Below are 72,089 nucleotides of genomic sequence, written 5' to 3'. Positions count from 1 at the left end.
TACCGAAAAAAAATCGCACATTTGTATACGTGCAAGGTGAGTGTGAACCAAAACTTGCACGTATACTAAAGTGCAACTGTTTTCGGCATAATTTGTCATAAATTGCATACATTCGTACACATTATCACTGTTTGGGGGCCAAAGAAAGAGTATGGCTGGATTGCTAGTAAATTGCTGTACAGATTAGTTGTTATTTCAGCGAGAGGTGCTCAGTTGTTTTTGAGTTAGATAAAAAAAAAATTATTGGAGGGGGGGGGGGACACTTTCTTTTTTAGTTGAGTGTATTAATATGAAAACGTGATACTGCATATTGGCTAGATAACATTGAATCATTAACTCTGAACGCCACGACTAATTGATTCTGTTTTTACCATGATACCGCATACAAAAACAGACGCTTATGTACAGGGTGGTGCAAGAAGAAGGAAACCAGCTTTTGACAGGAATTTTAACCTTCTTTTTATAATGTAGTGACGTATAGCTCTTCAACAATCAATGGTGATTTTTTTTTTAATCGCAAAAATAGTGTTATTATGCTAATTTGAATACAAGTCACTAAAATCACAGTTGTTCACGTGTAAGTCTAGTGGTGTTTTTTTTGTCCTCAAATCAAGCTCCGGAGCTTAGTCAAGCGAATGGAATAAAGCAGTCCGTAGACAAACAGGTTCCGAAAAATGACATTTTTAAACTACCATATCTCAGAGACAAAATATGCATTTGCAATCATTTCTTCGTCACTTATGTTTAAAGATTAGTACCTTAATACCATTAGATTGAAATTGAAATAATGCTTAACAAGTAAGTGAAAATTGCTGTCAAAAGTGGGTTTCCTTCTTTTTGTACCACCCTGTAAAACACAGCCAGGCACCAGACTATTCATAATTTGCAAACGTATCCAAAAATGTTTGAGATGCAAACGATCCAATACCACGGTGAGAGTGCAGATAGTGGTGGGAGAGTACTGCTCGACACCATGGAAACGAGGTTGTCATGAGCCTAATTGGAAAACAAAATCCTATCGTTGCAAAAAATTCTGGAATAGGAAGGAAACATCAGGCCTTCCTCTCTTTAAGTGGTTGTCTCTTAAGTATTATTTTAATTGGTTGGTTTAGAACGAGCCTAGCAACGGAAATAAAAAAGTTGGCCCGCTGCCAAAGTGCATTATAAATTAGACTCCATTTCAAGGCTGGGATCAGATATCCAAGAGACCGTTGGATAGGTTCCCAAAAGGCTGATATTCTAGTTATACTTATTAACAAGTGCGAGTGCACAATATGCCCTGGCCGTCTTGCATGAAAAGCTTGCATGAAATCTATGAAAATGATCCCTGCCAGAGCTATAAAAATGCGACGCCCAAAAATGCGACGCCGATGACACATATGGAACACCAAACTTTAGATTTATACCTAGATTTACAGCGATTTGTTTTTAAATACCACGTGACTATAACAGTACTGCACATATTTTGCCTCCATTTACAAACTTTTCATAAACATATCTTTCCGAATTGTTACAAACAATTTTGGTTAAGTATTTAATTTATTTTGTTTGCTTTTTTTTAATTAAAATTTGGTAGTTATGTTTTATTGGAAATTAGCGGGCTCATTTTGATCAATTGTCCGGGGACAGACAGACAGACAGACAGACAGATCACGAAGTGACGTGTGGAAGCTCCTGCCGGAGCTTAATAATAAAATACGCATTACATTCTCTTAACATTGTTTAAAGCCACGAGTTTTCTGTCTGGCGTGCACAGAAATACGCCAAGTGGTGTACTTCTGGGCCTGCCAGAATCACGAAGCATTTTGAAAATGTCGTCAAAAATAATTTGCCTTGAGAATGAAAATCTACGCAATCATCAATATTACATTATAATTGTAAATCGTAAAAGCCATTCAAATGTAATTATCGAATCTACTGAACACCTGCAGCATTCTCAAATATCCTTTTAAATACCACCAAATCGCGTTTCTTTAACTACTTAAACGTATATTGGCTTTTCGTGGTGCACAAATAAATGGATTAAATAAAAGCGGAGATGAGATTTTAATAGTTTTTGTATCAAAAGGATATACTCGGTTTTTGTTTTAGATTTGAATGTAAGAGTTATCAGGCGTACGGAAACAGGATTTGTCTTGCTATTTTGGGGGGTTATATTTCCTTAATAGATTTAGGCAACCAAAATTAGCTTCGCAATATGATTCTTTTTCTTGGAGTCTATCGAACAAATGGATGTCATTATTATGTTGGAAATCGTAAACAAAAAGGATCTCTGCACAAGTTTTAGCGTGAGAATATATTCAATGTCACTTTAATTTTAAAGGCACGCATGAATAATTACCCATTTAACGATTTAACGAGAAAATCCTCGCTCACAGTGAAGATTGGACTGGTACCAAATACCCTTTTGAAATTATTCCACACGAAATGGTATCATTCGGAAGGAAACAATCATTAAAGTTGATGTAAGAAAGTGTGCCCACATTTTTTTACGTGCGTTTAATATCACCGGAATCAATACTCCAAAAATTGTACATGAGTTTCTCTCAAGAAAAGAAGCAAGTAATACTCGACAAATTGAGAGATAATGACCCAAATGTTTGGACCCCCCGTACATTTTTATGATCGAGGTCGCTTACGCTTCCGCCTCACGGCCTTCATTTGCATACAATTATCATTTTCGGGTGAACAGGTCAATTGGAAACAAACAAAATGCATGAAATGCAAATTATCCCAAATGCCTTGAAGGATACGCTGCATTCACTCTTTAGCCACTGGATAGTCAAGGAGGCTAAAGAAATGTACAATGTTGGTAAAGGTTCCTTTGTTGTTGTTGTTGTTGTTGTTGTCGTTGTTGTTGTTGTTGTTGTTGTTGTTGTTGTTGTTGTTGTTGTTGTTGTTGTTGTTGTTGTTGTTGTTGTTGATTTTGTGCCTCCGTTTGTTGAGTTTCCACGATTTTATTTTTATCGCAAGAGAGCCTGTTTAATAATTCACCTGTTATTCTCCGTTGGCCTGTGGATCCTATCCGCTCGAAACCGCACGGATGCTTGTGAACATTTCCATTTTTCAGTGCCTATTCCGTCTATATGCACACCCACCACATAAATCCACTCAAATAAAAAGTTATTCAGTATTCTAACATTCAAATATTGACGAAAACACATCCAACAAAAGCTTCAAGATATACAATCAAAAGCTCAATGCATATTTCAGACTGTCGCTATGAAATTCACAAATGTTTCTTACTATCCCTATGGAATATAGAGAAAAATATTTTAGAATATCCCTAGGAAATATACAAATATATCGGACTCTCCTCGTGAAATTTCCAAATGTTTCAGACTGTCCCTATACAAAAATTAATACAAATATTTCAGACTGTCCGTATGAAGTATACAAATACAAATTTTTCAGACTGTACCTATGAAATATACGAATATTTCAGAATGTCCCTATGAAATATTCAAATATTTCAGACTGTCACCAGGAAATATTTAAATATATCGGATTTTCCTCATGAAATATACAAATATTTCAGACTGTCCCTAAACAAAATACAAATATTTCAGACTGTCCTCACAAAATAAACAGATGTTTCAGAAAGTCCCTATACAATGAATATTTCAGACAGTTCCTGTGCGTTGCTAAAATTTGGTGAATATTTAATGGTACTTTCAAATTAGTAATTGCATGCATGGATAAACAGAAGAGGATATGCCATGCACCAAACAGCATTATGAAGAGAGAAATGAGAGTCCTTAAAAGGTCTAATGATAGTTTGATCGTCTGTTGGATTCCGAGTTATTTTGGAGATGGAAAGGTTTACAGTAATGAACTCGACCGTATCCAGTGTTGGTGTATATTTCCATGTACATGTATAGCTATAATCAACAGGTGACAATAATAATACAGCATTCTTAGGTAGGATTGTGGCTGTATGCGGACGTATTTTGAAACATTCTTGATGTTTCTTCAATTTAATCCACATTACATCTTATTACTTGATTAGTGATTAGGCCAATTATTGAATAAGGTGATAAATGTGTGCCTGGCTGCTTTTAAACACTCTGTCCGAGACCGGTTGGATTCTGGAGGCTGATAATTACCCGAGCTGAAGGCCGAAAACAGAGTGTTTGATACCGGCAAGGCATATGTTTATTTTCATTCATAAATACCTTTTCGGTCAAAAGAAAATCAAAATGTTTTCGGTCCAAAAGTCAAAACAAGTCAAAAGTTATAAATGTCTTACGAATTTTGTTTTTCAACAATGTTACTCTGTAGTTAAAATATGGCAGTGTCCATGTCGTAAACAATTCCTTATGTAGAGATTGTCTCGCGCTTGTTGCGCAGAACGCAGCTGTGCCGGTGAAGTGCAACCTCGTCCCCAGGGTGTCGAGCAGTACGCGCCCACCACTACCTGCTCTCTCACCCTTGTATTGGATCATTTGCATGTGCAAGATTTTTGCAAACGTATGCAAATGAGGAACAGTCTGGTGCCTGGATATGCGTTACACATTAGCGTTTGTTTTTGTATGCGGTGTCTGGGGTAAAAGTAGAGTCAATTCGTAGCAGCGCGAGCACGGCGTGAGTTACGAAAACACGATTTTTGAAATCAAACTGTTACGATCTTATCGAGACAACATGCAGTATCATATTTCATATTAATATGAGCAACTTGGAAAGGAAATTAGTATTTTCGAGAAGGCGTGGACGAATGATCGCGAAAACACGTACTGCACGTTGTGAATATATAGCACCAAGTACACGATAAAAATCCATTACTAGCCAATTGCGGTATCCAATCAGGATACAGGAAGAAAGTTTCCTATCCAGGGTGTACTATTGGAAACGCGGTTGGAAATAAAGTAAGCACTGGGGACGAGGTTGGGTGAAGTGTGATGTTATGGCTATGAAATACTGACTCTTTGCCGGGTAGCATTGCGCATGCCTACGTGTGCATTGCGTACGTTCAACCAATGAAACGGTAACTGAAAGGCACCGGATTACAGTCAAAATTTCATGCGACACTGAAAAGGTGTTTAAGACCAGCCAGCCGGTCTATATTAACCGTTGAAAACCGGCCAAGTTACGGGCTCTCGAACAATAGGAATGGGTAAACTGTGTTAGTTATGTATATGAATTGGTACTTTTGTGGGTATGTGTTGTATATGAAACAAATATTTGAAGACAGAAAATTGCTGACATACGGCTTTAAGATTATTTATCAAGGGCAATTGCAGCATTATGAAAGGAAGTGTTATGTCCGTGACAGAGCCGATTAACCAGGATATATAATTAATGATTCACAGCAATAATCCAAACCTCCTAGTCTATAATCACCTTGACGATCTTAAAAGCTCTGTCATGGACGTTACATGACGCTCGAATCGTCCGTATATTATTTTATTTATATAAATATGTATATATATTTTATTTCTGGTAATGAAACCAAGGATTCCTAATAAGCGCCCTGGCACTGTAGCTCTCAAGCTTAAAGGTATCCGTAGAGATAAAACAACGAGAAGAAATTACAGTTTTGGAGGTGGGAGGAAAACCCCAGGAGAATTTTCCGGGGAAAACCCACGGATTAAGGCAGGGACTGAAAACCCGATCCACATGTTGGCCAAGGCGGGATTTGAACCCGGGTCTCAGGAGTGGAAGACGATGAAAGGTACCGCTACGCCAACCTGACTCCCCCAAAGGATGAATCTTGCACACAAAAACTGCTTAGAAATCAAAACGCATTGAGACATTTACAAATGTAATCTTCCACGCAATTTATCCAAAAAACAACAACCTCATTTTGTTTCTTTAGTTGTGTAATGGCACAAATTGTAAAGAAAAGAGTTCAAGCCGAAAACAAATCTTAGCTTTGTCAACAAATTCTGATAACTAGTCATTCGAGTCGGAATAATACGTCGTTTCATGCCTGTCTGACCTAAAACTGCCCTTAAAAACGTTATATAATGAAAAAGGCCTAAACCTCATGAACAACAAACATTCTATCCCTTGTCTTGTACCGTGAAGCACCTTTATAAAGGCAGCAGCACCCATCGTGTGCAGTCATCTCTCCGCTTTGCATCATTCTCCCTACACTGAACATTTCGTGTTCGGCTTCCGCGTTGTTCATCGATCCACGCGAAAACTGCCTCTCAAGAGCATGCTAAAGTGACGCCCCGCTAAGTGGCGTGTCACACCCCCGTCACGATGTAAAGGCGTCGGGGTGGGTATGCCAAACCTTCAGAAAACAAAGACAAAGAGGGAAGACATCTTTGACTCGAGTGGGCGGGAAGAAAGGGTGAACAATTCTCGCGATCAAAACATCCTTGAGTTCACCAAAGTTGAAGCCAATCAATATTACAGCTTTCACTGTGTTTTCTTTCATTAAACTTTTAAGAGCAATACTATACGACTTGAATCGCCACTCTGGATTCTTAAATTGCTGGGGAATCGGTTACACGGCATAATGACAACCGATATGTTTTCCTAGCGATCTAGTAAGCCCTTGGGGTATGTGAAAAATCAAATTGAAATCAGGTCTGTTATTGAATTTTGGAGAAAGTTTTTTTTTTCAGTTGGAAGGATATATATTATGGAGCATTTGCTGATTTATGTCATTATTAAATAATCGCACGATTGAATAAACAATAAGGCCTACAGATGGGCTAGGCCCGCAATTACCTTTTCTGCAATCAAATACACACAAACATATTCATAAATACGAAATATTGGTCGAGAGCCTGTAGCGTGGCCGGTTTTAAACGGTTCATAAAGACATGGATGACTGGTTTATAAAAAACTTTTCTAGGGTCAATTTCCATATAAGGAGTAATTCACCAAAGGGCCTTATACCATTGTATAGCTAGATGTGTGTTTTGTTGATCTAAATCGTTGAACATATATTTTAATGTTTGCCTTGTTTTGACTTTTGGACCAAAAAGATTTGATTTTTTTTGATCGAGAAGGTATTTTTGAATGGTATTAAATATGTGCTTGGTCGGTATAAAACACTCTGTTTAAGACGGGTTGGAGACTGGATGCTGATAATTAACCTCGCCTCCGGCTAAGTTGATTATCAGCATCCAGACTCCAACTGGTCTTAAACAGAGTGTTTAACACCCCCAAGCACACATTTATTCCCTTTATAATAAATGACATGATCGACGCGCATGCGTCAGTAGGTACTTGAATGGTTCTCGGACTTAACTTTCCTTTAACTTAATTAAACACAAATTAGGAAAAAAACTTGAACACAGGCATCATTGTAACCACTAACCTAACGTACCACGCCACAATACTGCCGCTATTTTCGTCGGAAATCTAAACTACGTGTAGTGATTTCAAATCGCCTGATATATTAATTCAATCACGTGATATGCTTATTGCTAGCATAAGGGAGGTGGAACCATCAGCTCATGCGCGTTCCTCTCGCGTTGTTATTTGGAGGCGCGTGTAATTCCATAACCGTATTGGTTGAGGAACCGCTGAGTGCGCGTGCTTACCGCCAGCGCGCGAGCGCGGCCTAATGACCTCAGTAAGGACTTCTAATTTTAGTCGTCAGATAAGTCTGTACAGTGTAGGGTTACATTGGCAGGGCGCCAAGTGCAAAGCGTGTTGTTTGTTACTTTGCAGTGTTGTCACGTGGGTGGCAAAGGTGACCCCGAATGTTTGTAGTGTGAAGAGCCCTGTAAAAAGGTGCTACAGTTGGACGATCGAGCAAGTGGCACGGTTTCCTGTGAACTGTGCACTGTCTTGGTGCACTGGAGAAAGTTGAGTGTGCTAATTTTAGTACTCCATCCGCGTACCAAGTACAGCTGGGCATAGGCCAACTAGACTGAAAACAATGACCTGCATGTCTCCATCCCGGCAGTAAGCGAATACCCAACCAGTAATTGCCAGTGTGAACTTGGTTTTATCCAACAATACGTATGCAGTTCTTTCTGTTTTTCACCTAGTCAAGGAGGTTGTTTTCATCGGATTTGGTTAGTTTGTTGGTAGGCTGGTTTGTTTGTTGGTTTTTCTGTTAACAAGATAACTTAAAAAGCTGTAGACAGATTTTCATGAACAGCTTTTCTAGGGGCGGTCTTTGGTACAAGTACAAATCGACTAGATTTTGGAATTGATCCAGATCTTGGTCTGCATCCTAGATTGTTTTTAAGGATTCTTCACCATCTCATGCGCCTATTTCTGTAGGGTGCACTGACAATATGGCGGGGAATTGTTCAGCCTTGGCGGAGGTTTGCGCTCTCTGAGTGCTTTCTAGTTGTTGCCTTTATTGACGGTGGGTGGCATTTGTTTTTATATGGTATTCAGATTTGTAACAAGGGACGCATGCATGTTGCCAGTGCAACACGAGTGTAGGATTTTCAGAGGAGGAGTACGCATGCTAACAAGATTTCCTTAGGAATTTGGTGCATGTTACATCTCATGAACCGACGAGGTGTTGGTCGTGAAGCTTGAGGCATTACCGCGTGAGGAGTAAATGTACCGTATAATTATGCAGATTCTTTCATGTAAAATACAAATATGTATTAGTGTTAATGGGGTCGGGGGGGGGGACTTCCAAATTCCCTTTTGGAAGTTGGCGCGTGTTACAATTCCTCATCGACCGACAATTGGTAGTGTATAGCTTGAGGCCTAATGTGATAAATAAATGTACCATCATTGTAGGTTAATTCACGTAAAATACAGTTATGTATTCAAGCAGGATGACGGTGTATATGAGGCGGTGTTATAAGTCATTATAACACCTCACCCAAAGATTCTGTATCTTGATTGGCCGAGAGCGAGTCACATGATATTTTTGCTATCTTGCTGTGCACAGCAAAAAAGTACTATACCCATAGCAACGAAAAAAATATGCGTTGAGAGCCGGTGTCATATGAAAATCGGACTCGTATGATAATTGGACTGTCTTCCCTTTTATTGGTTAAACCCTCTCACGTGACCGGTCCCTCTCCTAATTATCTATGCATGAGCATGCGCAATACCACCAATGAGTCCGTATTTCAAGAAACCTAAATTCATGCTACACCGGTATTGTGTACAAATGCATACGGGTGTGCGTGTGCACGTTGCGCGTATTAGTCCTAAGCGCTAGCGCTACAGAGCTGGCTTCAAACATTTCTTGAAGGGGTAGTTGGGAAAAGTGCAAGTAAACTGTCACTTTTTTTCGTATTGAAATGTGTAGTACATTTAAATTGTATTTGGACGATATCAATCAGTTATCGCTTAAAACCAAGCACAATCTGTAGGAGAGGTGTTATAAAACAAATATTGACTGCTTCATCTCGTGGTGTAAAAAAACTAGCCTCCCTCGTGATCCATAGAGCATTCTATTTTCATTCAGCTTCGCCTCGGGAAAATAGAATATCCATGGATCACCTCGGGAGGCTAGTTTTACTACACCACACGAAGCAGTCAATATTTGTATACTATATATGTTCATCATGACGGTATGAGTTTTCTACATATGAATTTGGTTCAAAACAAGTATGTGCTTCATAACTGGGGCCAAATGTATGCATTTTAATGGCAATTTGTGTTGAAATCGAGATGACGTTTGTAGTGGTTTACGTCACGTGTTTAAATGTAGCCATTCGCCAAGGCCATCGTGGCTTTAACCGGCATTATTAGACAGAGCGGCAAATGCGCGAAGCGACTGGAGCGGAGACCACATGCACGAGTGGCGAAACCACGAGGCCCTTTCCTTTATTTCTTGATTTTTGGTACCCTAAAAGGGAATACAATTCCAACTAATCACGAGCCTTTTAGGGTGCGCGTGGCTACTACCCGGACGCCCTATGCGCGCGCCCAGTACGCTGGCACAATATTAAAAAAATAAAAGAAAGGTAATGCGAGTCTAGTTCTCCACGAGATCGTGACGTCGTAATTGTTCTTTCATTAGCTTATTTTGATTATACTTATAAGAGTATTACAAGAAATCATTTGAGTGTATGAATTTATTTTTTTGATCTGAACTTATAGTTATTTCGTCTTACGTTTTCCATTACTCACTCTTATTTCACAAATGGACGCAACTAGGCAAAATCCGCGTTGTGACTCGTTAACCTTTCAGCACTCTACATATTTGCATAAAAAATTAATAATTCAACAAAATCAAGTTTATAAAGGCCTCGTGGCTTCGCCACTCGTGCACGCTGAATAAGTCTTCGCTCCAGTCGTTAGCAGCATCGCAGCTCTTAACCACGATTGCCTTTGTAAATGCGGAGTCGCTTGCTGCGTGCCCCATGACTTTTGAGCTTTGCTTCAAACCTAGCATTCATATGTATTGGTACGCTACTACGCTAGACCATCAGGAATGGAATGACAGGAATGTTCTCGTGGGGTCTTTAACCAATTCCAACCAGCCATTCACCCTGCAATCTCTATGGACCTTCCAATGTCACGACCGACGTCTGGTGATCATGAATTATTGTTTTAGAGTGACGGCATCTTTTATTTCCGTGAAACCCCAAGAGCTTATTAAAGCGAATCTTAGCACTGAAAGAAGCGTACCCAATTTAATCACAGAACTATAGCGATACACTAAATCAACGTTTACATTATACAACGCGTCCCGAAACACCTGCAATATTCTTTTGCGAGGCTCTAGCATCGCCGCGGAAACACGCACAGCCATTATTTGAATATAATGTTAAAGCTTAGAATTTCAACTTTGTCCCTGGTAAGTATTGTTTTGAATTTTAAGAGGGTTTTGAAATGCTTCGTGTTCAAATAAAGGCATGTCAAAAACAAACTCAACCTATTTCAAGGAAAAGCAATGGAAATGGTTCATCATGTTCATAATGTGACGATCTCATTGCATTTTAAACTGTTTGTGCTTCCTATTCTTTCGATCCACGTAGACTACACCTTAAATTAAATTACAGTATTGTTCGTCTTTCAAGTTAAATTTTGAAATTCACGTGCAAGTATGTACCTATTCAAAAAGCGCGCTCGAGTTTGCATCTGATGTACCGCATCACCGATTTTCCTTGAAATTGGTTGAGTTTGTTTTCGACATGCCTTTATCTGAACGCGAATAATTTTCAAACTCTTTTAATTATCAAACCAATACTCTGTATGGATAAAGTTCGGATTCAAAGCTTTAAAATGGTAGAAAAATAATGGCAGTACGTGTTTCTGCGCCGACGCTAGAGCCTCGCAAAAAATAAGTTGCGGGTATTTTGGGATGCGCTGTATGCATATGGCTTCGCCACATGTGTCAATTGCGTTGTTTTCGCGCCAAAGTTTGTACGTCAGGAGTATACGTAATGGAGTTTGTCTTCAACTTAAGTTAAATTAAAATTGCTGTCACCAACCACGACCTGCGCTTCAGGCCGGAATAATTTTTAAGGAAATTTGTCAAAACAAATCAACACTGAAAATGCCAAAACATTATGAAATATTCTAATTGTAAATACATATTGAAAAAGAAATGTCGGAGATGCAGGTCGTAGTAGTAGAAATATATATTTCGTGTAAACATATTATACAGAGCAAAATAAAATGGATTTAGGACAACATTTAGGTAAAAGCGTCATGCTTTTGTACCCTAACCTATCGATAGATAAGTGGACATGACCGAGAAAAACAGAGACAGTGACAAAAGACAAAATGGCAACAATCAGACACACAAAGACACAACCTAAAAACAGTAACTGGTATGAGACGAGAGCATACATTTAAATTCATAAATCATAAATAATTATTCGCAGATGCAGATGCGACCTAAGGTTTTTAACAAAGACAGAGAAGGAGGGTGATGATTTCAAGAAGTCATCTAGACTATTCCAGTATGATGTACCCCGTTGAATAACGCGGTCGTCGGTCAACTCCTTGGGAGATTAGCATCAGTGATTCTTTTAAGTACTTTACGCTCATTTCGCTCTTCGAATCGTTGTCCGACAGCCTCGGTTACCCGGAACGGAACGTTTCCTAATGTGATGAATCGGAACATTATTAGTGAGGCGGAGACTAGTCTGTATACCGCAAGTAGAGCGTAACCGTATTCATGTTGCCCACAACGTACATACTGAGACGGGGCGTTGCCCAGACTGTCTTCCTATACAGCAGACTCAATACATCAAGATTCGCCTCAGTGCTATAGCTATTGCCATGCGCTGTTACGTGATGCTTGTCTTATTGCGTGCACGATTCTCCTTAAGAAAATGACATGATAAGGAGAGTGGAAGGAAACGAGGTGCACATTAGGTGGAGGGCTTCTGTTCTCAACAGTCCTTTTGATTAAGAATGTCTCGTATCTTCGCGGAATCAAAGACCCGAATCTTTCCCCCCCCCAAAAAAAAAGAGGCTAATTGCTCGTTAGAGGGTGAATTCGTTAGCCCGTTTATTTTGAACCTTGAGCATCAGTAGCAGTAACAAAAGCGGTTGTTTACAATTGGAACCAACAGATGACTCGAACTTCATTATATTTGTAATTCAGTTTCATTTGCATGTTTTGCGTTTCAGTTTCAGTTTAAAGGTTAGTCAGCTTTTCGTAATAATAACACGAATGCGGCATCGAAAACGTCAAACGCAGGTCGTCGAGACGGGATGTTACATTTCAGTTTTGAGAAATTGAAAAAGGGGTGCATACCTAAATGGTCCCCAGTCCGTATGTTACCCAGTCCCTATTGTTCCCCAGTCCCAATGTCCCTGTTACCCAGCCCCCTTGTTATCCAGGCCCTACGTTCCCCAGTCCCTATGTCATTGTCCCTATGTTCCCCAGTCCCTATATTCCCCAGTCCATACGTTCCCAAGTCCATATGTTCCCCAGTCCCTATGTTACCCAGTCATATGTTACCCAGTCCCTATGTTCCGCAGTCCCTATGTTCCGCAGTCCCTTTGACCCTATGTTACCCAGTCCCTAAGTTCCCCAGTCCCTAAGTTCCCCAGTCCCTATGTTTCCCAGTCCCTATGTTCCCCAGTCCCTATATCCCTATGTTAATTACCCAGTCATATGTTATACCCAGTCCCTATGTTCCCCAGTCCCTATGTTCCCCAGTCCCTTTGACCCTATGTTACCCAGTCCCATACGTTCCCCAGTCCCTATGTTTCCCAGTCTCTATGTTTCGCGGTCCCTATGTCCCTATCTAACCCTAACCCTATGTTCGCCAGTCCCTATGTTCTCAGTCTCTATGTTTCCCAGTCCCTATGCCCCTACCTATGTCCTAACCCTATGTTCCCCAGTCCCGGTGTTCTCAGTCTTTATGTTCCCCAGTCCCTGTGTCCCTATGTTCCCCAGTCCCTATGCTCCGCAGTCATATATGTTACCCAGTCCTATATGTTCCACAGTCTCTATGTTCGCAGTCCCTATGTCCCTATCTAACCCTAACCCTGTGTTCACCAGTACCTATGTTTTCAGTCTCTATGTTTCCCGGCCCAGTCCCTATGTCCCTATCTATTTCATAACCCTATCTTCCCCAGTCCCTATATTCTCTGTCTCTATATGTTACCCAGTCCCTATGATCCTATATTCCTCAATCCGCAGGTTCCCCAACCCTAGCCCTAACACTAACCCTAATGACTGGGGAACATAGGGACTCAGAAACCTGGGCACATCTGGTGGACCCCCAAAAAAGTCCGTCACACACATTTATGTTACTGGCCAAACTGCTTGAACTTAGGTCAGCGCGTATGTCATTCGAGGTGAAGTGTTTGTCAATCTCTCCGCGTTTAAGATTCAGTGATCTTCATAAGGATCTATTGCCAGCTGAGACAGAGGCTTCTAATTATTTCCTTTCTAGGATAATTGAGGAGATGCAACACGCCAGACTACGGAAATAAACCCTTATTAAGCGTGTCACCATGACCTGTTTTTTTCTCGGTACCCGTAGGGATAGATTACCGGTATCTACAGCCTGGGGAGATGGGTCAGTTCATGGAATCGGGGACGAGGTTGAATGGCACCTCTCTCATGAGCCGTCGTGAGGATCTTTTCGCGCCTGCGCTGACCTTTCAACTGTCAGCCAAATGTTAAAGGTACATTGATAAATTTGCTTTTGCAAAAAAAAAAAAAACATATTCAGTTAAAGGAGCAAAACTGCTAAAAATCTTAAGAAGTGTGCATAACAATTAACTTGAAGTTTCAGCTCAGTGGATACCATACATTTTGAGAAAAACAGAGAAAAAGCACGCACATTTGTTGTGGTCTAGTTTTAAAAAAAATCCCCTTCAACGATTGTTTTCTTCCAAATGATACCATTTCAGGCGGAATAATTTCACAGGGTATTTGGTACTAGTCCCATAGTCACTTTGAGCAAGGATTTTCTCGTTAAATCTGTTGCTACGTTTCCAGATAATTGCAAATTCCCTACCACCTGACAAACAGGATTTCGTCTGGAATGCGCTGGTTCTTTCTCTAAAGCGTGTTTCGCAAAAAATGACACTTTTTGTTCAAGAGGTACGAGTCACAGAAGTGCACATAGCCTCACATTAAGAAAATGGACGACAAAGACAATCTTTTCGCCTTGCTTAATTCTCAGCAGTTCATTTGAAATATAAGCGCAGGCGCGAAAAGGGGTCCTCATCACGGCTCATTAAAAATCTGACATTCAATCTAGTCCCGGATTCCACTAACCGCTCGAAGTTCCATGAAGTGACTCATCTCCCCAGGCTGTCAAGATCAAACTGGCTCCACATATAATAATACCAAGCAGGTGTCGATTCACTGTGATAGTTGTGGCCAAAAAAATAGGGGGGGGGGGGAACTCACGTGTTCAGAGCAACGTCTTCCACACGAAGCGTATACGTGCGTATTTCAGACCAAAATTGTGCACCTGAAATTCCTTCTCCTGGTAAAACCTGGAAAAAACGCACAGTTTCAAGGTTGTGCACATATTTGTCATCCCGTTTCAAAGTATTATTGCCCAAGTTGAGGAGCCTCATTAAAACGGCGCGTTCCAACTTCCATTGAAGGGACACTAAGGCCTGATGAAATCCCCGGAAAGTTCATGTTTTGGATAATTTACTTGTGATATTTTAAAGGTCTAGTTGAAAGGAAACTAAACTAACGGAGAAAAGACGGGGGGAAACGGTTGTTCATAACGGACAAGACGGAGTACGCATACGTATTTCCTGTCGATTTCATTCAATGCATGGTACACGTTGTGTGTGGGTGTGTGTCTGTGTCGCGTTAATTCCATGCAGGACAAATAGACAAATTATGATTCTTACACGTCCGCAAAAGGCACAAATTGTCCGCTTGAATCACAACCATCAACGAACAGCTCGCTTTTTCGGGACGAAATCGTTTTCGCATGGTTCTCGCAAAAATAACACAAAGATGGCCAGTTTTTGAAGGATGGACGTTATATTCTAATTTTAAATGTCCTTTCCATTTACAATCGTTTCGTTTTTGTAGCCCAATAAGGCGTATTCTAGGCCGTACTCCCCTTAAGGTGCTTTTTCGGAGTATCCAATAAAATCATAATGTAGATGTCTATTGCGGGTGATGTGATATCTCTGGGGTCAACTTTGCGTCTGGCCGGCGCGGTGCTGCAAGTTTTCGTGCTAGTCTATTGGGGATCGTGGGTTCGGGGAATTCCCCCATTTTGACAACTTCGTTGGCAATTTCAGAAAGACATATTTTGACGACTCTCAAGAGATATGGGAGAACTGTCGCATTCCTCCATCGCCGAATCACTGATGTCGCGAGCCTCTTCAACTTCTGTCTTGGATACATAAAATAGTGGGAATGATTAAACCCCCCACCCAAAACAAAAGGACGATTATTTCAAAATGACTCTCCATTAGTTGTTAAAGGCATGTATAATCATTTGTATTTATCCAATAGGTCATCTACCGACGTATTATCAAAACGTTTTCCTGGGATTAAAGATCTGGTACTAAGCATCCCATGGAATGATGTGGCTGGAAATTTTGTAATCAATTTCCAACAATTAATCTTTCAATTTGTCTAATTTTTGGAATAGAAGAGTTCTATTGGTAAATTCGGGTTTAGTGAACTAGAGATAGTCCATGCATGTTTTACACTGTTTTCTCGAAAAGTGTAATATTCGTTAATCTGAAACTACAACACGTTAGGTTTTGAACATTCTTCTTTTGATTTTAAGTGGTGTTATTGGGCACAAACAAAATGCAAGAACATTTAATTATCCTACATGCCTTGAACTTTGATGCCTCCTGAATTGTATATGCAAACGTACACTGCAAAAGTTCGATGCATGGGTTCTGGTCATAATAACAAGAACTGCTCTTATCAATGGAAGACGACGAGTTCCGTTTGACATAATTATTTCAAGATAGGCCTATGTGTATACTCACAGGGCAAGAAGAACATTTTAAGGATTCTATATGGGCATTTTTGTCTGTCACTTTTGTTTTAACTCACAGCTAAGTGCGGTCTGGTAGCCAGTAAACTTAAGTAGTTTCCAATATGGTTTGGAATAAATGGTTAAAGATTTCGTAGCAAAGTTTGGGATTTTGCTTCGCGGTTGGATTACTCTCGATTTTCTTCGTAATGAGCAATCATCATGGCGCCACTTGACAATTTAAAGCTCCAGCCTAATCACGCTGATGAACGACGTTCAAGTCCAACGTCTGCATTATTCAGAAGCCAGTGGTACCTTAATTACTCGGCGGTGCTTGAGCTATAACGACGGGCAAGCGCAGTTTCGAACATCGGGCAAATTGCGGGCTATTTCTGAAAGCTATAGGTATCAGATGCAACTGTGTCTCGTGGTTTGGGTGACTCTTGGTATGTACCTAAGCCGGGATGTTTTATAGATGAAAATTCAAGTGACGTCATCATTATGTCATCACTTGTCACATAACGTCACATTAAATGTACATTTTTCTACGGCCTATATCTGCAGAACTATAGATCCAATTTGGCTGTATATATGTGCCTAAGTCGGGATATGTTATAGATGAAAATTGAAGTGATGTCATGATAGCGTCATCACATGAAATGTTACGCCACATTTAAGTTGCATTTTTATAAGCGACGGGCCTATTGGCACTGATCACTATGCAACTTATCTGTCTATAACATGACATAACAATACAATAAATTGCAGAAACAGCCATGAATTTGTCCACAAAAGTAAATCTACAGGGTGAGTAAAAAAAGCGAAACCCAAATGTTGGGACCATTGTTTTAGTGAAGTTCTGCATGTATATAGCACTTTCAAAATCTATACGAACGCCCAATTCATAGGCTTTCTTCTAGTACAATAATCATTCAAATCACTCATGTACTATTCAAGTTACGGAATTTTAAACACAACCACCGTTTTGTGCCCACGGATCACAAAAAGGCAAGTGTTCTTTTAGCAAAACGAAAAGAAATCGCGTAGGGATGTGTGTGAATTGTTTTCGTTTTGCTGAAATATACGCACACTTTTTTGTGATCCGTGGACAGAACTTTAAAACGGTGGTTGTGTTTCAAATGATGTAACTTGACAAGTTCATGAGTGATTTGAATGATTCTTGTACTAAAGGAAAGCTTATGAATTGGGCTTTCATATCCTAGATTTTCAAAGTACTACATGCAGAACTTCACTAAAACAATAGTCCCGACACATTTGGGTTTCGCTTTTTTTGACTCACCCTGTATAACATGACATAACAATACAACAAATTGCCGAAACAGCCATATGTTTGTCCACAAACATAAACCCAGTTTAAGTTTTTCCTCACATATTTGACTTTTACTGCGACCCTGCTGAACATAACCACAAAGAAGAATTGCACCATAAACATAAAATGGGATAAAGTGCACAATAAAAACAATCATTGCAAAAACTATGATTAGACAGAATCAAGAAAACCTTTTGAGATGTGAAGAACTCATTGAACCTCATTCAATTCAAACCATCAAAAAACTGGTATAGATGATTCCATTGGACTTGTTTAATTAATCAATTTTAATTAAACTTGAACACCTTCAAAACGATTTTCCCCCTAAGTCATGGTGTTACCTATTCGGATGCACTGATAATTTACATAAAGACTATCGCTGTGAGTGTGAAGTTAAACTGATCAATCTGGCTAAATCAACACACCGTGGAAGTTTAAATTGAAATGGGACCAAATTACATAAGAAAAACTAATGAACAACCGCCAATGATACGAAATGATCCGATTGGACAAATGAGCATTTCGAAGAATAATTTGGTACTGATGAATATGTTAGAAACAAAGATTGAGATAGGAAAACCTGGATATAAAAAAAAAATCACAATCACAATCAGGGTTTGCAGCCACTCTGGAAACAGGGACATCCTTGAAGAAAAGTTTTCATTTTTCCAGTTATTTAAAACTCGGGAATTTCGTGAAAACATCAAACATCAGGGAAAACTCAGGGAATTTGACAGTGACCCCAGAAGGACATGGTTTTAGCCATTTTGACATCATGCATGTGTCTTGTGCCATTTGTCCAAGTTGTGTCCATTGATTGACTGGATATCTGATGTACATGTATGGCTTTACGATAGAGGACAGACACACACACATGGAGAACAAAAGATCCTTTCAGTCCTCGAGCGTTGGGTCTTTTGTTGAAAACGGTCCTCGATCCTACAGTTATGTGCTTAGTCTATGGGAGGGTGTTATATTACAGGGACAGAGGGAAACACAAAGCATTGTCCTTGGGCGTATAGAACAACACGTCAGTGTGGCTTTTTGTCGTTTATTCAGTGTGAATGTTACACATCTATAACAATAACGATTGGATATCCTGCACCGCCTCTTGACTTTCCAGCAAAATCGTCACAGTGAATATATTTCTCACGAGTTTTGGAACTTTTTTCAGGGAAAACCGAGGGAGTTTTGTTGGGAGCCCCGACAAATAATGCGTCAGGTATGTCAAGCTCGGCCTAAAATACAATGAAACGCCATTCAAAAAAAAAAGGAACATAAGATAATGCAAATGAATCTAGACATCCTCCTGGACAAAAAAGCAGACCAAGCAAAAAACAAAACAAACACAAGTCAGGTGTCACCTTTAATTGCTACGTCCTGTTAAAAGACAAGTAGTCGTCTGCGTTGATGGTTTGAGACGGCTGCGCACGCTTAATTAAACAGAATTCAATGAAGTGTGCAACCTGATCTGTGTCCTTATCGAGCGTGTTCCCCGTGCTAAAGTCGTCACTTCTACACAGTCAGTAACTCATGTTTTGATGTTAAGGCCTCTGAGGATTTGTTGAGAAACTAGTGGAGTCTCAATAAAATAGAGTATTTAGTGTTGGCAAGAGCTGAGGCCAATATTGTGGAGATGCTAAAAGAACAGCAATTCGCTAGTCTCAGCCAAATATTGGCCTAGTAAAAACCGGTAACCAGCCAAGCTGTGATGAAATATCACATACCTTGTCACTGGCTCCCGGCTGACATTTGGTTAACCCGTGAATTTGCTACAGGATTCATGTAATAGAATTTTGTTGTAATGCAATCCTTGAAAATGTACCTTTTGTCCCATTTAACTTCATTTTCAGTATTAAATTGCCATTTTTACGGACATTATGGTGCTTTTCTGGTTATTATGCGAATGCCAATTTCCATATTTATTAGCAAAAGTGTGATGTCGTTTTTCAGTGAGCAAATTTTGGGTTCACAATTTGCACAGAAAAACCCTTAAACTGTGAGTGCTTAAAAGATGACGTCACATCAACAGCTCTCTAAGTTGTCAGAAAAAAAATGGATTAACCTTTTAGATGTGTAAGAAAAAAACACTTTCCATTTTTTAAAAATCTAAACGGGGTGTATGCCTATCATGGTTTTCCTTAATTAAAGAGGAATTGAAATTTGCACAAAATATGTCGAAATGTAAAGTTCATGTCATGGAACCTTAAAGGGAAAATACAACATTTGTGAACATCCAAAAAAAAATTAAAATATGAATGACAGTCTAAAGCATCCTGTAAAATCATGGCACCTGGTGTGCTGACATTTTCAAGAGAAGTGGTATTTTTGTAGCAATTTACAACGCTGGTCGGCCGACCAGCGTTGGAAAAAGCTTTTTTTTTTCCAAATACCCCCCCCCCCCCAATTTACCATGTTTTGTTATTCCGCATTTTGTTTGCAATCGATTACACACCTTTATATGAATGGGTACAAGCCAGCTAGATTGGCTCCCTGACCTTACAACTCTACGACGTCTATAAATTGCTACGTTTCATCTTAAGTGGGGTAAAGGAACCAGGCTACAAGAACATGAGTTTTGTTAGTGTTTATTTTTCACAAAATCTAGAACACAAAACTTCGAACAAGTCAGTGTAACAATATTTGCTATAAAATATTGCCTCCCAAATCCATCCATTACTGAATATTGCAGCAAAAGCAAATGTTGTATAATTATTACCTTTAAGCCATATTTCCCAAAGCAGCTACATGTAAATGATCCCTCGCGACCATAAACAACAAAATGAGGTGTAGGTTCAACTACATCTAGGTCCGATTTAATCATGCTGCTAAGCTTGTAACTGTTTTGCTAATTATAGCAAAGCAGTAAACACAACGAACAGCTTGTTCGCTTCGGAAGTAGAATTTGTTTAAAATACAGGGTGAAAAAAAAACAACCGAAACCCAAATGTAGGGACCATTGTTTTAGTGAAGTTTTAGTGAAGCATGTAGCACTTCCAAAATCTAGGATATGCAAGCCCACTTCATAAGCTCTCTTTTAGTACAAGAATCATTCAAACCACTGCTGTTTTTTTTAAGTTAAGGAGTTTTAAACACAACCACCGTTTTAAAGATCTGTCCACGGATCACAAAAAAGGTGTGCGTTCTTTCAGCAAAACGAAAACAATTCACACACATCCTTATGTGATTTGTTTTCTTTTTGCTGAAAGAACACTGAACTTTTTGTGATCCGTGGACAGAACCTTTAAATAGCGGTTGTGTTACAAACTTCGTAACTTGAAAAGTACATGAGTGATGCGAATGATTCTTGTACTTAAAGAAAGCTTTTGATTTGAGCTTTCATATCCTAGATTTTGAAAGCGCTACATGCAGAACTTTACTAAAACAATGGTCCCGACATTTGGGTTTCGTTTTTTTTTTTACTCACCCTGTAGAGAGTGACGCAAAATATTAGCACTTAGCACGTCTACATAAAATAATAGTAGAGTTTTTCATAAAATAATAGTAGAGTTTTTCAGCTACAGTATTAACATGTTTTTGGGGGGTCTTTTCTCTAACATGAAAGGAGTCTCAGGAAATTAGGCCCTGGGCCACTGTGATTATGTATCTCTCCCAGCGGAATCAGCGGCGGCATGTGGGAAATGTAGAGATGTCAAAACATGCCGAAGGGGTGCGGGATAGCAATCAGCAAATGGCAGACGCACAGTCGAATGAATTACTTTGACTCAAGCCTATATTATGTTATGCATATACCGATAAAATATAAACTACAATAAGGCCACACAAAAAAATAGTCGGTCTCTGGTCAGACCGAAGTTCCGGAATTGATGCGGCGACGCGTTTTTTTTTTTTTTTTGGTTTTTTTTTTTTTCCAAGCTTGTATTGTACAGACAAGGTGGGTGCTATTTTGCTTTTTTGTGTCCTCATTATACATTGGTGTCCTCCATAATTTGCCTTGGTGCCCTTTATCATTTGCCTTGGTGCAATTTCCCCATTCCTTGGTGCTCCTTGGTACAAAAAGTTGAGGAGGAGCGGCAATAGAGGGCGCTGTTGTAGCTTCCGTGTTAATTTGAAGAAGAAAAAAAAGGTTGACGCGCATGATTAAAATCGACGCGCGCGCTGACCAGGGACCGAGTATTTCCTTTTTTGGCCTAACATCAGTATTTTTTTTTTCGCAAGCTTCCTCTGAGCTTTTTCTTGTATTCAGGTTATTAAAGTCACCTTAAATTGCCAGGAAGGAATTTTTTGGATAATATGGTGCCAAAAGATTAAAATAGAAATTGTATGCTTCAGTTAGGTAAGCACTAAAATAAGCGATTGGCCGACTGGTTTATCATTTTAATACTATCGGGAGGTCAACTGAAGTATTAGATTCGATATAGCTGTTCGATATCAATAACCCAAGAATAACCGCGAAAACCAACTGGTTGACGCGAGAAAGTACTTCCCAACGATGTTCTTTTTCGTACTCGTACCGCGGGACCTTGAACATGTAATAATATCTGTGGAGTGGTAATTTTCAGAGTATTGAGTGTATTTCTGGCGTTCAATCAGCCGTTTCTAATGGCTTTGCCTGAACTGAAAGAACGCCAAGGTTACATCAATTTGACGGAGTTTGATCGGTAATTACTTGTGTGATGTAGCATGTGATTTAAGGAACTGCTCGCACGTCGGACCGGAGAAAATTACGCCTTTCAGACTTCAGTGGTTGACTTCCTATAGCAGCTCTCTGAGCTAAACTGGAAGGGTGACTGTGACCTCACAGTCGGTGCGGTGCAAACAAACATGGTGATGTACATCAAAACTTAGGTGCGAGTACAAATCATGCAGACTGGTTTAGAGAGTCCTCAGGCTGGCCGGTGGCGACATAGCACCGATGGTGTTTAGTGCTATGGGTTTGAAGGCACAGATGGAGGGTGCACACACGGCTGCTTCTGGAAGTCTGTTCCATATCCTGATGGTTCTTGGAAAGAAAGAGTAGGCGTAGGCATCGACATTGGGGCTTGGTTGTTGGTAGCATAGGGAATGTTTTATACGACGGGTGGAGGATGATATGTGCTGGAAGTGTGGTGGAGAGGTGATGTTGACTAGTTGATGCTGGATTTTGTAAAACATAACTGACTGGTTGAGAAGACGTCTAGTTTGGAGGCTGTCCCATTTTACATTTTCATTTTTTCCCATTTTTCCCGAAAAGTGAATGTTCTTCCCTAAATTGTGTTAAACAAGTCCTGATAATCGATAAAGGGAAAGTCAGCCTTTTCTTCTCATTCGTATGCTTTGGAGGATTTTTTTGGAAGGGACGTTAAGTCCGAGAACCATTCCGTTATCAACGGACGCATGCTCATTATGGTTATTGACTATGTTTGGTTGTAGAAAAATAATTGCGTACCGCACCACTATCCAGGCGGTGTTGCAAATAATAATGTTACATATATTCTGCGACACCGCATCACTTACATAATAGCTTGTATTCGTGTCCATATCCATAATAATAATAATTTATAATAAAGAACATTTGTAAATCGCCGGTATCCGCCTAAAAAGGCGCTCATGGCGCTTGAGGAGAAAGTCAAGTTAGGATTGTGTGTTGTGAGAGTAAGCTTGTTTGTATATACAGGTAAGATTTTATGTTTGTCTTAAATGTTGTGATGGATGGAGCTGATTTGATAGCCAGAGGGAGTAGGTTCCATACTCGGGCTGACGCTGCAGTAAAGGATCTGTCGGCCCAAAGAGTGGAGGTCCTGGGCTCGTGAAGCATCATGAGCTCACTGGAGCGGAGTCCGGTGCGTGCTGTTGAATACAGGCGGATGAAGTCGATGAGATACTCGGGGGCATGGTTGTGGAGGATTTTGTAAACGAATGCACTCGTGACTCGGACTCGGACTTAAACTAAATGACTCGAGACTCGGACACGACGCAAGTATACAACACTGCCCAATGGTTGCGGTGTCTGACTCGTGCGATGGTACATGAGTTCACGGGAACATGGTGTTACCGTGTTTGTGTTCTTGGGCAAGACACTTTACAACATTTGCCGACCAGGAGTAGGTACCTGTGAGGGCAGAGGACGGGTTGCACTTGTCTCAAGCTGCAAACTGGCCCAATGAACAGGTGTAATCAATACCAAGCGCTTTGAGACGTGTATGAAGCGTTATAACGATGCGCTGTGGCCAGTCTTCCGTCGCTGCCTTCTGATTGGCCGAACTTGAAAGTCAGTGGAGACGCGGAACACGCATAAAACCCGTCCCCGTTAGTATACTACATTAAGTTGACAAATTTTATATAGTTCACCAATAACAAAAGTTGCATTTTAGGTACTCAACGCGGTCAGTGACTCTGTACGTGAGTACATTTTATCCGATTGATTACGCCCCTAATCGACTCTGGAAATATTCGGCGTTTGAAGCGTGCCCAATATATAAAACACAGATGTTAAGTCACTGATAAAAGCTTGATAAAAGCTTGATTAAAATAATGATAATAATACCGAAGTCTATAGCGCACGTATCTACCAACAATTAGGTACTCAAGGCACTGGTAATTATGTTTATTATTAGGTAGACGGGTAAATGAAGTACATGAGAAATACGAGACCCGCACCTTTATAAGGGTGTACAAGGTGCTGCGGCGCATATTGCAGCCACTGCCAGAAACGTCTTTCTTCAAATCTTGCCAAATAAAGTCATATTTTAGGCCAGGACAAAACTTGCCAGGGCATTCTACAAGATGATTGGTTAAAAAGTTGTCTCTATTTTGGTGTCCGAAGTTGCCCTTTCCTGGAATTGTGCCAAGTACGCCATCAATATTTTCTCAGAGATGTGTGAACTCCGGAATCGTTCAGTAAAATTAGATACAAATCTGTGTCAAGTGTTTTGCACTTCGCGTGTTTATTCGCTTTAATGGACATCTCCCTATTTGACTATTACCGAGGAGATTCTGTGAAAAAGTCAGGATACTAGCCAAATAAGATTATTGGTCGTTATGGATAGAAAGGACTGGTGCTAATACCATGTCTAATGACTACCGGATTGAGTGTGTGCACAGGATTTGTGGGGGGATGCTATATTTGGCAGCTAATCTTCCTGTTGAAGAAAACACCCAAAAAAAGAGGGGATTTGGCAGGATTTTTCAAAGGCCATTACTCACAGCGTAGGCGTGATAGGCAAACAGACTTTCGCATGACTCGGTAATCGGTCGATAAAATGTAAACATGCATGTTGACAATTAGGGCGCCCCCAGTAGGGAAGTTCCTACATTGATATGACTAGCAACGAAACAAATAACACGAGAAACACATACAGGTTGTCCCAACATTCGAATCGGGTATGTTTTCAGAAAGGTGGGGGTAGTATTCAAAATCGTGCCTAATGTATTGCTGAGTAGAATAAGTAGTCTTCCAAATGCCTTTTAGTTGGTTTCATGAGGATGTTTTGTTCAAAATATACAGCTTCATTTTCTTCTCAAAACAGTCGTATGATTTCCGAAGGGCATGCAGTGATACCATGTATAATTATACAGATACGACTCAATGTAATTACCAAGCTTAAATTAGGCCTAATTGAATCCGTCAGTCTTAGATGTACAACTTAAATTGAGATAACGCCAAACCGAAAGCCATCGGACTTTAAAACGGTGGTTGTGTTTAAATTCCGTAACCTGAAAAGCACATGAGTGATTTGAATGACTCTTGTACTAAAAGAAAGATTATGAATTTGGTGCTTTCATATCTTAGATTTTGAAAGTGCTACATGCAGAACTTGACTGAAACAATGGTCCCGACGTTTGGGTGTCGGTTTTTTTTTTACTCAACCTGCATAAGTTTGCACGACCGTGCACTGTTTCTCCTCTTTAAAATTCGAAATACATATGTCGCATTTTGAAAATAAAGTTGCATCGCCGTTCTGTGTGTGTGTGTGTGTGTGTTGATGTCATACCTATCCTTTCCCAGCAAAGTAGTTCTCCGTTTGAAGTTTTTGGCTGGGAAGTTATATAATATTGGCCTTTGCTCTGTGAACAATCCATGGCTTGACCTGGATAAGTAGGCAGTCTTATAGAAGAACCTAACAATATGCTCTCCTGGTAAAATGCAGGCAGATATTTCAATAAGCCGTCGTATAGTACACATGACAACGCACGACGCCTCGGATTATGGCGGACCGTACACAACCAGTAGTACAGATCACTACCAATCCCTGTATCGGCTCGGGTTACCAGCGAGGTGTGTTTGCACGTGGAAATTGCTTTCCGCCACTGATCCTCCCTCTCCTGTTCCCATGGGAACCGTCCCAGCATCGCCTCTGAGGACAAACTATTGGCCTACTTTAATTTCAGCGGCGGCAACGTTCCACGAAATTGAAGTCCGGACGCGACGCATGTAGCGTTCAGAAGGTTCACGTAGCGCGTCAAAGGTTAAAATGCCACGAACTGGACTCAAGGATATTGCACTTGAGTATTGCTCTTTCAAAGCGCTCGGTGTTCGACTTTCCATTTCCTCGATGCTGTTACTGCGATTTCTAAGGATGATTAATAATGCACTGGCTCATTACATTGAGTGTGCAATAAGCGAGCCCAGATTATTATCTACACCATTGTCGGGGCTTAACCTTTCCTAACCTTCCACACTCTTAAACAAAAATCCTCGTCTGATTTGATATATTAGTCTGACACTTTCCTGGTTCAAAATGACACTTTTGATAATGTGTTCGGTCATAATGACCCAAACATGAGTTAGAGAACTGTTATTTTGCCCCGGATAAGAGGTTTGACCCTGTAAAGTGTCAGACCAAGTACCCGAATTCAAGGTCAATCTTACCAGAGACGTATTATTTGAAGCGCAACCTCGGCGACTGTTTCCCACAATTTAAAACGACAAGACCGTAACAAAACTATCAAATTGAAAAGACGAATGATCCAACATTTATCATAGCCTTTCCATGTCGACATTTCACGCCATACATGTATGTACAGTGGCATGCTACTGCGGATATAAGCAAAGTGTCTACATTGTATGGGCCTTACTGCACGAGTTGGCCATTTTTGTCGAGTTCCCCGAATGTATTTCATTAATTGTTAACTGTTGAATGGGATGGCGCCAGACTACTTATGCAGGCACAACGCAGCATTATTTACTGGGTTGTTTTTTAATCTGGCTTTAAACATTAGGGAACGTTTAATTACAAATTTCAAATTATTCATGGAAGCAGACTGGAATTAATTAGAAGTTAACTTGGTTCCATTTAACAAGTTCCAAAAATCAAGATTTTACCTCACACTCAATCCAATATGGCCGACTCGTTAATAAGGCCCGTACTTGACTTTTGGCAGTTTATTTTTCAGAGCTCATCCATCCTTGTTTTGGGATTTGTTTTATTACGAGGATACATTGAACAAGACAAGGCGACCTCATGAAGCTATTAACAGAGCGCACAAAATTATATTCAATTGAATCGTAATTGCTATTCACAAAAAAAATCTTCATATGTAGCCCATTACAGGGTAGTCATATACGAGATCACTGCCCGGCTATCCTCACCAGCCAACTACAAGGACTAAAGATATATTGGCAGGGGCTCTCTGGTACCGGCAAAGGCTAATTGACAGGACACTCACGTAGTACAAAGGCAACCTACACGATTAAGACGAGAACGAGTTTTTTTTTTTTGCAATGACACTTTTTTCACAATTTAGTGAATAAGTATTAAGAGCGAATAGATGTGTGTACTGCCTCACACCAGAATCAGTTGACACTTGACTGTACAGAGAGCATCCATGAAACGTCGTGTATACAAATAACGTGGACATGAACAACTCGAATTACCGTATGCCTGTCGCGCAAATGCCCTTATAAGTGAACTATCTGCGGTCGATGCTACATTTCCGCTATTTAGCTGTGTAAATTTAGTGAGCAATTCAATTAACAGAACTCGCCAAGAAAAGCTTAACGAGTTGGGAGCAGCTGTCTGCTTGGAGAAGCTTGCTGGGAAACATTCGTCGTTATTGTCCAAGGTCTCTTCAAATTTACCCAGATAATGTTAATTTCGAGCGGTGATTAGGACATCTTCGTCTGACAGCCACAGAGCCAGAACACTGACATTTCTAATGTCTGACTTCTTGATCTTATGGTTTCTTAATTGCCAGTTTTCCCTTCAGATTTGGGATAACGTTGATTTTTCACCGGTGATTAGATCAGCTTCGTTCTACAGCCAGAGGCGTTGTGTGATGCATCATGATTCCCCTTAGATTTCTGAGAACTTGTATGAGGAAAGCGGGTATTTGACCGTCATCCAGGTCTTTCAACTTTAGGGAGCGAGAAATCCTAGTGCTAAAAAACCCACACACCTAGCTGCTTCAATGAAGTCTGAAGTTAGGTTCAACGGAAGTTCGGTATTATTGAAGACTATTTTCTCGCTTAAAATCGAGGCCAACTTTTCCACGAACTAGCCAAATTGAACATGCTCTAACAAGGCTATTTTGAACTCTCTACGGAACTGCAGTCCGACATGTTCCATCTTGACCGTCTGTAATCCTATAAGCCTGAGACGGTTCAACAGCTTCTAGAGTATTGGCAATCAGGGACATTCAACCTGAAACGAAGCCACTTTGGGTAGATGTCCAGTTCAATTTAATGGAGTTATTGCTCACTATTTTTTTTTATTTAGTAGTGCGCACGTTCCATATTTATGTTACCGCCTGCACTGACAGCAACGAAGCGAAAGCTCACGGCAAGTCTTCGCGCTGCGAGTTCGCAAAAGTTGAAGACATTTTGACTTCGGCGAATTTTGCAACGAATGTTTCCTGACGTCGGGTTCGCTTCGCTTTAGCCGTCCCGTAAATTAAGAGCTAGGCTCATTTCTCCAGACGCGTTTTCTGTCTGTTCAGTGTCCATCGCCTCTTCAACCTGCTCATTTAGGAACCTAAATACCCAAGGGACATACAAACAGTCTGAATACATATAGATCGAAGGGAATGTTTATTTTTTTGACAAATTGCTGTAACGTGCATGAATGCAGGTGATTTTTCCAACCTTTCTTACTGTTCTTCAAATATCAGGACGCCCTCATGTGACAGGGCGTAGGGCTAGACGCCATGTTGTGAGTCGGCATGCATGTATCGAGCTTTGATTATTCAACTGTTTCAGAACACATTCTGAAACAGCTTTTGTTTTCGTTAAGATTCCTTTTTTCCCCCTTTTCCAACCTTTGTCCATAGCATTTGCACCATTTTCTTTCTTACTTGCAATTTGGGAACAGTGTGTCACAGATCAAACTTTGAGTGACGTCATGATGACGTCATCAACTGTCACATTATGTCACATTACAAAGATGCAATTTTCCAAGTCTTTTACCTCATGAACTACGACTCCAATTGCCTTCAACCGTTGTATGTACATAGACAGGGATGTCTTACAGATGAAAATTGGGGTGGCGTTATCTAGTGTCACGTGATATCACATTTAATGGGCAATTTTCAAAGTCCTTCGTACTTTTTAATGCCTTGTTGACAACCGTCATTATCTCATCTGGATAGAACTTCACAAACAACAGGTGCATCAATTAAAACAAACAACTTCAGAAACACCCCAAACAGTGCTATGTTTGTCCTACGACGAACGCATGTCTAATGTTATTCCGTTGTTCACTCTACAAAAAAAGTACACTATATGAGACTTGCGCAGTACAGGGTGACCCAAAAATGCAACCCTAAAACATTTGCTTTTTTTTTTCCAAAACAGTGATAGGTTAACGTTCATGTTTTGGATATCAGATTGAAGTTAAGAGTTTTTTCCTTCAAATGCTGAAAAAAAATCATGAAAACAGCACACTGGATTGCTGAGAAAATGCCAATTATGTAACACAGCTCCTCTTTGGTCCATTCCAATGGCATTACCACAGTTAAGGGATTTACGCTGTACCTATCTGTGCATGCAATGCATTTGGCGCATTGTATCTCAATCCTTGCAAACAACACGGCACCTAATATAAATAGTTCAAAATACCTTTCATTCTCCACCTGAACAGGTATCTTATCCTGTGTAGTTCTGTTTTAAACCTTTTCAGCACCATAAATATGTCAAAATACTAAAGCAAATGCACAAATGAAAGACAATTGCACAGTGGGCTGTAACATTCAACAGACATGCATGGCTCTGATTCAATTTGTCGACAGAATTAATAGTGTTTTCATCAACAAAATCTATGCCATTAGTGGTTTTATTAATCTATCGAAAACTTTCAATACTATCAGTCATTCCATTCTTCTCACTAAACTAGAACACTATGGCATTAGGGGAACTCCCCTTAACTTGATTTAGTCGTTTGTAATTTCAGATATGTACTATTATTCTTTATACAATTTATATAATCACCTTCTGTTATTTGAAAACTTATTTGACTTGCTTGTGGAAAGTATGGAAATAAATTTTGTCTTTGGAAATGAATTTGAATTGAAACATATGTTTCACTTTGAAAAGGATGAAAAATCACTTTTTTTTTCATAATTGGAATTTACTCAGCAACCCAAGGTGCTGTTTGTATGGGATTTTTTTTCTTCAGTGTTTGAAAGAAAAAGCTCTCGGCTTCAATCTTATATCCAAAACATAAAATTCATCGATAACGTTTTTAAAACAAGGCAAATGTTTCAGGGTTGCATTTGGGTTGGGGGTTCACCCTGTAGACTACGTGTAAAAATGCACAATGGTAACTATAGCGACCACCACAAAAGAGCTACCACTGTTGAGGAATGTAGCTTATTCATGAATAAGCCATTTTGGTCGGGTTCCCCCAATGTATTTGATTAATTGTGAACTGTTGAATGGGATGGTGCCAGACTATTTATACATTCTAGCCTCACTTTCATTGTTGTGGCTTAAAACATCAGGGTATGTTTAATCACAAATTTAAAATGATTATGTGTAATTAAGTTTATGTCATTGCTGTCATTTCTCTTCGCGAGTTCCAAAAATAAAGATTTTACCTCGCTTTCAATTCAATATGGCCGACCCATGAATAAGGCCCATAACTCTCAATAGAAAAACTGTATCCTCACTCCCGCCATAAGTAAAAATTTTACCAAAAGTGACATTTTAAAACCGACCGAGTGATTTCCCAGTATACCCGAACTTAAAAGCGATTTGCTATTACCAAATAAATTGCATTTACTGAATGCCTCGTTGTCCATCAGTATGCAGAGCCTGGTTCGATTTGGGGATTGTCCTGCATGCATAAATCATCACATATATAGCTATGGCCGAATCAACCATTCGTGAATGCAAGAATGTCAGAATCCAATTTACATATTTCCTGGCTCGGTACAGTAAGAGCTACAGTTTCGTTGCCCTAAACACAATGTTGTGCTGTGGACACTAGGGGCAGATCTAACTTTGAGGTAAGGGGGGGGGGGGGAGTGGGGAAGTTGTGAACACCCTGCTGGGGGAACGGGCCATGCCCCTGGAACATTTTGAAATCTAAGATGCTTCTCATGCGTTCTAGTAAACGCAGTTCAAGGATATATTTACGAATGTTAGAATTCCATTTATTATTTTTGGCCCAAGTTGTTCTAGTGTCATAACATGTGTCAGCTGCTGAACGGGGGAGGGGGAGGGGGATTTCAATCTCCCAACCCCTATTTTGTGTTCGCCACTGGACATTATAAAGAATTGGGACTGTATTGTGCTTAATTGGTTGTCGGTACAAGGAAACAGAAGTCAACTTCCGATGACTTTTGAGACACGACGTTTTTGCATAAACCCGATTGTATGTCATTTTGCATATACATGTAAACGCTTGAGATACGACGTTTGGGCTTTCAGGCATTTTGCTCGTAATGGAGATACGACCTTATGACGTAATATCAATTACGTCACAATGACGCGCAATATTTTTCAATGAAACTCTCCTGTAATAATATATGGGTGAATCTTGAAAATTACACAAAAAGCTGAATTTTGACAAACTTGGCAGTTACGACAATTTTTGCACTGACACGACAATATGCAAGAATAATTGTCAGACCTCGAATATTTCATTTTTTAAAGTAATTATTCATTGTTTAAAGTGAGCAGATTGTGTCATTTGACGTGCGCCTCGTTCATTTTAAATGTCTACCGATCCGAGCGACACTCGATAGCACAATTTGAGCAACTCCGCTGTCAGTCAAGTGGTCTTAGACGTATATTAAGATTCAGTGGCCAATATTTTTTGTCGCCGGACGGTCCAGAGAGTTAACCAGACGTCATCGTCTTCGCATCATATTATTTTTTATCATGCCACATCCTTGCACTTTGTCCAGGGTTATTGTCTCAGCGCCGTGCTAGGTCGAAAACAATTCAACGGACAATTTGTTCTGCCAAACAATATCCATCCGTGAAGTGTTTTTCTGTCAGCGAGCAAACATCGCTTGCCAAAGTCTTTGTTCAATCAGCTGATCCGGGAGGAAGCGATTCTTTAAAAGTCCGCAAACACTCACACGTCCTGTCTACATCCCTTTAATTTCCTCCTCTCTGGCTTTTGCAATCACCCACATACACGAACAATATGACGCGCAACATGATTTTGTAACGTGTTGTTGGAGTCTACATGCTAGTATAAAAGGTGCAGAGCAGTTAAGAGCCCCAGGATTGCATCCGCCGACTAAATCACGATTTGAATGCCCGCAAATTTTCTGCTATTAAGAGTATTTTGTGGGCCATCAATTTTAGAGTTTGTTTAAATAAAAACGGTGAAAGCCGTGAACACGACTGCGAGCTTGTATTTCTGTGAAATTTGGATCAAACTGGGCCCTTAAATCGCTCTATTTTAGCAACGAAGTGTTGGCATCCTTTTTCAAAATGGCAATGGGTTTCAGGACTATTTTTAGGGGTGATCACCTTTGTATGGAAATTTCTTTCAAAAGTCATTGAAGTAACCCCCCTCCCCCCTAAAAAAAAAAAAAAATAGCAGGAATTATAAGATGATGAAATAAGCTTTCGTTTGATCAATGTCCGTTTCAAACACCTTGGAGAGTTGTGAGTATTTTCCTGACTTTTGGAAGTAGGGGTTTAGTTGCAGTTTACTAACTAGCTGGTCTGCAACCGTAAAGACCATTCATCGGTTTAGTGCGTGATATCGCGTAGCTGCAATCGGCTGAATGAGAGCGTGTCCCGGACGCTGACTTCGGGTGCAATTTAACATGACTCGGCACTTTTGAATTGAATTCGAGATCCTTGATTGAATATTGTTTTCTCGCAATAATTATACAGCTTTCAATGAGATCAAACTTCATCAGGTTAGTTGTTAAGGCCAAAAAAAGGGCTCCGGTTTCTGGACTGTGCGCGCGTCGCCGAAACCATACTATGCGCGTTGGCAAAATTAAAAAGGTTTTTTTTTTTCAATGTAAGATGATGTCTCAAAACCGCCAAACTCACTGGTTTGATTGGAATCCTGCTGCTGCACAATTTTAACGTGTTTTACGATCGAGTATAAGATTTACGTGGCCTCTCTGGGCTCCTATACATTTTGCACTGAATTTATAGTCGGGTGCCATTTACAGTCATCAGCTGACATTTGACGAAAAAAAAAACACTTTTGGGGAAAGCTCCATACCAGAAATCGAAGACTTTTTTTGGGGGGGGCCTAATTAAGTATCTTTCTTTACATTTTAAGCACTTTTGTTGCGTCAACTGAAAAAAATGCACAAATTACAAATGATGTACTCTACCTCTAAGAACCGTTTTTTTCCCATTGCCGTGCCTCATTTTTTGTTTGCTTCGGATTATTTTGTTCACGTTCTGACAAATTAAAAAAAAAAAAAACACAATTCTACTGTTTATTTACAGTTTTTCTTACATTGCTTTCTGAATACTCTCTGCTGAACAGAGTTGGCCTATATTATGACTGTTTACGTTAACCTTGATTTTGCCTGAAAACATGAAGTAAAATTTTAATTAGAACTCAGCATGCTGCAAGGCACCTGAGATCTCAATTTTTCCGATTTTCCCTCAAGGCACCGCGGAAGTTCGCATTTTCCCCGTGTTTGCATATTTTCGGATTATTTTGTTCAGGGACTGTGTAGCCCTTCAGGTCGGGTCACTAGCCAGAAGATTGGTTGTAGGAAAAGGGGTTTGTGGGTCAAAATGCAAATATACCTGACTTTTACACTTCGCTGTTTAAACCTATAGGCAGGCACGTAGGAATGTAATGCAATTACCCTGAAACGCACCTGCCGACGGATTTCACGAGAAAATTCTCGCTCAAATTAAAATTGGCCAGCCCGAAACGGTATCATTCGGAAGGAACCAATAATTTGTTGAAAGTGGTTTAGCAATGTGCCCGCAGTCACAGGTTTTTTTTTACGTGCATTAGCAACGGAGTCCAGCTCCAGATATACCAACATGTCAGTGTGCATTGTTTTCCTGTTTTCCCATAATGTACGTATGTATAGTATCCACTGAGCTGAAAATTTAACGAGTTGGTTAATTTGCTCCCTTCTTGAATTCTGAGCATTTGGTTGCTTCAAACTAAACAAGTGTTCCCATGTATCCTGAAGGAATACCTAACTCATATAACCTTCAAGGTGTGCATGTCAGTGTTGTAGTCGAGTCTGTCACCAGCGTCGAGTCAGAGTCCGAGTCCCGGGCGAGTCACAAGCCTCGAGTCCGAGTCCGAGTCCCGAGTCACAAGCCTCGCGTCCGAGTCCGAGTCTCGTGTCACAAGCCTCGAGTCCGAGTCTGGAGTCACAAGCCTCTAGTCCGAGTCCGAGTCTCGTGTCACAAGCCTCTAGTCCGAGTCTCGAGTCACAAGCCTCGAGTCCGAGTCTCGAGTCACAAACCTCGAGTCCAAGTCTGAGTCTCGAGTCACAAGCCTCGAGTCCGAGTCTGGAGTCACAAGTCTCGAGTCCAAGTCCGAGTCTCGAGTCACAAGCCTCGAGTCCGAGTCTTGAGTCACAAACCTCGAGTCCGAGTCACGAGTCACTTTCTAATATCTAAGTCACTTTCTAATATCACGAGTCAGTTCTAATATCTAATAATTATTTTGTTCAATGATATGTTTTCATCATCCATTCCTTTTATTAAGTAAATCCCAGTGTATGGTTTAATTACCATACATGCTGTTGGACCCAAAATGTGTTTTACTTTTAATTCCCATCTCTATAAACCCTCATCCATCCCTTCCCTCTATGTTTTATCATCCAAACATTATTCGATCAACCATTATATAATTGTTCGCGTCGCCGTGTTTTGTCTATGGAATAAAAAATGCTATGTTCGTCGCAAAAATACTAACGTTATGGTTTATTTTCTTTTGATGAAAATAAATACGTGACTCGAGTCACGAGTCACCAAGCTCGAGTCCGAGTCATCATGGTCGAGTCCGAGTCCGAGTCCTAGTCATTTTCCCAAGTGACTCGAGTCAAGTTCGAGTCACGAAAAAATTTGACTCGAGTTCGACTCGAGTCCGAGTCCTGGACTCGAGTCCTACAATACGAATATGCATGTTTTCGACACATTCAAAGCTCGTATTGTTACAATAGGCTATTTAGTTTAGTGAGCTTAAAGTTAACGGTTAACATGTTGCAACAAGAACTATGGACAATTTGCCATGTGACGTCATGCCCGGTAGTCTGAGTATAATCTGTTTTGACGGAGCCCACAATTATAGCTCCGCAGCAACGTCTGATCATGTGAGCATGCAAATAATTTTATGTGCCTCACGCACCTTGAGAGTTTTTAGAAATTGTGACGTCGTTTCAAGCAACAAGTTGGTCTAAGCTGTTGATTTGTCCATTGGCTGCCATGTTTTTGGGTTACCGGAGCCTGAGCGAAAGACGGCGCCCGCTGAATGGTCAGAATTCTGACGGAAGGTCAATATGCATATGAGCAAATTGGAAAGGAACAGATTATTTTGGGGAAGATTTGGGGACGTAATAATTAAAATGACCGTGAAAACCCGGAATGCACGTTGGAAATAACACCACCAAGTACACGATATAAATCAATTACTTGTCAACGTATATCAGGATCATGAAGACTGAGCTTCCTATATATATCCAGGGCTTACTATTGGAAACGATGTTGAAAACAAAGTAAGCCCTGGGGACAAGTAGAAATAACACGTTGTTTAAACCAGTGAATTAGTTTTATTTTCAATCTAAACATTAAAGTTTGTAGAAAATGTTTTTTGATAATGAGGCAGCATGATACATTTGGAAACTCGGTTGTCAGTTTTCCCCCAAATGTCGTCGTTAGAGCGCCCTCATCCGTTCAAAAATATGGCGCCACAATGCAGTTTGCCACGGAGAGTTAATTTTTCCCAGTGCATGTGCAAGATGGTCGACAAATTCAGGTAAAATTTGCATCGCGGGACATTTGAAATTGTTAGTTTTTTCCGGTTAGTAGTTTCGTTTGCCCTTTTCTTTCCTTTAATCAATATGGTGTTTTTTGTAAGGTGGCAGAATGCTATGCCCCAATCTCTAAAGTTGGCTCAAGTTGTCTACTGGGCCATGTTTTGTCGATGTGACTAGTGCGCCTTCTTCCACTTGAGCGCACATTCTTAAGAATGCGCGACAAGATAACGGTCTTGTGTCGATGCCGAGCAACGGTACATGTAGCTGCATCCTCGTTCACTGATTCTTAATTAATAATAGTTATAGCCAACTGTTGCAACGCAAGGTCACTTACCTGCTTACCTAACATGCCTAATAGTCTAGGAAAAGATTTAACAATAAAAAGTAAAGTGGATAGGAAAGTATGTATCATATGCATGCTGAGAGAACACATTAGTGGGACGAGCTTTCGCTCGCCACGCGGTCTGGTTCGCTGAATTTGATAAAACTTCACAGACATGTAGATTATGGTGTACCTACCCTATTGAAAAAAAGCTTTGTTCCCCAATCCACAGTTTGTTTTGGAATGCGAAAATCTGGGATAAAAACGCTGAAAATTCTACATGAGAAATAAACAAGAAATAGTGCCCTCTATTGACATAGTCAGAAACCTTTTCTAACATCCTCCCCCCCCCCCCCTGGCCATACTAGGGACTTGTAACTTGTCTAGCCAAAGCACTTCCCAGACTAGTTCCCAGTCCTCCGTTATTACAAAACTTCCCATAGTGGGCTGAAAAAAAAGCAATAAAAACAGGTTTAATTTTTATTCAAATTATCGTAGTTATGCGAGTGCAGAAGCATGGATCACTTTCCATCCTCGTTACATGTATATGAATTCTTTCCCCTAAAGCGCTATATACATTTCATTTAACATTATGATATGCCTTGCAGTGTTTGTTCAGATTGCACAAAATTCATAAATTGTGCACGTGATATTCCCATGCAATCTTAAGAATGAGCGCTCATTCTTCAGATTGCGTACTCATTCTTAAGAATGCGCGCTGGGTCTTAAGAATGTGCGCTCATTCTTAAGATTGCGTGAATTGCAAGAAAGCACACAACATCGACCATTTGTCGACCTAGCCCCATAAATGTGGCCAATTTACTGGACTATTCATGTACCTCTGTAAATAAATCCACACTTCCACCATGTACAAAAACATGTAGAACTTTGTCAAATTGTGATATTCACATTTAGGCTTAGTTTGTCGTTTATTTTTGCTTTAGAAGCATACTCACCCTCTTTATATGCTAATCAGAAAGTGCTGCCTTTTTCAGATGTCTAATTTTCGTGAAATTTCATGTTGAAATTTTGATACGCAAACGTGTGCAAACGAATCTGGAAATTTCACGAAAAATAGACAACTGAAAAAGGCAGCACTTTCTTATTAACGTATAAAGAGGGTGAGTATGCTTCTAAAGCAAAAATAAACTACAAACTAAGCCTAAATGTGAAAATCTAAATTGGACAAAGTTCTACATGTTTTTGTACATGGTGGAAGTGTGGCCTTTATTTACGGAGGTAGTCCAGTAAATTGGCCACATTTATGGGGCTATTGTCGACCGTAGTTAAACTTGAAAAATGGACTCTCCATGACAAACTCTTGTTGGCGCACTGCTTTGTGAATCGCCCGAATTGAAGCTGCTTGCGTCTAATTCCATTTCAATTACTTTTTTTCCTCAACAACTAACAGCGTCTGAAGAGAGCGTTTATTTCACCTTGGAATCCTTCACGACAACCATTCCAAATGACTTTCCGGACCACCAGGCCATCGCGCAGGTCTACACCCGGTCGACACCGCCCAACGCGAGCGTGTCATACGCGCTGGAAGTGACCCAGAGTTTTGGGAGCGATGGGCTAACTAGTGAGGGGCAGGGGGGCACCAGCAGGGGCGGGGCCGAGGAGGAAGTGGGGGCACGCAACCTTTTTGCAGTTGAACAGCAAACAGGGAGGATTTTTCTACAACAGCCAGTCGACGCGAGGGGAAACTTAACAGGTAGGTGATGAACGAATCATATGATAGTGAATATAAAGGAACATTCAAAGGGTGGAGAACTAGAATCAATACAGTTTGATGAATCAAAGGTGGCTGATAAGGACATCCAACAGCAGTCGGGTCATGGCCAATGGACTGCACTGTGTACATGCAGAATGTACTACTGACCCGACGGCTGTTGGATGTCCTACTCAGCATGAATAATCATGGAATAATCTGATTGGCTGATCGGCTCAAGCACGCAATAACCACACCACAGCCGGCCATGACAGTGCAGCACTGGACGATTTTTCTGAAACAGAGCCACCGAAATCATCATTATTTTTCATATTTTGGTAACTTTTGTTCTGTTTGAAGTCCATCATTAGCATCGTGAATGACTGAGAGCATGGTATGAGGATAGATTTGTAATGGAATCTGGGTTGGGGTAGAGGGGAAACGAACCATTTCATGGAGGCTGTTTTTTTAAGGGTCCCTTACGATCTCACATTTACAACGTACATCTGCCTCCAGCGTTACATGGGAATTCCTGATGAGTTTGTTTAGCTGGAGTTACTCAAGCTAGCTGAGTAATGTGGCCAATTTACTGGACTTCCTGTGTAAATAAAAGGCCACACATTTTCACATTTAGACGTTGTTTTTATTTATTCATGCTTTAGAAGCACACTCACCCTCTGTAAAGCGATAGAAAACTATTCCCCCTTTTTCAGATGTCTGTATTTCGTGTAATTTCCAGGTTAATTTTGCACACATTATCTAAATTCCAAACCAAAATTACACGAAAATAGACGTCTGAAAAAGGGGGGACTAATTTTCTATCGCTTTAAAGAGGGTGAGTGTGCTTCAAAAGCATAAATAAACTACAAACACAGTCTATATGTGACAATAACAACTTGACAAAGTTCTGCATTTTTGGGTACATGTTCCAAGTGTGGCCTTTATTTACAGAGGTAGTCCAGTAAATTGGCCACATTTATGGGGCTTTAGATTGGTATGCAGATCAACTTCACTACTTCTGGGTGGAAAGGGCACAACTGCTCAAAACATTGACAAAAATTACCAAATGGTTTACTAAAGATAGCCAACATCAGAAGTGTGTACTTTTACCATAAGTTCAAGTAAATGGCCAATGGAGACACCTGTTTTATACATACATGTACATGTATCTGGCCACAGAACTGACAATGTTAAAACAAGCTCGATCAGATCTCAGAAGCTGCAGGCCAACAAATTCGTGATCATGCACGAGTCAATTGATTGTGTCATGTAATTTCTAGGAAGGAGTAGTGTTTTGAGTAAAACAAATCAGGTTATTGGACCCCGATGACCTTTGACCCAAGTTTGGTCATGTGACATGTTGGGGCTGGGCTACTGATACTTTTGACAAAGTTTGGTTGAAATTGGTCAAAATATGTAGGAGCAAAAGACAATGTCAACATTTGTTACTACGGTAACTAACCAACTAACTATCTAATGGAGAGACACGATGATTCGTTGACCTGCTACACACAGCTAAAAAATATGGCTTAACCCTAAAAGGGCCGGGTTATTTTGACCAGTTATTTTGATCTCAGTGGGGGGGGGGGGGGGGGGGGGGGAATTCCCTAAGATCTCGGCCATCGAGTGTTGAAAATTTTTGAAACTCGGTACATGCATAGAGCAACTCATCTTGAACATACCCAAGAAATTTCATGACTATAGGTCAAAGGATTTTGGAATTATGGCTAATTAATTATTCATATGTACGAATGGTAGTCTGCTCTGTGTACACAGTGTCTATGGGAAAATTCAGTTTTGATGGCGCATACATAGCGCCGGAAATTTTTTCGCTGCACGGCAACCCTTGGTCCGAATTTTTTGTTTTTGGTATCAAAAGATGCGCAAGGCTCGAGGCTAAAAAGTTATAACAGCTCGGGTTACGGAAAAAAAAATTTCAAGGCTATGATTACTATCGTGGAAACTTCCCCCCCCCCCCCCCCCCCCGGCCCTTTTAGGGTTAAAGTACCTGTACAAGTGGCGATAACTACCTCTTATCAACAGTATGGCACCTTGGAAAATTCTAATTCGCATTCAATTTCCACAAACGAAGTATGCATTGTTTTCTGCTTCACATACAGGTTGGAACTTCACGTTACACATTTCTGCCTGGACCAGGCGGGAAAACACCGGAGTTTCTGACCTGGACCCTGGACTGCAAGCCCTTGCTGTGGTGACGGTGAACATCGCCCCGTCGCCCCCTCTATGTTCCTGCTTCGGGGAGGCCAGCTACGTATTCCGGCTCCGGTCCGACGCTGATAGCGGTCCCTTTGGAGCTCTGTGGTTCGACCCTCAATGCTTATCTGCCAATGGTGCCTCTTTGAAATACTCCTTTTTACCCGGTACGACACTCGTCAAAATATTGTCTGAAATGTCTTGTCCCGCTAAGCGCTTTAAAATTATCGATCATTTTAATATGTTTTTTTCTTAGAAGTTTACCGATTGACTGAGATTCGTAGAAAAAAGGGGATATCAGAAACCAAGTGGGCGCTGTTTATGGTAGACAGTATACTGCACAAAATCTGACATTTGGTGGCGCTGTTGCCTGTATTGGCAGCCTCGTTCCAAGAGATTACTTTCTACCTCGTTGATAATAGAAATAGCTAGTGGGAGTGTACGGTTCGATGCCATGCAGACGAGCTTTCTCTTCTTCTGTTTTGGCAACACGCATTATGAACATCTTCATCCCTTAAAAATTCATGAAAAGTCCATTTCTCGTTGGAAAATTTTGGAAAGCTGATGAGATCTAGAGATTGTCAAGGAATATTGCACAAGACTTTTTTTAATTCCACTTCTTCCCCTCCCCCCCCCTTTTGTTCTTTCAGAACAAATCTCTAAAGGTCTCTACATTGATAACCAGACATCGGAATTAGTTTTGATACGCCACTCCGATACACCACTGCAGTCTAGAAATTTAACAGTGAAATGCACAGCTGAACATTCTGCGAGAGGAGTTGACCAGACTCGAACGGAATCCAGAGTGATTGCCATCCAGGTTGAACAAGTGCCAGACTGGTACGTCATCAGCGTCAGACAAAACAGGTCAAAGGTCAGTGAAAACACAACTAAGGCTTAAGGCCGTGACATACCTGACAACTACTTCTATGCAACTAGTTCCAGGCAATCTCTTAGGTGAAAACAATTTAATTAGGTGTAAGTTCAAGGGTCTGATTGACTTCCATAACTTGTTGGCAAACAGTAGGCCTACTTTGTTTTCCATATATAGGGTTCCTGTTTGAGGTTATTAACTTTAGATAGTCGACACCTAGTATGACCTGATATGCTTGCCTGCACAAGCTAAAATTTCCACTTCGTTTTTGCTTGTTCTTTTCTTGTTTGGGTTGTCAGTATTTGTTGATGTATTTGTTTGTATGCTTGTCGCTTTAAAATTCCTGAAATGGTACGCCATGGAAAATGTGGAGTATCCACGTCCAGAAAAGGTTAAGTATACACTAAAACAATGTGTGCAAATTGATTGGTGTTTTGCCCAATCAACCCAACACACCAACTGCCGACACCCTTGGGCAAATTCTTCCCAATAAGTGGTCAATTTGTATCCGAATGAACCAATGGGGTACCTTCATACCGGTGTTTGGCAAATAACATTGTCCAACAGCATTTAATCAATTTTTTGTTATACAGTGTTGAGGTTGCAATGGAAATTTGCCTGTAAAAATGTGGCCTTATATTTTCAGCCGTAAAAAAACATTTAAAAGTCGTGCATACGCAAACGCAGCCCGACTAGTACCATACAGTATTTCATTCTGGTTTAAGGGGGATCACCTTGTGTGGATTCAGACGAACGACCCAAGAGTCCAGAACTGGCAGACGATTGGCGTTTCGTTGGCGGGAAAACACCAAGATGCCTACGCTTTCATCCCAACAACGAGCACGCCACCAACGGCAGCCCTGGAGCAGTCCAGCGGGAAAATCATTGGTGGTAAGATAAACACTGAGTGCCTTAAACCCTCAAAAAGCTGCCTCTGACCTAAACAATTCAACCACCGATATCTTTAAACTTGGTATGGTTGTAGACTCTTTCATGTACAAACTACTAGTTCAATAAAAAAAAAGGTGTTGTAGCATGCTGTAGTGCTTTTTCTCATACCGTCAACGACACCAAGATCTCAAAGTAACACTCGAGTGGACTTTAGTGTGCGCCACTCACACGTATTTTACAGAGCCAATTGAACAATGTACGCTAACTCGGTACCATTTTCGTTTACACAAAGTAACACCCGTTTTATTTCACCAGTTGTTTTTTTGTAGTCCTACAAGAGAACGGATTAATTACATGTACAATCCTGTCAAACGTTTCAAAACTTTTTTGGGTCCAAATTGTATTTCCGTAACAGTGAAAACGAAGATCTTTCGCGCCAGTGTCCGATGTGCGTGCACACACCTAGGTATTACTTCATGAAACAAAAATTTGTCATATAGCGGTTTTCATGCAGTAACACGTGAGTGGACTTTGGCATTATGTACATGTAATTTGTGGCATCGGTGACGATACACAAATGGAAAACAAATTAGTTTTCCGTATCCTGTGTCGAAACTATATTTATTTTGGTGGGACAGCCACTATTTTCCCGGAAAAACTTCTCGCAAAGAGAAATGTATGGAGTTGATGTGTTTGCTTTCTGTTTCAGAGCTCACGCTCAATCGAACCTTCCCATGGTGCTGTGCGGCCCGTCACTCCCTCACCGTGTATCTGCGGGACGGAAGCCAACACGGCCCGGCCAACACCAGCCAATCAGCGCACGCCCAGGACGTCGCTGTAGCTGTGCAGATTGACATTCAGCTGCTGAAACATGTCCTGAACCTTACCTTACACCGGAACGCCTCCCTGTACACACGGGTAAGAATAAACAAATTAACACAGGGTGTCTCAAAACAAAATCCCGAACCTCAAAAGCGTCCTCATTTTCACATTTTTTTTTACAACACACTGCAAATATCTTAACATATTTAGAGAGTATAGTCCATTAGCTAGTTAACTACGGAAAGGCTCATTTAGCCTCAGCAGGTCACATTTGTGATGTTGCGAACACAAAAGAAGGGTGCTATTGATTTGGGCCAATGCTTAAGGAATTACCCAAAAACAAACAGCGCCCTCGAATCCCCACTGTTTGGCTAGTCCCAACGCACACATGTTGACGTTACATACATGTACCTAGTGTGGACATTCCCTTTTTTCGTGCTGTTAAAAAAAACCTGTGAAATTAGGGACAATAGGGGGTCCACAATTGCCGGTGTTTACAAAGATGGGTGCACTTACATAGTGGCACTTATGGGGTACCGGGAACAAAGGGCAACATTTGGGACAAATTTAGTCTGTCTTTAGAAATTGAAGTACCCAATAACCATAACGCTATGGGTTTTGAGATTTCTGAGGAGACAAAGGAGAACAAAAGAAGGGAATTACGGTCGAACAATAGTGGTACCCCATAAACCCCAAATACTACTGTAAGTGTGGGTGTGGACGTGGGCACACAATGTATCTGAAAACTTGTTTATGTGGACATCTTTTGTTCGGAAGTCCACACAGTGAATGTAATGCTTGTACATGTATACCTTTCCACTAATTCCATGCCCGGGTTTTTCTTACGATCAGGTCGTGGATCTGGAATTCCCATCGTGCGAACCCGCAAACGCCCTCCAGCGACAGCCTCCCACCAGCCTCATCCAAGATGGCGGCCTCCTTCGCCTTGAACACTCCTCATTGCTTGTCTACGTGGTCGATACCTCGCCCCTTACAAACCGCAGCCTGACAGGGTACACGGCTGTTGTGCAAAGGCAGGTCGGTTGGCGTGGCGAAAGCCTCCAAGCCGAGCTGGTATTGCAGATAGAGATCATAGGAGAGCGTAAGTTCAATACGACGTTCAAACATTCTCACAAATAAAATCTTCATATACACTGTTACTTTTGGTGTTGGGGAATCAAGTTTGCATAGTGGTACTTTCCTCGCCTTCCACCGCTTTGGCCTGGGTTCAAATCGCGCCTGGCCCAACATTTGGATTGTATTTTTATACATGTTCGTACTCTATAAAGCGCGTCCCGAAATACCCACAACTTTGTTTTTTTGCGAGGCTGTAGCTTCAAGACAATGGTGCTCCATGATGTGTGACTCTGGAATGTAACCCAAGGTATCATTGAAAAGCGCACAGCTTCAGCTTTCAGATGATACCTTGCTTCTTGCTTGTAGATAAATAGTCTGGCCATAATAACCCTTTCAAGTAGGGTTACCTTTTTTTTGAGACACCCTGTATAGAAAAGGTCAATCTTTCTTTGGAGGATTGATAATAAATACATACCTGTACATGTAATTATAAAGACTTTTTTCAAATTTTTTTTTTTTCTTCAAAAAATTGTTCAGCATTCTTCTGTACATCAATAACATTGCAATTTTGGGCACACAGCTGTATTCTTAGATGATTGAAATAGCTCATACGGTTATAGTATACAAATATTGAATGCTTCGAGTGGTGTAGTAAAACTAGCCTCCCTCGGTGATCCATGGAGCATTCTATTTTCCCGAGGCGAAGCATTCAATATTTGTTTTACAACACTTCACCCACAGATTCTGCTTGATTTTAATATTTTAAATTATTTAAATCTGAACACAGTTGAAATAAACTTCAATTTCAATACAAAATTGGTGGAAAATGTATTTCTCTCTTCCAAACCACCCCTTCACGAAATGTTTGAACCCAACTCTGTGACGCGTTCTCTTTGGAACAATACGCGCTACGTGCAACATACCAGCATGCATTTACACACAAATACCGTGCCGTGGAAATAGTACTTTGGTTGCTAATCATGGTATAGTACTTTGGTTGCTATGGGTATAGTACTTTTGGTCGTGCACTGAAAGATAGCAAAAATAGAAAGTATCATGTGACTCGCTCTCGGCCAATCAAGACACAGAATCTGTGGGTGAGGTGTTATGACAAGCTATAACAGCTCGGTATTAAAAACCATTATGTATAATTTTTTTACTCTTGCAGGTAACGCCAAACAAAGGCCAAACTGCGATCTAGGTAATTTCCTTGAATTAAATTGGTTTACCGTAAACACACGTATATTGAAAAAAAAAATTAAAACAAAAGCTTTTAGACAAGCATTTATTAAGAAAGGGGGGAAAATAACAACCTAGGGATATACAACGTTCACAAACTTGATATATATTAATCAGGTTGACATCTTATACACTTCACCAAAAAAGAAAGCCCAACCCATTCCCTTCCAATACTTTTTGTCTAACTCAAAAACTACTGAGCACCTCTCGCTCAAATAACAACTAATCAGTACAGAAATTCCGTAGCAGTTTAGCCATACTCTTTATTTGGCCCACAACAGTGACAATATGTACGATATTATGTAGTTGATGACCAATGATACCGAAAAAAGTTGCACTTTTGTATACACATGCAGGTTGTGGTGTACACTCAATTTGCAACTTTTTTTCGATATTATTTGTCATAAATTGCATAATTTCTTACACTTATTGTTTCGGGCCAAATAAAGACAATGGCTGGATTGCTAAGGAATTCCAGTACTGATTAGTCGTTATTTGAGCGAGATGAGTGCAGTATTCTTTGAGTTAGACATAAAAAGTATCGGAAGGGGGACTTTCTTTTTTGGTTGAGTGTATTTTGTTGGTAAAAATGTTGATTGGTCATATTGGTTTCCCATTTTCAGATTCTGTTAAAAGGCAGGTCACTAAAATGTACTTGTGCCTCATTTTGTTCTGTTGGATCCATAGAGCTATATTAAATTACTAGAGCGCTAACTCATGTACAAAGTGATGCCTGCTGGGCGCATCCATGTTTGTACACAAAACCTATGGAGAACTAGAAATGGTGTACGTATTTTGTACGTCTATTTGCATATCTGCGTTTGTATTCCATATCGGTGCGTCATCGAAGCCAATGCGCCCCAAACCGAAACACACGATCAGCAAATGAGCGTGTCATTTAGCTCCCTGCTGCAGTTGCTTTTCGCCGAGACTTTTTTTAACCGTTATGACGCGCATAAGTTGTTTGCGTACGTTCTACTTGCGTGTTGCATTTTGAGTACACTTTAGAAACTCAATCCATCTTTTGATTGTGTTCCACAAACACGCACATAAATTCAAAATGTCTGCGCCCAGAGCGGCTTCAAAGCTTCTCCCCGCGCAAGAATGAAGAGTTAGAGCTCTAGTAATTTAATATAGCTCTATGGTTGGATCACATTTATCCCTCTTCTGTAGAAGCCTCTTCAGCTACTTGCTCCAGGCACAATGCCAGGGAAGACTGCGTCAGCGCCTGCGGCATCGGTGCACCGGACGGCCGCTGCAGGTGGCGCGAGCAGCAAAACACAAAGGCCTGCTCCGAGGATTTCTCGACGTGTTCGCCGGACTTCAGGACCTGCCCCGATGGCGTCTGCGACAATCTGGAAAGGCTTCATCCGCGGCTGTGCCCGCAGGATTGCATAGGTGGGCAACAGAAAGGACACCACCAAAGGTTCCCCGCGGAAAATGAACACATAAATGCGTGTGCACAATAGGCTCTGGCCGTCTTGCATGAAAGTCTTGCATGAACTCTGTCAAAACAATCCCTGCCAGAGCTTAAAAATGTGACGTCCCAAAATGCGACGCCGATGGCACATATGGAACTTCAGATGTAAACCTAGAGTTGTAGTTATTTGGTATTAACACCACATAACTACATTACTGCGCATCTTTTGCTTCCAATACGAAGTTTTCATTAACATCTTTCCAAATCGTTATAAAACAATTTCTGTTAAGTATTTAATCTATTTGTTTCCTTTTTTTTTTTGGTAGTTATACATTTTGTGGGAAACTGATGGGTCCTTATTTTGGTCAATTTTCCGGGAACAGACTTACAGACCGACCGACCGCCAAGTAACATGTAGAAGCCAGAGCTTAAAATGCTCTTCAAATTTTTACGATTGCGGTTAATTCGGGCGATTCACAGTGCAGAGCACCACCAATAGTTTGCCACGGAGAGTTCATTTTTCCCAGTGCATTGTGGGAGATGGTCGACAAATTCGCAGCGCGGGACATTTGAAATTGTTCGTTTTTTCCGGTCATTAGTTTCGTAAGCGTATATTACAAGTATATGTTTGCCCTTTTCTTTTCTTTGTATCAATATGGTGATTTTTTGTAAGGCGGCAGAAACGCTATGCTCCTATCTATAACATAATAGCTCAAGTTTTCTACTGACACTCATTCAAATGGGCCATATTTTGTCGACCGTAAACTTGAAAAGTTGACTCTGCATGGCAAACTCGTGGTGGCGCACTGCATCGTGAATCGCCCGAATGGTGGTGGCTATTTATAGACAAACACAAAGGTGCATGTTTCATGAGCATAGGCAAAGACCAACAACTTTGATACGTATTGTCCATACTTTTTACCAGTGTAAATACCAAAATAGATAATAATTGTTATGTTGCTTATAATACAGAGGTTTTTAAACGAATGAGGCTAATTTGAACAATAACAATCAGCCGTTGTTGAGATAAATTCCCTACAGATTTGGCATTGTTGGCAGCCCTGCAATATTTTTTTCTCGCTGCACAGATAAGACAAGTTTCCGCTTCTATAAGAATCTATAATTAAGGAAACCGGGAACCAGTCTAGTCGAAGGGCGGATCTCTTTGTCCGCAAAAGCATTTAAAAGTAGAAGCATTGTTTTTAATATAGGCTGCATGCAGATGCCCAAAATGTACTGCCTTTAGTTTTGTTTCATTCTCTTTTTATTTATCTTTTTTTCCCCGAAAATGTAGAGACAATGGGTGCCAATTCAATGTTCTCTATGACGCTAAATGGCAACAACGTGGGCATCAAGAGCGCCATAGGCCCATGCTCCTGTGACTTCGATGGACTGGGGTGCATGTGTATGCACAGACGGCTACCCGTCAATTTGCAACGACACACCACCATGCTGCAGCAACGTGTTGATCGTACGTATTAGGCTATCCATTGCGAGTAACCTCCACTAGAAACTTCCGAGAGAAAACAGTCAATCTAAACTGTAAACTGGCCAGCCCTCTTATCTATCTTAATCCTTTGTCCAAGCAGTGGCTTTATAATCCCTAACACTTAGTGTAATAAAGCCACATGTGCTGTCACACAGCTGATATTGACTGGGGATTAGCAGCTTTATCTGATAACAGGGGACAGTTTGTTGACAAAGGGATTAACAAGATAAGAGTGTAAGGCTAGAAGTACTGTATTCTTTCCGAGTTTACAGGCCCTAACTCGGAAAGCCACTAGAAGCACTAACACCTGATGCAGCTTCGATCCATGAGTTGGGCCACCGGTATCAAATGATCAAAAGGAGCAATTGTCATAGCAATTTTTGGCAACGTATGCACATCTAGGGCCATGTTCAGACATCGTGTTAGCTAAAACGGTAAAAGTTAAAACGGTCGCTCACCACGGGAGGCCCGTCGTAAAAATAAAACTACCGAGCGTCCAGACATCGTTTTAAATATAGAAAGTTCAACTCGAAGTAGTTTATCTCAGTTTCTAAGGTCACGAAGAACATCCGCCTCGGCAAAAACCGCGCGCTAAAAAGAGCCTTGGCTCTTCCATTTTTACAGTTCGCTACACGTGGTCCAAGCCCCTCACCGTGTGATACGTGTTGCCATGCCGTGTTTGACATCGCAGCCCCGGCCGGTCATGTAGCGTGGCACGCCGGTAAACATGACGACAGTCACTTGTCCACCACGGCAGTTTCCCCATTTTTTGGAAGTATCGTACATCGACCTTACATAGTACACCATTTGTGTTTACATTTTGGGGGGCTATTTTTTGTACCTTTCGTGGTGCCAAAAGACATAAAAAATGTTCTGAAAAGTTGTTCGAAAACCAGTGTTCGAAACAAGACGTCATTGAACAGATTTCACTCAAAGTTTAACACATCATCTTGCCCGCACAACATGTCAGTCACGTGAAAATACACGTGATATTAACGTTGCAATAGTGACCAATCGACGCCAAGGTTTTCCTGGTAGTTGAATATATTAGTGTATTATGATAATTATGCTCCGGTTAGCGGTTGTTGCGTTGGCATCTAAATGTTTGTCATGCGAGTGAGCACGATGTGAAACTCGGACCATGTGGTCAGAAAACTTGCGGAAATTGGACTTGAAATTGGATTTTTTTTTTTACGGACGGAGAATTAAGGACATTGTTTGCTTAATACAAAAGCGCGCCACGGAGAAAGCGTTATGTAACTCCGGGTCACTGCGCTGGCTAAAACGGGCAGCGTTTTAGCTAAAACCGTTCAGACATCGTACTGGAAGATAAACTCGTTCTGGTTATTTGCTAAACCCTCCCTCCGAGGGGGTTTAAGTTGCCATTTTATCTTCGAGTTTAACTCGATTCGGTCTAAATAAAAAAGCGTTCAGACATCGTTTTAGCAAGAAAGTTACACTGAATCGAGTTCAACCGGTGTTTTAAGGGAATTTAAAACGGTGTCTGAACGACCCCTAGAAGTGTTATAGCTTTGCAGTGTGAGCGGTGGCAGTTGTTTGGGTGTTATCACTTTTAATTTTTTTTTCAAAATGGCCGCCAATATGCTTGTTACCGGATTACTTATATATGGCAACAAGCATGTTTTGGTCGCCATTTAAAAAAAAAAAGTGATACATGTAGCACCCAAAAAGCTGCCACCGCTGCAATGCTATCACATATTTTTCCAACTACAGGGGTGCATACCTTGCCAACAATCACAATGACTATTATTCCCTCATTCGATACCGACCAAACCCCCAGGCTGATGGCCTATATAGAGTAATGAGCATGTGTAAAATGGCCTAAAGGAGTGAGAAATATAGCTGGAATAAATATTGTCCTCCGCAACCAAATTTAGGATCAGTTTTACAAACCTCAGCCTCGTTCCAGCTTCAACTCAATTTTGTAAGACCACTGGCGTTCAGTTTTTTGTAGCTTAAAAAAAATTGATCCCATTGTGAAATACAGAGCGAATAGGTGGAATATTTTTATTTCGATTTAACACCGTGCCGAATGCTTCTAAATATTTTATAGTCAGATATCCACAGCTAAAAACCAAGCCGGGTTTTGGAAAATCGTGAACAAATTTGTTTCATGGGGCAGGAAGTAGCCTACTTACTTAACATCATTCAATTAGAGTAGCATTTGGAATCTCGGTGTACACAGTGTAACAGTTTTGACTTCTTTTGTAGAAACAATTATTCAAGGCTCATGTTGCAAACATCGTTTAACATAATTTTATATAGGAGAAGATTGAATCGAATGAGTGGGATCGGATTTGAGTTGTGTCTTGATACAAAGCGATTATTTCTATTTTATTTTATATTTATTATTATTATTTTTTTTTGGGGGGAGGGGTGATTTTCGGTAAGGGAAATAGTTACAAGGAATGATATTCAAGGGAAACCCGATTGAAAAGAATCTAAAATGCCAATGTACATATAGTAGGCCATCAGCCTCGATGCACAATTTTGGCCACCGGTATCAAATGAGGGGAATAATCGTCGTAGTGATTTTTGACAAGGTATACACCTCCAGAATTGGAAAATATGTGATAGCATTGCAGCGGTGGCAGCTTTTTTGGTGTTATCACCCTTTTTTTTCAAAATGGCCATCAAAATGCTTGTTACCACTCTAGGGGCGGTATACCTTGCGCATGCGCACTATAATCATTTATGCCCTGATTTGATACTGACCAAACCCCCAGGCTGATGGCCTAATATCAGCTTGGGTGGGATTGGAACCCACGCCACAAAATGTAGAATGGCGAGGGACGTTCTACTGCGCAGAACTGACTTTCCCCAAGGCACGGTACCGGACAGCATTATGAAAGTCGCGTAATCGTTGGTGTTTTTTGTATGTGCAGCAACCACAATAGGTCTGGTTCCCTATTCACTTCTGACAACAGTGAGCCCAAGCCTCTTAGTCTCCCAGCCCGACGGATCGGGCACCGATGAGTGTACCTACTGCAACAGCCTGATCGCGGTAGTGATGGCTTTTTTGGTGTTGTGCGCCTTTGCTGTCCTCGTCTACACACGGGCCAGTCGCGGTTCCCCACTCCGACGGCTCTTCTCCAGTCGGGACTACAAACCGCCCGTGGTCATCGGGGGGTCGGACTCGCGTCTCAACTCGGTGCTGTCTGAGTGTTCGGACGATGGGCTGCACCTCAGCAAGGGTTCCGTCACACGGTTAAAAACTGAGGTCTGTACTGTTTTTCCCCTGTTCGAGCAGGTTTTATATACTATGTGTAAAAAAAAAACATGTCCTACTTTTGATCATAAATAACTCTTGTTTGTTAACAAATGGAATTAAAGCTATAATCCATCATTTGCAGCCATCCGAAAAGTAACTGGCGTAATTATTGTTGAAAAACATACTTGGTTGAAAGATAGTAAGGAGACTAAACTCCCTGTGAATTTATTCTTTCTGGCAAGCTGTCATTTTGAAGTAATCAACGAAAGAAGGTCTTTCCAACGGTGCGTCTTAAGATGCACCGTTCAATGAAATAAAGTTTGTATGGTAGACTGGTTATCTGACTTCAAGAGGTAATTTGAAAATATTCCCAAACCCCACATGCAATAAGTTTTTTGTGTGGGACAACCTGTATCATGCGTACATCAATGCAGGATACATGTAGGTGATTATATCCGTCCGAAATCTCGTGACAGTGTCCAGAAAGTGAAAAATGTCTAGAATTATTTAATGTCCTTGTTTGTCTTTAGTTCGACCCAAAGTGGGAGTTTCCTCGCCGGAATCTTGTGCTGGACAAGGTCCTTGGGGAGGGGGAGTTTGGCTGCGTGGTGCGGGCGCAGGCACTCAGCCTACGGGGCCACACTGGGTACACCACGGTAGCTGTGAAAATGCTCAAAGGTAAGTGTCAATAGTGTATACCAATTCTTGAGTAAATCTGGGAGTTGTTCTTGGCTGCCTCGGGATGATTCTGTTAGTTCGGTGAAAGATGATCGGGAAGCGCCACGACAATTTTGGACATCAAATTAGGATTTGCCCTTCACCGACGTAAACACTGTATACTCGGTGTGTTACACCAGATTCGAACTGGCAAAACGATCCCGTTAGCTCGGTGGTCGAGTGGTAAGACATCTGCACTAGAAAGCAGGAGGTCGTGGGTTTGAGTCCCACCCGAGTTATTTTTTTCAACTTTCTCTCGGGAAGTAACACACTGAGTATACAGTGTTTAAACGTTGGTGAAGGGCAAAACCTAATTTGATTTATATCACCCCGGCGCAAAAATTCCATCTTATAATTTTGGACATGTTCAAAATTGTCGGGGTGGTTCGGGAACTAATTTCAATTCCTGGTTTATTCTTGTTGTATTCATAACTATCGGTTTGATTTGGCTTCCAATTCGTTCCTAGTTCGTGATTATTTTTGTGTCATTCTTAAATTGTTCTTACAAACAGCGAATGATGCCATCATTAATTTGTATTCGGGATACATCGAGGTATTCGTGGCAATAATTTGGGAATGTGCGAACCTAGCATTAGATGTTGAAGTCCGTCATTTGACAAAGAGTTCATTCAAGTGTTTAGTTAGCACAAACAGAGACTGAAGACCTTGATAGAGGACTTGAGGTTTTCATATTGTATGACGTAATGTGGAATTTTTGCATTGTAAATTTCAATCACATTGGTCACAAGTACATGTCAAGTCCGGCCACAAGTAACGCCGGTATCAAGAATACCAAAGGAATGCCTTGAGGATTACTGTTTTTGCACTTCAGGTTCATACTCCGCGGATGACTTGCAAGATCTTATTACCGAGATGAACCTCCTCAAGGATCTGAGCCATCCAAACGTTGTCAAGCTTTTGGGTGCGTCAACGCAAAAAGGTAAGCTGGCTCACCGTAAAGACAACAATCATTTTTAAAAATTTTGAAGTCTACCAGACTTGAGCATTGTTCAGCCGTCAGCGATTATGCAATCGATTATATTTCGGCAGGTCCACTCTATGTCATCGTTGAATACTGCCGCCACGGCTGCCTTCGCGACTTCCTGCGGCGGAACCGCTCGACAGCTGTTTATCAGGACGACGACGCTTCGCTGCACGACTACGACAAAATTCACGACGAAGCCGCCAGGGCCCAGATCGTCTGGAACAATCGGGATCTGCTGTCCTTCGCCTGGCAGATATGCAAAGGGATGCAATATTTGGCAATGCTGAAGGTGACTACGTCTCCTTTGTATAAATTGAGGTTTATTAAGGATATAGTCCATCATTTGTAATTTGTGCATTTTGTTCGTTTGAAGCAAGAAAAGTGCTCAAAATCTAAAGAAGGGTACTGAACAACTAACCTGATAAAGTTTCAGCTCAGCTTCAGCTGTATATTCTGAGAATAACAGCATTCAAGGATCTCAATTTCAAATCAAAAGTTGCCAAATCATGTTTTGAATTGGGCCTGAATTCAGCGTCCGAGACACGTTCTCACTGAGCCGATTGCAGCAACGCGATGTCGAGCACTGATCCGACGAATTATATCTTCCCTTTCGTTGATTTAAACTGATTTTGACCAAAACACTTTGCCAAAACATGCATTGCTGTTCCCCACGGCCGTTTCAATCCCATAGACATAACGTAATTAACTTGAGCAATTTTGTCCGCACAGCGTTTGTTTACTCCAGTGTATCAAAGTGATGACGTCATGCAATTTTGGAAATTCAAGATGGCGTCCTAAATTTTCACGAAAACAAAACACGAAAAACATGCCCCAAACTTGCCCCTAAATCATGACTCACACAATGTCTTATGGTGCCATACTATAATTCTGACAGATAACGTGAGTTTCCACACATTGGGAGATTGAGCTGGCCCATAAAGTTCAAAATACCTGTAAAAATCAGGTTTGATTACGCTTCGTGCGTAAGGTTTTCTGTCGCTGTTTGTTTTGGAAGTTGTTAAAAATCCCCGACGAAAATCCCGTTTTATTATTGATACCAAGTTTTCCCCAAATATTCCTTGGTCACTTCTTGTAAATAAGGACCATCTTAAATGACTCATGAAGTTTCATTCGAAGGCCAGCGGTAGATTTTGTTTTAGAACCGTTAAAATACAGCCACTTTTCACGAACACCGTGCGGTATACACGCACATCACACGGCACAATAGCTGTAGGGCGTGAACGCATGCACACACCACCGGGGCACGCGCGGCGTTAACACGGCGTTGTCGCACTGCCCTACCCGCTGAACTGCAGCGCAGCGAAACCGTGCGCTGAGAGTCACAGGCCGGTGGTTTGTGGGGGAAATATTCAGCAGAACTCCGGCAAGATCATGCATGTTAAGAATTCAAATAATTTTGTACGAACACCAATAATATTAAGCAGGATGAGCTTTCTACATCAGACTCCTGTAGGTCAGACGGCCTTATGATTATATGAACAAATGTAATGCTCCAAGTTTGCTTGAAATTGTTTAAAAAATTCATAAAAGAAACAATATCCTGCCCCTATTTGCACAGCAATATTCATGGAGTTAAACCACTACGGGTGCACCACTTATCACTTCAAACATTTTTCATTAACCCTAACTCCCTGGGGGGGGGGGGGGGGGGGAAGCGTATTAAAATTCCAGGATTCAGGACTGTTCGGGCTATTAGGAAAACTCGAGCAAATGCAGTCCTGCATATGTCCACAAGTGCCCCAGATTAGCTTCATCCAAACCTCGAAAACTTCGAAAACCTCCCTGTCCAGTAGTGTTTTGCTTCGGGTCGGGTCCACTACAGGCCAAACCGATGCGAAACATTATAGATATAATCCAAATCCTGCGCTGTGTTAATTTCCAAACTGTTTCCATCTTTTTTCCCCGTTTATTTCGGGTTTTGAATTGACCCGATCCGACCCGATCCGCAAATTTTCAAACACAAAACTGACCAACCCAATTGAAATGACGGACAAACCGACCCGACCAAACACACAGTTGGTTTTTGGTTGGGTCGGTTACAGTTTCGAGTCAGGTCAGCACAACAGTTCTGTCCAGAACCCTTCCAAGAAGCAAAAGTAACCAGCAAGGTTGCTGAAATCTATGGCCACATGACATCACACAGCATATATAGAGATTGCCGCATTCCCCCAGAGATAGTAGAGGCTGCAGCCAATCATTGCATGTGGCACAAGCAAAGGCAGACTCCAATTGAATATTAGATTTAAAAACTGGCAGGGTAATATTTATTTTTTACTTTATTTCATTATTTAAGTTGGCGGCCAATTTAGTGAAATCCTTTGGTCTCCCATTGGTCACAGTACACCTAAAAAAGCAATCCACATACAATGTACACGTAAAAGTCTCATCTGTTTTAAAGTATGGAAAAGAAGGCCAACTTAAAACTTGTTATTAGTAGCCTATTGACTTACTTTAAAAAAAGCGCCGATAAAAATATCTAATGTAATAATAGCATTTTAGTAGTGTCAACAATTAGTTGATTTTCAGTGAAAGTTAATATCCAGTTGTATTTCAATTCATAATTTTGGCACTTGGGAGTGTCGTTCGCAGTAGTCCTGGAGGAATTCCTACCAATGTATACAAATTAGCCTAGGTCACAATTCTGCCCTTATGTACAAAATCACAATGATAATGTAAGCATGGATCCAGCCCATTCAAAGTGGCAACAATGTTGTCATTAATGCAGTTTCAGTAGAGACATGACCATTTTGCCTACTGTTTATGGTTCATGTACGAGTCAGTTTTGCGATGGCCATGCACGAGAAATCAGAATGTAAATATCATTTTCCAAAAAACAAAATTGTACTGCACATGTGCAGAGGTGATCCAGTCAATGGCCATAAATGGGCATTAAAATGTAAACATATCCGATATTATGGGAGCGAGAACCAGTCCATCGCGAGTGATCATGTGTGATGTGTGAATCCTGAGCTTAAATTCCAGAGTGATTCCTTGGCAAGTAGACAATAGAAGTTCTTAATGTGTCCGATCAAGGTGGTGCAGGGTTTGTTCAAATCTAGCAGTGCACATGGCATCACACAGTTTTGCACACATTCAGTTACCAAAAATACACCCAACACATGCTCATGTCTGTGTAATCCTGATCCTCCATGCACAAACGTGGGATGAAAGATTCACTTCCACTGTACGCTACGGCTCATCACGAGGAGTCAACGGCTCATCACACCACCATCTCACCAGAGCTCCAGAAGATACGAGAAACCCTCTTGTCAGGAGAATGATACTGCAAACTTCCTGAAAAATCATAACAAAATGCTTTTTTCAGAAAACAGGATCACATGTACAATTGCTTTTATTAGGGGGTGGGATGGGGGTGGGGCATGGGAGAAATGTAGCCATACATTCAAAGTTCTACATGTACCGCCAACACTAAAGCAGTGGTGCATGTCACATGTACATGATGTATCATGACACCATTACTTTATCAGGGGGGGGGGGGGTGCACACTGCAAAATAAGGCCTGTGCAAAGTCTAAAGTGGCTGGAAAATTTGGGAAGGTTGGTGATCTAGAAAAAAAAGATCCATTTGTATGGTACAGGATCACACAGAAACAAAACACCTCAATTTAGAATTGCCAATTTGTTCATGTCCCCATGAAGCTGAGGCACTAATGTGTTTACATGAAAATGGATTTGGCATTTGGCTAAGCATTACTGAATAAATATGCAAAGCCTGAAATAAATTCAACGTCAGACATGCCAGAATAAGTTCTGCGAACACGAAAGGTGGCATGTACAATTAAAAAAGATTTAGTCCGACATGTTAACTACTTTCATCCTGTTTATGTCAGAATCAAATTGTTATGAAATGTTCATTTTTTTTTGGGGGGGGGGGGGCATTTTTCTCTCTCTGTTGTCATGACCTGTTCGTATTGTTTTTATTGATTTTATACTGAATCGTGCAAATAGCATTTTTTTTACCTTCCAATTAAGGCCTAGTTGATCATGTTGATGTAATTTATGTATGGAAATCTTTCCCATGTATAACAAAGTTGTAGCACAATACACGACATGTCATGTCATGTACATGTGCATCACGCCAATGGAGGAACTTCGTCCACACATGCACGAACCTAGGTACGGGTTAGATCCGCACGCGTGCCCGTACAAATACATGAACACGCAAACGGTCGAGTTGTCTCTAAACCATCAAGCGCTTTGGCTATGCGTGATACACACGCGCGTACCATGTACGCTTTACAACCAACTCGACCGTTTGGCATTCCGCGCACACACGAAAATATGTCACTTTTTGCACCTAAATATCAACAAATCTACCGCTGGCCTTACCTTCAAACCGGACACATATGCAGCACGTATCTCCAAAACAAAGTTGATGTGGGCCTTACATCGGGGAAAACCTCTTGTTTGGAGAAAAACACCTTTTAATGTGACAAATTTGTCACATGACCACACACCGCGATAATCAGTTCGGTCGAACACCAGTTTTGACGGACGCCGTTTTCAGTAATTTAATATTCATGAGCTGATATTCATATATGGAAATAAGGGGAAAATAACAACCTTTTGAATAAGAAACATTTTGAACTTTGACCGATTAATCTACCAATGACATTCCAAATATTCCCAGATATAAATATTCATGATACGAAACTCGCTTGGCCCGACCCACGAAGAGTGTCGGTGACGTCATTTTACGGAGATGTTCGATTGGCGCGATTAGAACGACAGAGGGCGCCATTATTTTGCGCTGGAACAGCCGTGTCCCCTTCGTGAAGCCCTGACGATTTGTATCCTTAAATGGTGTTATAGCAGCGCCCTCAATTGTTGGGAAAAAAATTGCATGATATGCAGAAAATCCGGCATCACACTGCAGGGTTTCAAAAATCAATTTGTGGCTTTTTGTTCTCTCGTTCAGCTTGTCCACCGAGATTTGGCGGCCAGGAATATCCTGGTGGCCGAGGGTATGGTGATCAAGGTGTCGGACTTTGGACTGGCCAGAGATCTTTACGAGAGTGGCACCTATGTCAAGACAAGCAAGGTGAGAACGTGGGTTTTCTTTATTCATTTGGTAATCCTTATCTTTAGGACGCCTCAATTTTTTATGAGTTGTGTTCAAAACTGACTTTTGCAGATGGCTGTCTAGTACCAAAATGACCTTTGCAGGCTAATGCAGTCTTTTCTCTTCATATAAACTCATGTTAGTTGTAATTTTGAAAGCACTTTCAAAGAAAATGTGACTTTCCTACCTTTTTTAGCAGTCAGACGTGCATGTTGTAGTTCTCACGACACGAGTGAAAGCGCTATATAATGAAAGCCCGATGCTGATTGGTCGCTGAAAAAAATAAATGAGATGTTTATTTTTTATCAGCCAATCAGCATCGAGCTTTCATTGCATTGAGCTTTCACGTTTGCCATCTTGGTTTTTGAGTCTGTTTTCTGGTTGTCATCGTCGTCTTTTACCCCTCAATTTCCCTCTAAAATCAAAGCCCTGCCCTCTTTCCACAAACCTACTGATATTCAAGAAGGTCATTGCCAATTGTTCAGATGTGTCAAGAAATATCAGAATGTCCATTGTGAGTGTCATTTAATCAACTGTTTTTGGTGAGTCTTTCCCTTCCTACATGTCCTATATAGGAACGGGGTCCTAAAAGTAAGGATTACCATTCATTTATTTATGTGGGTTTCCATTCTAGGTGATACTATTTTGAAACTGCTCAAGAGGTTGTAGTTTGATCCCTTCCCAAAATCACATATCCAAGGCAAGAAATGATTATATTGTCAGTCACACTGTTTGATTCTTGGCTAAGATTTTTGAATTTTCGCAACCATTGAATTAACCCGTTCAAATCCAGTTCAATCTCAGTGTGAAATATTCGGGCTGTTGAGTTTCCCTTGCCATTCGACAATTTTTTACAATTCCACACAGAGACTTCCAGGCCAAATTATGAAAGTCGACTTGACGTTTGTGTCATGGATATTGCACGATCTCAACGGGCTCCATGCGCTTTTTAATAATAATAATAATAATAATATCGGAGTCCTATATAGCTCACGTATCTACCAACAATTAGGTACTCAAGGCGCTGGAAATAATGTCTATTATTGAAGAAAGGTAAATAAAGTTTATGAGAAATATGAGTCCCATTATGTAGCACCTTATAATGGTTTACAAGGTACTGCGGTGCAAATTATTGCAGCCACTGCCAGAAACACCGGGGCAAACCCCTTCTCTTAGCGATAAGTGTTACTAGGTTCTTTAACGTGCATTACACAACACACGGGACCTACGGCTTTACGTCCCATCCGAAGGACGAAGCAATAATGGTAAAGTGCCTTGCTCAAGAGCACAAGCACCATTTTCCCACGGTCAGGATTCGAACCCATGTACCACGGCACACGAGTCGAACACCGTAGCCATTGGATCACAGCCCCACTTTTGAGAGCCCCTTAGGCGGGGCATACATGTACAGCGTGTGTGTACTGTACTGTACTGGTTCGCGTGCGAAGTACGCACGACTTCCTGAATGTGCCAAAGCTATTAGCCACAGCATCTTCGCGTGAGCATCAGGCGTCGGCGGCGCGTGAATACGTTTGAAGTTAACTTGTGATGGTGTCCCTGACTAATGCCCACCCCCAGTAACTTTGGATCATTCGCAAGACGCAGTGGATGGACCGGGAACCAGTCAAGGCCTCCCCCAACTCTCGTTTTCTGGTCGTTGAAGGAGTACTTGTGCACGGAGCCCATAGGGACCACCAAGGGTGTATCTGGCGGGGGAGGGGCGGAGGGCATGGCATGGCATGGAACACCCCCCCCCCCAAAAAAAATGAAATTATTTTTTAAATTTGTTTATGTGACGTCGCAATAAAGGCAGGCAATGAGTACACCACCATCTTTTCCTCAAAAAACATTGGTTAAAGTGGTCAGAAATTGCCACAGAGCGCACCACAGAGCTTCTAGAATCTTTCTAGAAAAAAAAATTCGGGGCCCTTAAGTGGGCCCCGAACCCCACGCTGAAATTTTTTTGACCCACCTTTTGGGGGACCAAATTTTTGTTTGCCCCCCCCCCCCCCAAAAAAAAATATGTGTTCTTGATCCGCCCTTGGGGACCACTAGCAATGTTACGCATAAGAGATACGTAAGCTGCTTGGGAAAAAAAAGTTGCTTGTTAAATCACAATTTTGCTTTACTTGGCTCGGCCATTCGAGACTTTTAAAGCTTGTTGACATAACTAAATCATGTGGCAACATCCGTGTTTGACATTGAAGAATATATTCCCTTCAATGGAAACAAAAATTGTCAGTATCTTAAATCAATTAAATGATTTTTCTGTCCTGCAGAGTCGAATTCCAATGAAATGGATGGCGCCTGAGTCACTGTTCGACAATATTTACACAACAAAAACGGACATGTAAGTTCAAAAATGATTTTCCTACCTGTTATTCTGTTAATTCATTTGTTGTTTTTCGTACCATTTATATGAAAGCATGAGTGAGTACATGAATAATAAGTATAAATATATCTACGTTTTAACCATCGGTGTAGCCACGTGGTGATAAAATTCTCCACATTTTCCAAATATGGTCATAACTTTTTTTTCAATGTGCCAATAAGGCCAAGATTCCATGTAATCCTCACCCCTAATATACACCACAAGCCTGTAGACTCCCATTGGCCACACCCTACCCGCTGCAGAGTAAGGAGTGTTGAAAGACAGCAGCCCCAAGAGGCGCCTAATGCCTTTGTGCAGTAATTGGAGATCTTAGTGGCCAACCCCTTTGTGCCGCCGATCTCTCTGTGTCAACCCCTCGATCTCTCCGTGTCAACCCCTCGTGCCGCCCAGAGCTCAGACAGGTCGTAAACAATCCTGGCCCACACAAAGGCCATGTGACCTGCCTATATCTTGTGCATGAGGGGGTTATTGACCTAGAAACCGTGTGGTGATAAAATTCTCCATGTGGTTTCACGGTGTGATTTTGTTGGTCACTCGACTCCGAGGGTTAATAAAATGCCTACTTACCAGTAACGATTGGCCCCTTGTGTCATGTTTCATTTTGCTTGTAGAACAAATCACAACATAATTATAGACACCTTGTGCCCTGTGACGTCATGCCGCCAGGCAACCACCGGGCAACCCCAACATTTAAAGAGGCACTAGGTCCTGAAATCCCGGAAATTTTATGTTTTGGATTGTTTACTTAGCCTATTTCAAACATCTGGTTGAAAGGAAACCAGCCTAATGTCTTACCGTTCCCGAGTAAAGACGAAAAACCCCGCTTGTTTATATCGGACACGACGGAGTACGAGTACGTGTCGTTCTCAGTGTACGAGATACACGTTGTGTGTCTCGGAAACAGCGCGCGGTGACCAATCGCCAATGCAAAAAAAATGGTTTCTTCAACGTCCGCAAAAGGCGAACACGATACGAATGAAATCACAACTAGCATCCAAACAGCTCGAATTTATGGGGTCGCAAAAGTGGACCCCGAAACTCGTTCTCGCACGCATAATACAGGAATAACACAAAAACGCCCAGTTTTGAAAGGATAGTTGTGTGGATGTTTACTTTTAAATGTTATTTCCGATTAACATCATCTCGTTCAAAGCGCGTTTTGTAGCCCAATTGGGCTGTTCCAGGACCTAGTGTCCCTTTAAGCATCTTTTCCAGGTTATTTTTCCCATTAAACAGTTATCCGTGCTTTCAAGCCATTCATATTTCAAGAGATATACATACAGTGCAGACGAGACCCGTCATTTGAAAATGTTGCATCACGTGACCACAGTATGTAATTTTTTATATAAAAAAAGTAATCTCATGGTCTATATAGATCGTCACTTTAGTCTATACCAAATCTTTTGTAAAACTATTAGGCCAGTCTCTGGTTTCTGGTATGCAGCTCGCCCCAAAAGTGGTGCGGCGACTTTTTTTTTGACTTTTTTTTTGACTTTTTTTCCCTTCAAATGTCGGCTGATGACTGCAAGTGATGGCTGACTAAATTTAGTGCAAAATGTATGGGATCCCAGAGTGGCCACATCAAGCTTAAACTCGATCGTAAACCCATCAAAAACATGTTAAAATTGTGCAGCAGCAGGATTCCAGTCAAACCAGTGAGTTTGGTGGTTTTGAGACATCATCTTACATTGGAAAAAAAAAAACTTTTTAATTTTGCCGACGCGCATGGCTACGGCGACGCGCTTGCATACCAGAAACCAGAGACTTTTTTTTTGGCATGAACAACACAGTTCAAATTTTCATTTTGTAACGAGATATGGGATGGATAGGACCCCCACCCCTCCCCTTCAAATCGTGCACGGGTTATGCGTCGCGACTCTCCTACATGAAGTTCTTTCACATTATAACTCACAGTGAATGTACGGAAATCTACCATCCATATTCCTATAGGACATAAGCCTAGCCCACTAAAATGGCCGCTATGCACAGTGCACACATGGGGTCTATAGTAAGTGCAGTTAGCAGCATTGATGGTAAAAATCTGAAAGCTGCAATATTTTACAAATGATACCTATAATGATGTGCCTTTTCCCGTCCACTTTAGCTGGTCGTTTGGTGTTCTGTTCTGGGAGATTCTGACCATGGGTGCCATGCCATATCCCGGTATCATGTCTCACAAACTGTGCCAGCTGATACGACAAGGCTACAGGCTGGAACGACCGGACGGCTGCGCGGAAGAACTGTAAGAAAAAAACTGGCATTTTTTTAGCAAATGAGTGCGCTGTACATAATGTTGCCATTTTGCTGGGTACAAACAGTTAAAATATCACCTTTAATGACGAAATTTAGCATTGAACCCTAAGTGTTGTCATACACTCAACCAAAAAAGAAAGCCCCCCTTAATACTTGTTTGTCTAACTCAAAAACTACCGGTCACATATTGCCCAAATTAGGGTAATCCTTATCTTTAGGACACCTCTATTTTTTACGAGTTCTGTTCAAAACTGACTTTTGCAGATGACTGTCCAGTACCAAAGTGACTTTTGCAGGCCAAAGTAGTCTTTTTTCTTCAGATAAATTCATGTTAGTTGTAATTTTGAAAGCACTTTCAAAGAAAATGTGACTTTCCTACCCTTTTTTGCAGTTTGCTACTTGGTTTTTGAGTCAGTTTCTGTACGTCATCGTCGTCTTTTTCCCTTAATTTCCCTATAAAATCAAAGCCCCGCCAACCTTTTTCCACACAATTAAACCCGCTGACATTCATGAAGGTGTCATACTGTTCAGATATATGACAAGAAATATCAGAATGTCACTTTTGAGTGTCACTTTAGTCACTAAGTCAGCTCTTTTGGTGAGTCTTTTAACCTTATAATAGGAATGGGGTCCTAAAAGTAAGGATTACCCAAATTACAACTGATCAGTACAGAAAGTCCTTAGCAATCCAGCCATACTCTTTGTTGGCCCAAACCTGTGAGAATTTGTTGAAAATTATGCAATTTTTGACAAATGGTACCAAAAAAAGTTTCACTTTTGTATACACGCAAGGCGAGTGTGAACCACAACTTGCATATATACAAAAGTACAACTGTTTTCGGTATCATTTGTCATAAATTGCATAAATGCGTACACATTATCACTGTTTTGGGCCAAATAAAGAGTATGGCTGGATTGCTAAGGAATTTCTGTACTGATAAGTCGTACAAAAAGTTAGACAAAAAGTATTGGAAGGGGGCACTTTCTTTTTTGGCTGAGTATATCAGAGCCCTTATGCGTTCAAAAATTGCATATTTAGGCATACATTTGATGAAGTGAGTTCCTACAGTATGAGATACTACCTAGCCTAGGGCCCAATTTCATAGAGCTGCTTAAGCAGAAAATTTGCTTAAGCACGAAAAAACATTACTTAGTCAAATTAGGTTACCGGCCAAAACTCCATGTGATGTACATTGCCAAAACTCCATGTGATGTACATTGCTTGTGACTGGTATTTAGCTGGTGTTTACTTAGCATAACAATCGCATGGAGTTTTGGCCAGTAACCTGCTTTTATTAAGCAAGACGTTTTTGTGCTTAAGTAAATTTTGTGCTTAAGCAGCTCTATGAAATTGGCCCTTGCAGGCTGATCTTTCATTCGTATTGTACATGTAACATTATTTTATTCTGCGTGTTTTTAAGGTTCGTTTGAATCTTTTTATTCGTTTGTAAAGTATCGGTTTCAACTACATCTGCATACGAATGAATCAGGACTACTGAAAACGGGCGTTTAGTAGGCCTGCTTGTCTTTATTGTTAACAACAATCCAAATGGCTGTTCTGTGTAGTAGTCTCAAACTGTTTTCTTCACTTTTTTTTCAATTAAATTAAGTTGGGTTGTATCTTCATTTGTTTTAGGTATAATATAATGCAGAAGTGCTGGCTGAGCGATCCCGACGACCGGCCGGATTTCGAAGTGGTCGGCACCATGTTGGAACGGATCATGGAAAAAGATGCTGTAAGTTTTGTTTTCGGTTGAAAGTTCACCTTAACTCACATATCAGCACGATATGTGACCGTACACCTCCCCCCCCCCCCAATTTCCCAGTACGCTATACACACCCTAGACTATTTGTTACCTATATTTATTCATTTATTTATTTATTTCTTATTTTAACTGGGTAGCCCATTCAGTGAAATCCACTGATCTCCCATGGGTCCCAGTAAAGAGAAGACAGTGAGAAGAAATTACAGTTTTAGAGGTGGGAGGAAAAGCCCAGAAGAGTATTCTGAGGAAAACCCAGGGAATCAGGTAGGGACTGAAAACCCAATCCACATATTGACCCAGGCGGGATTCGAACCCGGGTCACAGCGGTGGAAGGCGAGGAAAGTACCGCTACACCAACCTGACTCCCAACCTAACACATCCCCCTAGATATCTCAAGAAATCCTGAGATTCTGGTAACACAATGACCAACACAAAAGGGGGGGGGGGGTTCCCTCTTTCACATATCGTGCCACATAATGTAGACTCACGCCAAGAGGCAAACTTTTGACCAATAAGCCATTTGCGAGTAACCTATACCCTTTGGTATTTACATTTGAAAAACATCTGGTACACTGACTTGCTCAGAATGCTTGGCACATTTTAACTTTGAATTCTCCAGACCAAAGACACTGTTGCTAATCACATGATTCAGGGCAAGCTCTTGCATAGTTACGTAAGAGACGCTCAGCACCGATACATCGTTCACAATGGGTGAGAATGACACAAAGACCCCAGACCATGCCGGAGCTGGGGGTTGCTAGCAAAAGGCTTGCCCCGAATCACGTGATATAGTAACAGTCTCTTTGGTCGGGAGAATGCAAACTTAAAAAGTGCAAAGCATTGGATTAAGTCAGCTTTCCAGATTTTATTCAAATTTAACTCGCAAATGGCTTATTGCAGGTATTGAAGTGGATTGATTGATTGATTGAAGTCACAAGCTAGCATTCCTGAGTTATTGTTGACTCCCGTTACTCGCGACTGTACCTTCCAAAGGGCCTGTGAATTACTGGTCACCGGTCTAGTGATAATGTTAAGTCACAAGCTATTCAAGTGAACTAGTACTGCTACAAAAACATTGCTATGTTATTGCTCATCCCATGTTAATTGTGACTGGGCTTTGGAATTGACTTATGACTTATTGGCACATATGTAGCAAGATATATGACAGAGGGATCCCCTCTTGTGTGTTGGTCTTTGTGTTTCCAGAAGCTCATAATTCTTTTTGAGATATCTTTGGGGGTGTGCTACACAATAGTCTAGGGTGTGGGTATTACATAGGGACATGGGGTGCACTCTGTCACAGATAGTGCCGGGATAATTGTATGGGGCCTGTGATGAATTTATTTTGGACTACCACACTGCCTATGGCCCTGAAAATATAATGACGTCACGCTTTTTTTTCTCATAATTACGGGCGTTCCTGTGGGAGCTAGGATGGCACAATGAGCTACCAAACTCCCATAAGAAAGTACTCATGTAAGGCCAAAAAAAAAAGTCTCCGGTTTCTGGTATGGAGCTTGCCCCAAAAGTGGTGCGGTGACGCGGCTTTTTTTTTTTTTTTTACCTGTTTTTTTTTTTGGCTTCAAATGTCGGCTGATGACTGCAAATGGTGCCCGACTAAACTTAGTGCAAATATATGGGAGTCCAGAGAGGCCACATAAATCTTATTCTCGATCATAACCCCATCTAAAAACACGTTAAAATTGTGCAGCAGCAGAATTCCAGTCAAACCAGTGAGTTTGGCGGTTTTGAAACTTCATCTTGTTTTGAAAAAAAAACTTTTTCATTTTGCTGACGCGCATGGCTACAGCGACGCGCGCGCATACCAGAAACCGGAGACTTTTTTTTTTGGCCTAAACAAAGCTTAATTGACGTCAATATTTCTCAGTTGTATTGCGCGACAGTTCTCGAGATTGAATTTGTTTCGATGATCTGCAGGACTATCTGGACCTGTCCTGTTTACCTTACGGAGAGTGTTCCGACGCGGAGGGCTCGAACAGCGCCGCCGAAGACTCCGCTCCGATCAGCAGCGCCGTGCCCCTGCTGCAGCTCCCCGCCTCGGACTCGACGGAGATTATGCCCATGTCCGTGTCCCTCAGGAAAGACCGCCATTTGACGGATGATGTTCACCTCAAAGAAATAAGTATGTTTGTTTCTTTTATTTGACAATCACCAGTTTCATAGCGATAATATATTTTTGGGGGAGGATCATTCCTCGCTTTAGCCATTGTTCGTAAGTACAGGATGAGTCCAAAAACGCGAAACCTAAATGTCGGGACTATTGTTTTAGTGAAGTTCTGCATGTAGCACTTTCAAAATCTAGGATATGAAAGCCCAATCTATAAGCTTTCTTTTAGTATAAAAAGCATGCAAATCACTCATGTTCTTTTTAAGTTACGGCATTTTAAACACAACCATCGATCACAAGAAGGTAAGTGCTCTTTAAGCAAAACGAAACCAAATCACATAGGGATGTGTGTGAATTGTGTTTGTTTTGTTGAAAGAACGCACACCTTTTTTGTGATCCGTGGATAGAACTTTAAAACGGTGGTTGTGTTTAAAATTCCGTAACTTGAAAAGTACATGAGTGATCTGAATGATTCTTGTACTAAAAGAAACTTATGAATTGGATTTTCATGTCCTAGATTTTGAAAGTGTTACAAGCAGAATTTCACTAAAACAATGATCCGGATATTTTGATTTCACCTTTTTTTCACTCTTCCTGTACAGGGCGAGTCAGAATGATTTGTGCCCAAGTTCATCATTTGTGTGTGTGGCAAATCGAGTATATTGAGGAAAAAAAACCGAGTGATTCATATGAATGGTTAGGGTGCATACCTATGTTCCCCAATACCCATGACGGATCCAGCTCTTTAGGAGCCGACCCGACCAAACCTACCAACTGGTCGGGTCCTCACGCATACTTTTGGAGCTTTTCTAAAGGGAGAGTGCATGTGTGCCCCAGGGGATTAAGATTGTTATCACCACTAATCCTATAATGAGTGTGATAAGAGATCCTGCCTGAACGATTCAGCTTACAATTTTGCAACTAAATACCTTGATATAAATTCATATAAATATCTTATTATTTACGTGTGTGAAATGTTATTTTGTTTTCTTTTTTGAACGGTTAAATTCCATAAAGTAATGACAGAGAACGATTATTACAATGATGCACATACAGTGTATGTACATGTACATGTACATGTCCATGGTAGTTCCAACACTCACCCAGCCAGCTGTGTTGTCCACAGGAGGTTGTTTATATAAGTGATTAGGGGGATTATCTTGCTGGACATGGGTGAAGTGTGTTTACTCAAGGACTCCCCACTGGGGTTGAAAAGTATGTGTGAATCCATCTAGATTTTCTAAAGGGCTGTTCACGTAATGCTATGTTCCCCAACCCTAACTCTAACCGTAACCCTAATGATTTTTGCTACGAACCTTACCATAACTTAATGATCGGTTCGTTTGTGTTTTGAATCTCCAGTTGTGGAAGAAGAGACCAACGTGGACTCGGGTCCCCTGTACGGTGACATGGATACCTGTCGTCTCTATAGCAACATCAACAACAACTTCATCACGGACCACCTGTGCAAGACGGCCAGCGAGCCCAACCTGAGCTCCACCAGCGTGTTTCTGGAGTGACAGTGTTGAGTGGCGCCCTCTGCTGTTGAACTAAGCACTGGTGGGACGGTAGAGGGCTCCACTGAAAACAGAGGGCGCCCTTTAGGTATTCCAAAAGTTCATTTCACATGTATATGCCTTTCACACGAAATGCAAACTGCATTTCGTCATCTAAGCCCTTCAGTCTTTGGCTTAACAAACCCATATTATTTATAATAATGAATAATATTTGTAATAATAAATAATAATAACTAACATTTACATAGCGCCCGAAAATCCATGATATGCTCTTAGGTGCTGTACACATTAAAAAGATAAAGTGATTACAATTAAATATAAAAGTAAAGGTGTAGATACACAAAAAGTACTCTATAAGTCCAGTGAGGAAACATTAGCCATTACAAACCATTACCCAGAAATTAAACAAACACCTGCTTAAAAAGGTATAGATCAATACATTAAAAAATACATTATAAACCCAGCCATTGAAAACCCATAACCTATGAATTAAAAAAGCCTGCTTAAAAAGGTATAGATCAATACATTAAAAAAATACGTTATATACCCAGTCATTAAATCAATTATTCTATGAATTAAGAAAGGCCTGCTTAAAAAGATGAGTTTTCAAACCCGACTTGATACTCTGTACACTGGAAGACTCCTAAGGTTAATTTCAAGCTGGTTTCATAGGCGGGGACCAGCCACAGAAACCATTCTCTCACCTGCGGAAACCAGCCTGGCATTAGTGCAATATAATTGAGGCGTGTCTAGCGCAGAATGAGTAAATATAGTTTGAACTCTAGTACTTAGCAGATCACACAAATAATTAGGAGCACAACCATGGAGACACTTGAATACCAAGATACAAACTTGAAAGATCACCTTATACTTGACTGGCAACCAGTGAAATTACATGAGAGCTTAGTCCGAGTAAACTAGGACTCTACGAATCACTTTTTTTAACATTTGGACACGGACATCCTTGTCATAAACACCTTGTTTGAGGCTGCCATTTTGAATTCAGGAAAAGTAGACTTGTGCAGGGCTCTGGCTGTAGAGACTATTTCCTGGCAAGCATCAGATAGACCAATCACAGGGCACTTTGATTCCAAAGATGCAGCGCTGCAGAGTTGGGTTCAAACATTTTCATGAAGGGGTGGTTTGGAAGAGAGAAGTGCATTTTTCACCAATTTTGTATTGAAATAAAAGTTCAAATATGTCAAATGACAAGGATCTATATGTCAGTTATAAAACAAGTATTGAGTGGCTTTCAATTGTGAAATGGGAGGAATGTTAAGGTAAAATCTGGACTTTTCCATTTCACGAGGCTAAGCCGAGTGAACTGGAAAAGTCCAGATTTTACTGAGCAATAATATTACTCCCATTTCGCTCAGAGCCACTCGATATTTGTATAGGCCTACTATAAAATACTAACCCCCCCAAATCTGAAAATTACAGCAAAGGCAAATGTGTATTACCTTTAACATACCGTATTATTGGAACCAAGATTATCCTGCATCCAGGGTGACCGTAAGGTCATGGCAAATTCTGCTAAATGCACTTCAAAATATGTCAGCTTTTTCAAAAATCTGCCAAATTCCCCAGAATTACTCAAAATAAACTGTAAACACTTAAAATCACTTGCAGATGTTGTAGTATTTCCTTAATTAAGGTTCAAATTACATTATAAACAATCTATAGTCACACAAAGATGTGACAAAATTATTGCGTAAATTTCAGGCAAAACGCGCGTCACGACGAAGTCTGGTTCCCAGTGAACCTCAGCAGCTAGACCAGCCAACCTGTCCCATTATGCAAGGGTTTGTTTAAAAAGATTGAACCTTTTTTTATACAAATGCACCATTTTTTTTCTTCAAATTTGCTATGGTTTTTTGTCAAATAACCATTTTTGCATAATTGTGCCAGAAATCTGCCAAAAAAAATCTATTCTGTCAAATGTTCTGTCAAACTCGTTTTTTAACAAAGTATCTGTCATTAAGCTAGCCGAAAATCGGCTAAAACGGTCACCCTGCCTGCATCCAAGCCTTTAAAACAAAATTGTTGAGATTCATAAACATCATCTTGATGTAAAAAAAAAAAAATTCTATTCATCAACAATGTAAACTTATTGTATATTTTCATTGATTTATTCCAAAATGATTTTCATTATTTTTAAGGAAAATTGTTCCAATTTTCTTGTCTCGTGCATTTTCTTTTTCAAAAGGCATTTGTTTTTGTGCCAAAACTGGGCATTTCCAACATTCAATAAAATATCTATTTCTGATTTGAAAATGTAAAAAAAAGAATTTGAGGTAAAATGGTCTTTTTCGCCAACTTTAATGGTGGCCTATTTAAATCGATATCAAAAGGCCTAGCTATTTTAACAGGTCTACATAAATATGTATTAACAAGCACTTCAGCTGTTTTTATTTAAAATTTCAAAATCGGTCCATTCGGCTGATATATATTCAGGCGCACAAGTAAAGATGTTTATTATTTGGATTTTGTGATAATTATTTTATGACATTATACCCAGTTATTCGTTTTACCAGTACCGTTTCTTAATTTGGTTTATTGTAAAAACTCCAAAAATCAAAGCGAGGGAAAACGTGTTTTGCGTTTTAGAATGGCGATTATTTGTCGAAACAGCAAAAACGAGAAATAAGGAATGTAAATGATTGAAGAAAAAAAATTACCTATATTTTTTAATGGGCGCTGCGGAAACTTTCTTATATTATATCCACTGTACATAGAATTATAAATACCTAAAATATTTCCTGTATACGAACATTATTTGAACCATGATTAAATCATTTATTGCTTCAACTTGGTGTTTTTTTATTTGATTGATTCGATCACCTCTGCGTGCGCGTATCATGATTGTTTATTTTTGAATCGCTGCTTAGTTTCACCATCGATCAAGGACATGTCCCCATATTCTAAGTCCTCAGGACAATGGGGACACAAGTAGGCACACACATTCAAATGTGGCCATGTGGGTGCACACCGGTAAATAGGCCCAAATCCATCCGCCGAGCTCATGAATAAAAGTTATTCCCTTCAAAATATTTTATATTAGAGAGTTCTGAGAGCCATAACATTGGGTAATTGAAGAGATATGGCAATGAACCTCTGGCCCGGACTTGGGGCTTTCAATTCTGAGCATTTTGGATGCAATTGGGCTCGAAAGTGCCGCTATTTTGCCTTGTTGTGGAGGTATCTTCTTTTTTTTCAAGATGGCTACCGTTTCGCTTTGGGGAAAATAGGGGTCGTCTTCTTTGGGCAAGAATTTCTCAAGTAGTCAATGGTCAACCCACCAAAACTGAAAAGAAAATGAAAGATGACATGTTGATCATCATTTTTCTGTGTTGCTTAAATACCTGTGAGGGTTCTGAGTATATTAAAAAGAATTATGAAGTATGGGCATTTAGCACTAGTGTCTATAATTGTAATGCAGGGTTGCACCCACGTGGCTATTGTGAATACGTGGGCAACGTGCCTCACCCCAACCACAATCCCCCCCTTCCAAAAATAGAAACAACTCGTATTCGTAAGGCCTGTGTCTAGTTTCAGCCTGTGTCTTAAAACGCCGGAAATCACTAGAACCAACCATCAGATATTAAACTCAAACCAATACCATACAAGAAGAAAATCAACCCACAACTGAGAATAAGAATTCTCATTGCATATGCTGGAAGCGTCTTCCTGTACAACAGTGAACTTTGGACTCTCACAAAAACCTTGGCGAACCAAACTTATGCTTTTCACAGACGTCATCTTAGATACATACTAGGAATTTGCTGGCCAGCAAAGATAATCAAATGAAGACCTGTACACCAAAACCAACCAAAAGTCGTGGAGTGTAAACATCAAAAACAGAAGGTTGAGCTGGCACGGTCATCTACTGCGTCTGCCACAAGACACACCAGCAAAGATTGCACATGACGAAATACAACAAAAAGTGAAAAGACCGTCGGGGGGGGGGGGGGACGAACATGGTTAGACACAATTAACGACCTCAAACCCCTAG

General features: G+C 40.8%; 1 protein-coding gene and 1 long non-coding RNA gene across 2 annotated transcripts; one reads left to right on the top strand and one right to left on the bottom strand.

Moving 5' to 3' along the window:
* Positions 1 to 25,730: 25,730 nt before the first annotated feature.
* Positions 25,731 to 69,179, top strand: LOC119731432 (proto-oncogene tyrosine-protein kinase receptor Ret-like). The gene is made up of 21 exons (XM_038204602.1): positions 25,731 to 25,825; positions 35,890 to 35,924; positions 37,659 to 37,961; positions 40,079 to 40,339; positions 40,823 to 41,046; positions 41,772 to 41,937; positions 42,647 to 42,855; positions 43,612 to 43,861; positions 45,005 to 45,037; positions 46,249 to 46,473; positions 47,790 to 47,966; positions 50,891 to 51,225; positions 51,747 to 51,894; positions 52,766 to 52,873; positions 52,984 to 53,207; positions 57,878 to 58,000; positions 60,301 to 60,371; positions 62,518 to 62,655; positions 64,303 to 64,402; positions 66,371 to 66,575; positions 67,923 to 69,179. The coding sequence occupies exons 1-21, from the start codon at positions 25,731 to 25,733 to the stop codon at positions 68,078 to 68,080; spliced, it is 3,588 nt and encodes a 1,195-aa protein (XP_038060530.1). The 3' UTR covers positions 68,081 to 69,179.
* Positions 55,176 to 57,653, bottom strand: LOC119731219. Its single transcript, XR_005271440.1, has 2 exons — positions 57,289 to 57,653; positions 55,176 to 56,233 (listed from the first exon to the last, which is right to left on the bottom strand). It is a non-coding gene; the product is annotated as an uncharacterized LOC119731219 (long non-coding RNA).
* Positions 69,180 to 72,089: the final 2,910 nt, after the last annotated feature.

This window comes from Patiria miniata, unplaced genomic scaffold (assembly GCF_015706575.1).
Source record: "Patiria miniata isolate m_02_andy unplaced genomic scaffold, ASM1570657v1 HiC_scaffold_23, whole genome shotgun sequence".
In the NCBI taxonomy this organism is placed as follows: Eukaryota; Metazoa; Echinodermata; class Asteroidea; order Valvatida; family Asterinidae; genus Patiria; species Patiria miniata.
This window is presented reverse-complemented; position numbering and strand designations above follow the sequence as displayed.

What these genes read in the sequence shown, in the direction of transcription:
- LOC119731432 (XM_038204602.1), top strand. Translation starts at nt 25,731, where the DNA reads ATGACAACGCACGACGCCTCGGATTATGGCGGACCGTACACAACCAGT. An exon ending in TCACACGGTTAAAAACTGAG is followed by an intron (nt 51,226 to 51,746) that starts GTCTGTACTGTT and finishes GTTTGTCTTTAG; the next exon opens with TTCGACCCAAAGTGGGAGTT. An exon ending in GGGTGCGTCAACGCAAAAAG is followed by an intron (nt 52,874 to 52,983) that starts GTAAGCTGGCTC and finishes ATATTTCGGCAG; the next exon opens with GTCCACTCTATGTCATCGTT.